Genomic DNA, 71,185 nt, shown 5'->3' with positions numbered 1-71,185 from the left:
CTCGGTGGTGGAGAAAATCAGGAGACTTTCACAAGACAGTTTTCAAAAAACAACATAAAAATAGCATCTTCTTGTTAACCAGAGAAGAAGAGGGAGCATCAGTCAGACTGTGAGGTGCAGGTAAAGAAATAACCCTCAAAAACATTTTTTTTTTTTCAGTATGAAGAAAATCCAGGATAAGGACAATAAAGTATGAAATACAGTAACAAATGTGTAGCATTACTGAAGCCTCAGTGCAGAATTTTAATAAAACAAACCATTCTGCATTCATGTTCAAAAATAAGTCAGTTACTGTAACACACTATGTAACACTACCTTATGGGATGTTTGCCCAGATTTCATACTGAAAGAGGAAAATTATTTAAACATATTGTAGGGTTCAAAATGCTGCAAAATTCTTGACACCATTCTGGAAAGCCAGAGGTCAAAGTTACACTGAACCAGAAAGTGGTTGCCACTTCATCAACCATCATTCAGAATGGTACCAGTACAGAGATGAAGAGAAGTCTAATTTAATAGTAATGTATTGTAGGACACAATATTTCTCCATACTGAGCATTCACAATATTCTGACAAGATAAGCTGCTCTGGGACTAGAGGAGTGAAAGGAATTACCCAACTATTTCTGTTTAAAATCAATAATTATTTAAGTTCTTGGTATGCTTGGAATAATCCAACAAGAAAATGGAGTAAAAATATCAACAACAGTAAAGCTAATGACTGCAGGAGTCAGCAAAAGCAGAGAAGCCAAATGAGAGGGAAAACTGAAAATTCAGTGTTTGGGAAAAGTGATCAAGAAGGTGACATGGTCAACATCAAGGCTCAGGGCTGACAAAATCTGCTGAAACCAGGAGTCTGCAATTGCTCTGCCAATAAACTGCAGCTTCAGCAGAGATGGTGCCAGAAGAAAAACCTCTGGCACAGTGGCTACAGCACTGCATTTCCAAGGGGTGGAAATAACCCAAACAAACTGAGACTGGTTCTAGCTATAAAATTACAATTAAATTTAAAGAAATACACTCATTCTACTAGACTCTGGGCAGCTGGGATGCTACAGTAACCCTTGGAGCACTCTGATTTCTACCAGAAGATGGACCAAAAATCCTGGTATTTCTACAGGAAGAAGGATGTTTTTGAAGGCATTGAATTTACACTGAAGCTGCTAAAATGGCAATAAAAGTTCAACAATATAAACAAACGGAGTGTGTACAGAGCTTGATTAGGAACATCACCTTGAAATGTCAAATATCTTTTCTCTTTTTTCCTGAATCTTCCCTAGGAATGAAGAAAAATCAGGCAAAAACAGCTGAGAAAAAAGGGTGATGTACATTCTGTTTTACTTCTATATCCATACAACATTCTTCAGTAAAAAGGCAAAATTTCTTCTAATCAAATCAAGTATGTAATTGGAAATGCTTCAGTCATAAACTGAAAATAATCATGTTTAATACATAAGTAAAACCAAAGCTGCTCATATTTTGCTATGAAATATCTGAAGATAATCTGGAACTTCTAAAGACTCATGAAATCTCACAAACAAAAGAAGAGTGATCAGGACTTAGAAGCTCTCCATAAAAGATTAAACTGAGTCTTGGTTCATTTAGCAGATTACCCACATTTCAGTTAGAAATAAAACATATTAAACAACTGAGAATGTCCTAATGTGATGCTTCAGCTGTATCAACTGGCAGAAATTGTACTTCCATTTCCAGTAATCTGTGTGAGTGCTGAAAGAATATTTTCAGGACTCAGATTTATCCCTTCACCAGAGAGGTTCAATGTTACAAAGCAAATATCAGAAAAATCAGTTACTTCAGTTTTCTCAAATGAATTTCAGGAGAAGCATGTTGGTTTGACATTTGAGCCTTAGCATATATTCTGCAAAATTACAGTGCAAGAATGAATGATCAAAAAGAGATTAAAATATCAAGTTCTTATTTATACTGAGGATTAAATCCAACCTGTAAGTACAAATTAATCCTAAATTTTTATTTTATTTTTCATATCCAAGCAAGGAAAAAAAAAAAAAAAAGGAAAGGCAGAATGAAATAAAACCTCGATGATTTCTGGATATATGTCCTCCCCAGACTTCCCAAGTCCTGCACAGGTGACCATAGACCTTTGCTGCAGCTTGATTCCCCACACTGGGAGGCTCCTGCAGCCCAGCAGGGCTGAAGTTCATCTTTGCATGGATGAACCTGCTCACAAGCAAGGCAGAGCAGCTAGAAAGGCCCTCACACTCCAGCTGGAAAAATAAGATCTACAGTTCATCTGAGTAATTCTTTTAGTACTCGGCACAATTACATTACACTAGAAAGCCTCCAGAGAAGGAATGATAAACTAATAAGGATATTCTTTAGCTGGGAACCACTTCACAGTAATTAATTCTGGGTCTGTGTTTGACCAGTGTTACTTTGTGCCTAGACTGAAACTTAAAAGAGTGTTTGCATCAAAGCACCCAGGTCCCTCAGCACGCAGACCCCACTAAGCTCATTTCCTATCCAAGAGCAGTGTTCAGTTTAAAGTTAATTCCTCCCCTACAGAGGTTATGGGCTGCAGCAATATTCCCTCCTTTAACGAGGGGGAATACTGCTGTGCTGGGAATATTTCCATGGCCAAATTAAATTCTGGAAGTACTTACTCCCAGCCCAGAGCCCAGTTCTGCGACCTTTCCTTACCCCTCTTTGTAGCCTGACCTCACCACAGCAGAGTGGAGCCCATGGCTGAGAACAAAGCTTGGGGCTCAGTGCTGCCCTCAGAGGTGCTTAAACAAATCTGCCTTCTTGAGCAGCCTGCTCAGGTACTACTGAAGGTGTAGTTGGACCTCACTCTTTGTAGTCTACCAAAGTAGTCTAAAAATTATGTATATTAAGGAAGTCTTTTACCTCAGAGTGTCTATTCTCTTTTTTTTTTTTTCTTTTTAAATCTTGTGTTTTTCCAAGCCCTAAGTCTTTCTAGATTAACACAAAAAATTAAATTAAAGGGAGAAGACAGAAAACCTGAGACATTTTTCTTTGGATTGAATAAGTTTGGCTATCCCTTCATGCTCATGATAAAATACTAAAAGCTGATGATAAAAGAAAGTAAGGCTTTCTTAGCTGAGAGAAAGAATGCCAGTATATTTAGGAGGAGCAAGGGGTTCTATAAACAGATTAAATGATGTGCACTTTGTTTGAGAGCTTTCAACACAGTACACAAATTAAATATTTCCAGAAATTCTATTGGGCCTACGTAACAGAGAAGTATTGTGGGCTCTTAAAATGACCTTTCAAATTTAAAAAAACAAAAAGGTCTGTATACATAATGGAAAATGTGCCTTGATAAACATAAGGTACTTTGTTGACTGTGGTTGAAAACTGACTATTGAAGGAATCTCACAGGGTCACAAAATGAAGCCTTGTTTTACTTTTTTTTTTTTTTTTTTTTTTTTTTTTTTTTTTTTTTTACTTCTCTCGCAAGGTCATGGGTTTACAGACATCTCATGTGGCAAATGGAAACTTGTACCTCATCCCAGGGCAGTGGATGCAGTGCAGCTCTCTGGCACACTCACTGGCCAGCTCTGCCCCAGTTCTCATGGATGCATCTGCACAGCAGGGAGCATTCTCTTCCAAAGACTTCATTCACAGTGTCACGGGTCTGTGGACCCACCTCATGGAGACCCTGCAGAAAAGATGCAGCCCAGCCCACCTTCAGTTCTTGCGGCTCTTGGGCAGCTCAGTCCATCAGCCTACCTTGTTCAAACCCTGGCATTCATCCCAGATAGGCCAAAGAAATGCTCGGATTTTTCAGTGTCCCAGCTTCTCCTGGAGATTTCTGTATGCACAAAATCTCCACTTCAGGGGACAAGTCTGGCCCTTCACCACTTGAAAGCAAAATAACTCAGGAGTCACATAGATAGAGAAGGACACCTCGTGTGACACCTTCAGTGCTGATCCACCCCCACACTTTGAGACCCTTTTCATTTCATCCTTGGCGTAGAAAGTAAATGTTTATCTTCCTTCACACAGTTCAGAGATGCTTCCTGATGGTCTCTTTTTTCAGCTTTATGTTTTGCAAAACACACAGCATTTTAAGTCCTATTTCTTTCCTTGTCTACAGCAGCCTTTCCCCTCCTCCTCTATGGCCCCAGTGTGCTGATACCACTTTGACAAAAGAAGTGTAAGCACAGCTCCATCACCTTGTTCTGCTGTAACCCCATAATCCTGCTCTGACTCACTGTCACACTCAGTAAGGTCTTCTCCCAAAGCACAGGAGAACCCCTCTTGGTCCCCAGCGTTTTGTAGTCCAGGGCTTTGCATGAAGAAACACAATGAATGCTTTATGAATAGTTTGCCTTGCTGTGTCTCCATGTGACCGTCTTTGAATGACCACTTTCATAAAATATATTGATGTCTTCCTATGAAAAACATTGCAGGTAAAGGGAGGAAGAATCACTGTCAACTTTCCTGCAGTTCTGGGAGGAGCAAGGAGCTGTCTGAAGTGGGTTTATGTTCCAAGGTGGGGGTTGGTTTTCCTTTGTGACAGTAAAAATGCATATTCAACAAGATCAACTGTCCAACTCATGGTTTTATTATTAAATTACAGACCTTGAAGTACTCAAAATAAAAACTGATTAGATCAAAAACTACTTGCTTTGTACATCACCATGGCAATTCCACTTTCTCCATCCAGTTATTTATGACGATGATGGCCTCTGCAATAAGCCTTGAAACAGATACAAAGATACAACTGAGTCAAAATAAATTACAGAAAATTAGTGTCTTAACTGGCAGTAAGTCCATCATCTTCTGCCCCAGAATACCATCTAGGCTCCAGGAAGATAAAAGGTATGGCCTAGAGAACTAGCACGTAAGCAGAATTCAAATGCATTCATAAATGCAATCTGCAAAATCCCCAGCCACTCGCTGTGTGGATACATAAGAACATTTTATGCTTTAAAGTTCTCCAGATACCTGGAGTCTACCCTAAACCATCAATATTGGGAGCCAAAAAGTCCCCAGAATCTGATCCTGGAGGTGTTGCAAAGCAATGCTACTCTAGCTGGTCTCTGCTCCATGAGCAGCTGTTACATGTACACTTCCTTTGCAGAACTGTCCCTGGGTGACAACACCAGAGCTCCAGACCACTTTGAGTGGCAAGGCTTCCTGACCCAGTTCTCTTCTCCCTGATTCTCAGCCCCTGGCCAAGAGCAGCAGCCAGCCAAACATGGATGCTGACCTGCCTGACAAAACGCAAGCATCCTGGAAGGCAGCCTCCTCCTCTTTCAGCTCAGTGGGGAGCAGGACTGCTATCCTTGTTTCAGACGAACTCCAATGATGAATATCTCTCTATCTCTCTCTTTTTTCAATTACTTTTAATGTTGGCATCACAGCTTTACCCAGGGATGTAGGTGGTAGGAAAGATCCACGCAGAGATCCCTGTGTGTGCAAAAAGGAAGCAGGCAGAACAAAGCCTTGACTTTTAGAAAAAGCAATGTTATTTGGCACTGTAATCATGAGAGATTCCATGTAAACATGCTAGATCCCATCCAGAATATATATGGCAGGTTCTATGCCCTGAAACACATCTTCCCCACTCTCTGCTCCATCACATTCCCAGAGCTTTCCCCAAAGCCCAGATTTCTGTGTCTTTGTACAGCTGTACCCAGTTCTGGGCAGGGCTGCTCTTGGGACATGTGCCCATGTACGCAGGCAAACAAGGACCTCCATAATCAAAGAAAAGCATTCACAGTTTTTCTGCCTTTATTTTACTGTTTATAAATACCCAGTAGGAATTAGGGGAAGACTACTGTGTGGTTTAAACAGCCAGTCTGCTACCACAAAAGATGAATAGTGAATAGCTGAAGTGAATGATTCCCAGAAAACTCATAGTCTGACATGGTTTGCCTGTGTAATTCAGCAAATACTTACAAATAAGTAACAAGAAGAAAGGACGTGACCAGAGGCTAGATTAACCTAACCAGGGTTTTTTTCACATTTAAATACTTATAATAAACTATATATATTTAAAAAAAGTACACATGCGTACTGGGGGGAATTTGCACACCTCACACTCTTGTGCCAGCATGCAGAAGCCAGAGCACTGACAGCAGTGTATCATCCATCAGATGGTCATGAGCAAGGCTGATGGAACTGCAGGAAATGACTGTCCATGGCTGCTGGAGTGCAACACCCCTATGTCAAATGCATTTTGCTTTCTTGGTTCATCTTTCCCATATGCTGCAAGCAGGTTATGAGCATGACCAACATTCATGTTGGAAACTTGATGGGTATGCATCAGTGAGGCACACAGGTGTGAAAATGGGCAAACCCTGACAAACTTCTTCACAGTGTTCCTTGTGGTACTGATGGTACCAGAATGGCATCAGGTGGGAGCTGAGACAGAGTCATTTTATGAGCACTGCCACTGAAATTTCCTGGCCAGAGACTGTCAGAGATGTTATCTGCAAGGAATTCTGCCTCTCATCTTACAGATATTCTCCTCTGATGCTGTGATTTATCAGCCCTCAAAGGTAATCTGGCAGGCATGGTCACCTTCATAACATATGACAACAAATTGTCATAACAATTTCTTCAGAGGTACCATGCAAATTACAAGACCCCTGTTTGCAAAACCCTTTGTGACATCCCTTGGTGAGAAGCCATCGCAGGGCCAAACAAAAATTATACAAAAATATTTCTTTTCCTATTAAGATATTTACTAGGCCACCAAACTCTGACAAACTGGCATAACTGGGTGAAAAGTAGCTTTTTCACAACTGCCAACCAGAAAGAAGAGTGTGGGGCTGATTTTTTCTTTTTTTTTAATTTATTTTTAAATATAGACTGCTTTCAAAGCAAAAATATATCAATATGCTTTCCAGACATTCCCACCACTTTTCATCAAAATAGCTTATCAAGTTTGACATGAATTGATTCAATTACTCTAAAACTGCTGTGAATTTACATATTAACTAAAAATATTTTCTGCTCAGCTCCATCCAAAATACGTTTAACACTTGTAAGAACTGGTGGGGGAAACTGTGACTAGGATACAGAAATATTTGAACATTAAATAAAGTGTAAATGTAATGGACTTACTATTACAGAAATATCTTGGCATGTTTCCACCTGGAGCCAGCAAGATGATTAACTGGCCACATGCACTAATTACTTGAGGTTGATGTTTGCATCAGTGCTGTGCGAATTGGGTTCTGTTCTGCTCACAAAAAAACCCCAAATGAGCCCACACAGCTGAGGCTGGGAGACTGGATCTTCTGTGCCTGATGAACCTTGAGATAGGTACAACAACAAGAGCCCTGGGATTTCCAGGCTCAGGTTTGGGCAAGCCTAAAGTAGCCAACAGCTCAGTGAGGGAAAACCCTTGCTGTGCTGACTCCAACAGCACCCAGAGAGCTCCTTTGGAGCAGGAGTCACTTGCACACAGACTCCCAACATTTCTGTTCCTCTGGAAATGCCTCTAACAATCCCCCCACAAAATTCTGCTCCAAAACTGAGTGGATAATACGTCTGCTAAGGCAACTTCAGCTTCAAGACCTCGGCGCTGTGACATAACCTAACCTTTGGTTAGAGCCCTGTGCCATGAGGAGTGCTGCCAAGCAAACAAGGACATGGTTTTCTCTTATATATATATTTTTATGCATGCCTTCAGACAGAATCTGAATTTGAATCCCTCCCTCACATGATAAAAAACCATGTTTGTTCTTTGCCCATACTTGGAGGAGTCTGAGCAAGATCAGGGCTGAGATTTTGCTGAAAGGTGCTTGTAGGCCTCGTTCTTCCATACATACTGAGCAAAAATTATGTTAAAGCTTAGTTGAAAGTTCATTTGTCTTCAGTGCAACCTATAAACCCACTTCCAGCTACAGGAGCACTCGGAGGCCCTAGGTCCTCTTGCTGCTCACAGCATCTTTTCATATATTCCTGTCAGCTGTGACTGAGCTTCGTCTGTTCTCTGTTTATGATTTGTGCATTTTAAAACAAAGGGGGAAACAACCACCAAGAAAATCCTGACACATTTTTGGAGTGTGACAGCCATGTTATAAATTATAGAAAATTACTGGGGTGGGGTTTTTTTGTTTTAGTTTGGGTTTGGGGGCTTGGAGGATTGTGGGGTGGTTTGGGGAGGGGGTTTGTTTGTTTCTCATTTCTATTTAGAGAGCATTCTGCTGAGCAGGCTGGGGGCCCGGCTGCCCACGAGATGGTGCTAGAAAGCTGCGGATGTGCCCGGAGCTCCCTCTGCGCCTTGCTGCCAGCAGGACCCTGGGGAAGGCACCCGGCCGCTGAGGACATCAAACACTGCAATGCTCTCTCCTATTTTAATAACACCAGCTTCATTTTCACTTGAAAAGTTTGATTTTCTGTGAAGGCATGCACTTAAAACTATTCTCATGTTCCATTAAAACACAGAGCGCTGTTTTCTCATGGGTACACAAGGAGATACCTCAAGAGCTCCCCTTTCTAAATGTTACTTACTTAATTCCAGCTTTCTTTTAAAAAAAATTTTCCCCTTGCACTGTTTTCAACTGTTTGCAGAAATTAGTCACTCTTGCTAGTGGACATAATATGCTGGATTCAGATCTAGACTATAAATCAGAATTACTTTTTCTGATGAAAGACAGTTTCCCTGATACATGATTGACAGTGAGATCAGCTTTTGTGTCTGTTTGTTTTTTTCACAGTCACAGGAAAATGCCAGACAAGACAAGCTAGAAGTGAGGAATCCAGCCCCTAAAGCTGCAGTCTTGTGTAGCCTGGAAAACCTTTTTGGGTAAAAAGCAGTGCCACAGGTCAGACCAATTTCTGTAGCAATCACTCAAAGGCCAGCTGAGGTCAGGTCATCTGTAATAAGCAGATATTTCCATGTTGGAGCACTGGGCCCTGACACAGATCTGTTCCAAACACACGGCCAATATTTGCTATTACAGATCATTTATTAAATCTTGGCCAATCATAATAGGAAATTTTATGCATGTGAAGATCTCTATATTTTGCCAAAAGTAGTCCATGCATGAAAAATATTACATAAACTTTCTGAACATATATCAAAATAAATATTACAAACTACAGGAAATATGCTAATGTGACTCCCATTGAAGTTTCAGGATTTGTTTAGGATTACTCTGATGGTTATAAAAGTGTCTCCTCTCATATCCTTCAGCTGAAGGAACAGCTTTGCCTTGGTCATTTTCTCCTCTTAAAAGCATGCCAGATTGTTCTTACATCCAGCAGGAAGGCACCACACAAAGTCTAGACACCTGCACATGTCCAGACCAAGTACACGGCTGAGCTGGATCCCCCCAGGTCAGAAAAACCTTCTGAGCCAATTTTCCAGCGCTGATTGATGCTGCTCCTGCATAACTATGCATAGCTGAGCCTTCCAGCCACCATCTGCAGCGGTCACCATGTGTCTGCAAGTTGTGCCAGCCCTTTAAAGGCAGGTGTCAACACTCTTCACTGAGCACGACGACAGCAGGGCTTGAACTTCCACTCTATGTGGCAAAGAGGGATGAAGTCACATATTTGCTTCCCTTGATGTCTGTCAAGCTGCCCTTGCTGTTTTTCTGGCTGTACTCATTTCACAGCATGACAGTGGCTGAGGTATCATGACGTGCTTACAGGGTTTATGGTCCTTTAAGGGTTAGAACCTGACAGAATGTTCTTTGACTTCAAGGGGTTTGGGATTCTGCCCCAAGACGGATGAAGATGATGCGATATCACAGAGAGAAACATCATCTACTGCAAAGAGTCATGGTTCACTCAAAGTCAACAAGAAAGTGTTTGAAAATGTTCTGAGTCTTAAGTCTACCCTGACAAGAAAATTTGCACAGCTCCATCAATCTTTCACAAGAAGTGATACAGAGATAGTGAGAGCTGAAAGATCGGAAATGAAAATGATGACAGAGGTAAAAAAAAGAGCAATGGGAAACACTGGAACTGGGTAACTCAATGAAACAGAAAAGTTGCACATTTAAGAATTTTGTTAAAATTAACAAAGGGTTTTTGTAACACCTTATCTCTGGCATTTAATGCCTCGTTATTGCATTAAAGCCCAGTATAGATCAGGTTTCCAAGAGGGCTTAGACATGGATAAACAAGATTCATATTAAGGCACAGATCATTAGAATGAGAGTGGGGGGGAATCCTTTTTTTTTTAAATTATAAATTCTTATGTGATTCAAAGTATTCCATAACTGTGTGTTGTTGGACTTCCTGTACTTCCCATAACCAACTAATTATTTGGCATGGAAACATTTTCCTGTTGCCCCCCCATGGCCATTTTCTTGGAAAGAGTGGAGGAGAAGTAAGGAACGAGGATGCCTGCCTCCAAGTGATGCAGAACTGGTCAAGCTGACTTTGTGGGATCCATCCCAGTGAGATCCTATGGAAAATAGCCTTGAGGAATCCCAGCTCAACACAGGCAAAAGCTCAACTAGAACTGGCTACTGCTGTGGAAGATAATGGAAGTGTTTTTATAAATACATTAACACCAAAAGGAGGGCCAAGGAAAATCTCCATCCTTTATTGGAGTGATGGGGAACATTGTCACCAGGGCTGCTCCCATTCCCTCAGTCTTTAACAGAAAGACTGTTTATTCTCAGGACAACAACCCCCTGAGCTGCTGGACAGAGACAGGGAGCAGAATAGATCCCCTCCAATCCAGGAGGAAACTGTTAGTGACCACTGGGCTGCTTAGACCCCCACAGGTCTGTGAGGCTGGATGGGGTTCCCCTAGAGGTGCTGAAGGGGTTGGTCAAAGAGCAGAAGAGCTTGCCAAGCCACTCTCCATCATTTATCATCAGTCCTGGTTAACTGTGAAGGTTCCAAACAACTGGAGGTTAGCCAGCATGACCACCATGTACAGAAGAATTGGAAAGAGGATCTGTGGAGCTACAGGCCTGTCATCCTGACCTGAGTGCCAGGCAAGGTTATGGAATGGGTTATCTTGAGTGCCATCACATGGCATGTACAGGACAACCAGGGTTTAGGAAAGGCAGATCCTGCTTGACTGTCCTAATCTCCTTTTGTGACAAAGTGACCTGGTCATGAAAGGGCTAGTGGGCAGGGAAAAGGCTGTGGATGCATCTACCTGGACTTTGGTAAAGCTTTCAATACTGTCTCCTACAGCATTCTCCTAGAGAAGCTGGCAGCCATGGCCTGGGCAGTGCACTCTCTGCTGCATTAAAAACTGTCTGGGTGGCAAGGCCCAGGAGTGTTTGTGAATAATGCCACATCCAGTTGGCAGCTGGTCACCCAGTGGTGTTCCCCAGGGCGTGGTGCTGGGGCCAGTCCTGTTAATCAGTGATCTGGACAAGAAGCTTAAGGGCACCCTCAGTCTGTTTGTGAATGATACCTGGTTGGGTGGGAGTGCTGATCTGCTGGAGGGCAGGAAGGCTCTGCAGAGGGATCTGGACAGGCTGGATCCATGGGGTGAGGCCAGTGGTGTGAGGTTCAACAAGGCCAAGTGCTGGACCCTGCACATGGGTCACAGCAACCCCTGCAGTGCCACAGGCTGGGCTGAAAATTGGCCCAGAGGGAAAAGCCCTGGGGGTGCTGGCTGACAGATGGCTGAACATGAGCTGCCAGTGTGGCCAGGTGGCCAAATGGCATCCTGGCCTGTGTTAGAAATACAGCATGGCCAGCAGGACTAGGGAGTGATTGTCCCTCTGTGCTTGGCACTGGTGAGATGCCCAGGTGCTGTGACCAGTTCTGGGCCCCTCATTTCATTGAGGTGCTGGAGTCCAGAGAAGGACAGTGAAGCTGGTGAAAGGTCTAGAGAATGATGCATATGAGGAGTGCCTGAGGGAGCTGGGGGTGCTTAGGCTGGAGAAAAGGAGGCCCAGGGGTGATTTTTACTCTCTACAACTGCCTGAAAGGAGATTGTGGCCAAGTAGGGGTTGGCCTCTTCTTGCAGGTAACCATTGGCAGGATGAGAGGACATAGTGTTAGGATGGGTCAAAGTAGGTTTAAATTGGGCATTGGGAGGAATTTTTTTCCCTGAAAAGGTTGTTAAGCATTGAAACAAGCTGTCCATAGAGGCAGTGCACTCACTGTCCCTGGAGGTGCTCAGAGAACAACTGGATGTGACACTCAATGCCATGGTCTGTTTGACGAGGTGATGATCAAAGGTTGGACCCAAGAATATTGGAGACCTTTTCCAACATTAGTGATTCTATGATCCCATTGTCTGCAGTCTTTCATGGATGGAAGATTACCGCAGAAAATTCTAATGTGCACAAGGAACTCGGCATAGAAAATTTAAATATCTCCTCCATGGTCACATATCAAATCAAGGAGAGCCCCCTGGGCCCCAGGTGTGTATTTTTGCCAGTGCTGCCTGTATCCTGACATGGAAACACAGCTAAAAAATGAGGGTGGTGCCCTGTGGGGCTTTTTCTCCATACATGCAATCAGATATGCCTTTTATCCCTCTCAGCCCACTTCAGACAGCACATTAAGCACCCTTCTGTCTGGTGTCTGTCCCACCACACCTCCAGCCCGGGAGCCAGTGGAGAAAGGCTCCCCTGCCCTCAAACACCCCTTGGAAAAGGGCTGGGGAAAGGGAGCGAGGAGTGCTGGGGCAGAACAGAGACAGAGCGATGCTCAGAAATCCCCAAGCAGAATGCAAAGAGGAGGATGATCCCTGATGGATGTGGGGACAGCATGGTGGCACTCACAAACCGCAGAGCAAGCACAGAGCTGGGCATGCAGAAATGGGCCTGGTCAGGGCTGAGGTGCTGCCAAGCCAGGAGCCAGGCCTGCCCCCTCCAGCGCCAGCAGCAGCCCAGGGAACGCCAAGCTTCCTGACTTGGAGACTACGCAGACTATGCAGACTATGCATAGTCACTATAACTTATATATAATATATATAACTTATATATATACACACACACACACATATTATATGTATTGTATATATATATTCTGTATTCTATATTCTATATTCTATATTCTATATTCTATATTCCATATTATATGTTATGTATTATAGGTTATATATTCTATATTATATATTATGTTATATATTCTAAATACTATATTCTATATTAGATATTAGATATTAGATACTATATAATATATATTATATAATGTATATTATATAATATATTATATGCTATATGTTATGTATTATATGTTATATATTATATATTATGTTATATATTCTATATTCTATGTTCTATATTAGATATTGGATATTAGATATTATACATTAGATGTTAGATATGTTTATTATAAATAATATATTGTATATTTTTAATATATATATATAACATATATAATATATATAACATATATAATTTATAACTAACTATGCAGACGGGGCATAATGGGGCAGTTCTCCAGCCTCTGACAGCTTAAGGCACACAGACTTCACAGTGGTGGTTTCATCTCACAGCAATCCAGACTAGATTATTTTTAAATAAAAACAAAATTTTCATAAGTATTTACTGACTCCAACAGGTAGGGAGTGTAAAAAACCCAAGCTATTGCAGAATTTGGGATAATTTGCAAGCTTTAGTGTTGCAAGAATATAAATAGAGAAGTGCTGTTATTTAAGGAGGAAGGAAAGTTGTATAAAATGTTTTAGAGGATGGTTTAAATGTCTTTACATATAACAACTAATTTCCCTGTCTGAGGATTTTCACTTTAGAGTCACACCAGACAGAAAGGTTTTTTTTTTCAGGTATGTATTAGATTATCAGATACTAAGGTTTCTTTTAGCCCCCAAATAAATTATTTTATGTTAGAGATTTGTAAGCTTTCTAAGATTTTAATTTTTTTGTGAAAGCATTATCAGTGTTTAGTCTTGTAAATGCTTGTATATGGAAGACACACACAACATCCTTGCAAAACCAGTTCCCAAACCCAGATTCCCTGGCTGGTGAACTCGCCTGTGCAGAAAATGTCAATAGGTATTCCCACAAGATCCAGCATGAAAACCACCAGAGAGTCTCCCAATCCCCCCAACGCCAGCTCTTCCCACTTCAATCTCACACAAAAATCTTAATGATAAATGTATTATTTTATTAATATTTTCACTTAGTCTTCAACAGAAATAACACTTTGTGCTCAAACAATGGAAAAAACCTGACCACCTTCCCCCAGCTCACAGGAAATACAGTGTAAAAGATTCATCAAGGTGAAGTTTCTGAAAACGTTAATGGATTTAAGACCTGCTTCTAAAATCAGCTGCTAATGACAGACTTAGAGACCCCTAAACCAAGTTACAAAAACATAGTTAAAAAAATATTAATAGTGAAAAAAATACCAGAAAACTGCAAGTGACTGAGGACTCTTTTCAGTGGAAACCACTGAAGCTAAAGCTTTGCTAAGATGCCAGTGATAAGTGGTTTGTGTACAAGTTTTATCAAGATACATGGTCCAGGCTTGTAGAAGACAGGGCCAATGTCTTGTACATCAAGGAAATGACGTTCTACACTGATTATTATTTTTATATGTCTTGTTGTTGCTATTGAAACATGAAAGCACTTATCTTTATGTAGTTTCCTCTATCTGTATCAACTAGCTGTAAACTCTGTTTGATTTTCCAGGTCCTTTTACAGTCAAATGTTATTTAAAAAGGACTGTAGTGTGTAGAGAGCAGAGCAGCCAAAGGGCAATTTTAGATTTGCAGGCTGAAGGAAGCTGTAGCATAGTCAGGCAGGGAGGAACTTACTGGGCATTTTTCTATAAACGAATAAAAACTTTGAGAGAAGTTAGCTGATCTTTTTCTTGCTGTATTATTTCTCTTCACCTGGAACAGGCATCCTTTGCCAACAGCAAAGCAAAGCTGTTTGCAGAAAACAGCTCTGCTCAGTCTTCCTGATCCTGTCTGCAGAGGAAGGAGGGAGGCAGCAGGATGTGTTGCACATGTGTTGAAGTCCTTGCATTGTTGTCCAGGAAGTGATATGAACTTCTGGGAAATCCATAGTTCCTCTTTAATATGTCAGCAGGTTAACAGTGTTGTGCAGGGTGTATCTGGCTGTACAAGCAATGTAATGTTTATATGGTGGGAGAGTGATAACAACACCTGGATAAGTTCTGATTCCTTCTGGAAATATCATCTTTCCATATGAATGTAAGCACAAGTTTGACTTAACTTATCCTTACTGGCATGCTTTTGTTACAGGACACCAATTCACTCTGCAAATTCAACCTGTAAGTGTGGGATGTCTTCATCTTTGCTCAAAACCCAGTACAGTACTTTTCCTTTGTAACACATTTTCAGCTTGAGAACAAGTGCTCTTAAAATTCTGTCCTCAACAAATGCTAGAGAAGTCTTTGAAAGTTTGAAAGTCCGAAATGATGCAACATTTTTTCTCCTTTTCTCTGCCTGGAAGGCAGACTTGGCTGCAGCAGGGTTTTGAGGGGGGCCTCCAGGAAGCCCCTGGGTGCTGCCCTCCCTCCCTCCCAGCACCCCCACATGGAGTGGGTGGCCCACAGTGAATGTCAAGGACCTGCTAAAGGGCAGGTGAGGTCAGGGACTGCGTGGGCCACTAGTGGGAGAGGTCAGAATAACTTCTTATGCTGCTTTTTGTCCTTTCAGTCCTCTCCTAGGGCGTATGCTCTAAAAACCCATTATATCACAGCACAAGGAAGTGCTGCCACCCTGTGAGATGCCAGCACAGCTCAGGCCTTCTTCAAGCAGAAGGAGTAATTGAATTATTTTTCATTGCCACGTGACAAGAGCCAGGGGCAGCCCAGCAGTCTTCCCAACAAGAATTGGATCAATATTCAAGAAAGACTTGAAAAATTATTTTTTCTGATTACAAAGTATTCAGAAACAGCTGGAATTGGCAAGGGAAAGGTATTTTCTCATATCTTGAGGTTATTTGCCAAATGTTGAAGGAGGGATCCTGTATAATATTCAGTCTGTAGGTTTTCTCTTGTGCCTTTCAGAACGAACACACCACATTCAAGGTTTTGATCCTTTTGGCCAAAACTGCAATAATCAACATTTGTGTTTTGAGACATTTCAGTGATAAATGGGTTGGGGTTGGGGGTCAAAGCTACCTTTTTACATTCATCCTGTACTGCTGGCTTGGAATGCACAGGAAAACCTCTGCACCTATTGGGCTTTTTTCTGGCCATGAACATATTTCCTAAATACTACTTTGATGCAGTGACACAAGCTAAGAATAATCCCAAAGTACTAGTTTTATAGTTTTAGCTAAGATTAAAGCATAAATAAATTAAACCCATCACTGCGAACTGGGAATGAACTTTTTTACAGTTCTGTAGCTCTCTGTAGCTCTCCTTATTTTCAAAGGCCACTTCCTTCAGTTTATTTATTTTTATGCCACCTTTTGTGGCTTTGTCCCTTGCACTCCACCCTGAGTGATCTCACTAGAAATTCCAGGTATGTCTCAACATCAAATTTGGAAATTCTCCCAAGTCTCCAAAAAACCTTCTCCCTGCCCTACTTCCCCAATTACTTTCCATTTGATGATAAAATGTGGTTCTGTCAGTGTTCTTTCCAGTGCTGTCCCCAGGCACCAGAAACATGCTGTGGCCAGTCTCATCTCAGCCTACAAGAGCAAATGTCTGCTTCCCCCTGTGCTGTGCAGAGAGAACCAGCTGGGGCTGAGTCACGCCTGGTGAAACTCTGGGCGGTGTTACTATAGGGGAAAAGTCACTTGGAGGAAAGTGAGACCAAAAACTCAAGGGAGAAGTAAAATGCTCCCTATCAGCAGAGGTGCAGAGAGTAGAAAGTGCCGGATGGGTTTTGGATGGTTGGGCAGTGTGGTGAATCAGCACCAGGACTGTGCCTGGAAACCTCTCAGTGCCCCCCAGCCACCAGCACCAGTGGGAGCTCAGAGATGCACTTGGGAACACCATGGGGAAGTAGATGAAGGAAGAGACTGGAATGCAAGAAGAGAGGTTTCAAAAGAAAATGGAATTGGGGTCTAAAATGAGATGGAAAGTAAGCCACAGTTTTCAGGGTGTCCATCCACAGCACGCTGAGCTTGCAGGGCTGTGGTTGGAAGAAGCAGCAGTGCTGCAGAAAGCTCTCCAGTTCCTATCCTTGCTGTTCATTCTCATATTCATTCAATTTTATTGTGATGGCATTTAAAAATCACATCTACTCCCAGGCAAGAGTGAGACACTGCAAGGGGATGGGGACAAGTGCCAGGAGCAGGGCCAAGACCCCTCATTCGAGCTTCGTAGCAGGGCTGTGCTCACACTCACTTTGTGAACTGCACCAGGTGAGGCAGCAAGGAAGGGCATAACAATGATGCTTTTATTGAAGGTTTTGTATTTTTTTTTTTTTTTTTTCATTTTGGAAGTCTAGATCCTCTTGCTCCTACTGCACAGATATCTTGGGTCATCTCTTAAGAGTTTTCTGTTTAATAAAGTTCACTTGTAGTGGATTAAATTTACATCACTGGAGAGTTGAGAAGTGTTTATTGTTTTCTAATCAACAGCTTAAAGCGTTCTTTTTGCATAGATATTTATGTGCTTTGCAGTTCATCTTTCCTCTTTGGGTCACATTAATTCTTGCATCTGAAGTTTGTTCGATATTTTGTGGCAGTAATGCGCATAAAGTGCTTGTCACACCAAATTGCCAGGATATTTATATTCCTAATTTAATCCGTGAAACACAAAGGAGACCATGCTGCTTTGGGGGTTCGAACGGAGCGCTCGGTAACCCTTGACTCGTGTCCCCCGGCTGCCACAGCCGCAGCTCAGCCCGCAGAGCAGAGCGCGACAATGTGCCAGCTGCAGCCCGCGGTGGCAGCGCGGAACCCCTGAGTCCCTGGCAGCCGTGCCGGCTCAGGCACAGCCTGGGGGCACGGCATTCCCGGGGGAAAGCAGCAGCAGGGCCGAGCCGCCAGCCCCGCAGTGCCGGTCCCGCAGTGCCGGTCCCGCAGTGCCGGTCACACCGTGCCGGTCCCTCAGTGCCGGTCACACCGTGCCGCTCACACCCTGCCGGTCGCACCGTGCGGGTCCCGAGCGCTCTGGCAAGGACATCGCTAGATGGCGACAGAAGTCCTAAAACCGAGTCCCGTCTCCGGAGGGTTCGCCCAGGGCTGCGGGTCAGGCTTTAGCCGGAGCCTAAAGGGGCAGCAGCTGCAGCCGGGGCTGCTGAGGGGTCTCCTTGGCTCTGGGCATCTCCCCCGCTGTGCCTTTGCTCCCAGGCGTGCATCCAGCACTCCGGGCTGGAGATACAGAGGCAGCTGGAGGGCCTCTCGTGTGCCAGGGAGGCAGTGCAAGGTAATCACTGATCACATCCCACTACAGCTGCTGCTGCTCCTGAGCTTGGCTGAGTAACCTGAGCTTGGTCAACAGAGCAGAACAATAATGCTGAGGTGCCCAGGGTGGCATCTGCCGTGTCACTTGGGAGTATCAGTCGTGGGGCTCACCAATCAGCCTTCCCCACAGTGCATCTCCATTCCGTGCTCAGGCTTAGGCTCGGTTTAATTCCATGCAAAAAGGGTGAGGAGAAAAAAAAATAAAAAAGGTCAAAAGAGGAGAAGCCAAGAAAAGTTAAATTTAACTTTATATAAAATAAAAGTCATCTTCAGGGAAGTCTCTTGCTGTTCTGGGTGTTAAACCACACTCTGAGGAAGCTGTGGGAAGCATATCTCCTTATTATATGCTGTAAACATGATTATTTTGCTTTTCTGTATAAATGAACCCTGTGATTCATTGCTGTCACACAACTTGCTGAGACTTTCAGTTCCAACTGAATTTTTAAAAAATGGATGGAGCAAATTGTTGGTGTTTTCTGGCCCATGAGGCAACACTGTAAAGTCACAAAAGGGTTAATTTTTGAAAGAGCATCAGAATATTACAGAAGTAGTTATATTACTGCTGCTTGCTGTGCCCTGCTATGGGACAAGAAGTGGCATCTGTAAGTGATGGCAGGTCACCCCCTCACAGCAGGACCTGTTGAGGCATTGGAACTTGACCCCTGCTCCTCCAGCCTCCACAGCAAATCATCTTCAACATGACATTCACGGGCCTGCAGGGACGTGTTTTGACAGCCTGTGTATGTGCCCTTGCTCCAGATTTCCCTAGGAAGCTCAGGAAAGAACTGCCTCCCTTAGGGGCAGATTGTCCCTTCTTGGCAGTCACGGTGGAATGCAGGGACAGGGAGGGTCTGGCGGCCTCTGCAGCATGGAAACGAGTCCTTTCAGTGCCAGGGTGAAACCAAGGACAAAAGCAATTTCCCAGGGGCTTCATGTTCTTGTACCACCTTCTAAGTGCCCTGTCTGTTTTATATACCCTGAATCCCCACATCACACAGGTGGGTCTGGATGAAATTGGACCCAGTGAACTAGACAGATAGAAGAGACCATGGTCTAGATGACAATTTCAGGTCTCAGATAAGTTCCAGGTCTCCGCCAGAGAGTGTATCTGCTTAGGCTTCCAAGTTTTTATCTTCTCAATGGCTTTATGAACAGGAAAGTGCAGATGGACACCAAGGTTTTGGGAGCAGAAGGGACCCACCAGTGTTCTGAGAACCTGCTGCAGAGGAGGGAGTTTTATCAGCTGCTGAACCACCCTTCAGCCATGGCTGGGACATTTTCAGGAGAAAGAGTCTTTGGTGGCACTGAGAACAGAGAAGAATTGCCCCTGCAAAAGTGGCTCAAGCACTGCAAGGCCCAGTAGGCAAAGCACTGCCCTGCAGGAAATGCATCAGGGAGCATCTGCTGTGCTGGGGCAGACAGCCTGGCATGTGCCCCATTGCCAGGCTGGTATCAACATGGCTTTTTTTTTGTCAGGATGGTGCTCACAGGTGACAGCCCAAATAGTTGCTCTGTTTTTCCCCAGAAGTGGAAACCCAAACCACATACTCCCCCACCCTCAGTCACTGTTCATAAGCCAGGTGTTTTTTTAGAAAACATGTTGTTGGGCTGTTTGAGAGAATTTTATGGGGTTTTCTGGTAGTGTTTTTCACCTCTTGTGGTAATTCAGGTGTGTTAGTAGCCACCAAGCATCTAACTGTGACATAGTTAAATGCTGGAAATCCTGGAACATCCCAGAAGCCATTAAAAGCACATTTCTGTGTTTCTAAGGTGGTTTACAAAAAAAGAATGAAATCATGTTGTGTCATTCCTGACCTGCTCCTCAAACTGGTAATGGGAGCTGAAACAACCTGAGAACAGGAGCAGGAACAACCTGAGAGGGGAGTGAGAAGAGGCACAGTGCAGTGGTGGGAGGGCTGGGTGCAGCAGGAGAGCCCTTGGTAGGGAGCACTGGGGAGACAGAGGGCAGAACCCTCAGGGTGCATCTGGTGTGGGTGAAAGGGCAGAATGTTACCCAAAAGGCAAGGGCTGATGCATCAAAAACTCATCCACTGTCTGGGATGGGTTCCTGCCAGGGCCAAGGATGTGCTTCCCATGGCTCTAGAGGGTTGTCTGAGGAAAGTTGGAATTGCACCACCTGCTTTTCATAGCAGTGGAAACCGCCCAGAAAGCCCTGCTTACCCTGGCAGCACTCAGGAAAAAGTGTTCTGCCAAAACCAGGGGCTTGGGGTCAAGTGCCCCCTGCCTGGTGCCAAGGCAAGGTCCTGAGAATTCCTCCCTGAAGGACATGTGTACCTGGGAAAAAGGGAAAAGGAAACTCCCTCAAGCTCCCAAGCTGTGTTTTTGCCATTCACAGTCAATGTCAGTCACTCAGATAATCTCTGCATCTAGGTGGGCACTCCCCAGCCGGACTGGAGGCAAGTAACCTGTCTCTCACTCCATACACTGGCAGAAATAACTGCAGTGACACCAGCCCGCTCCCTTCAGGCTCCACCGAAATCTCAGGCTGATCCAGGAAGTTTTAGGTTTTTTTCCATTGGTAGTTCAAAGGAGTGAACGTAATTCTCTTTCTCTCGTCACTAGCATTTTCGTGTGTGCTGGAGCTTCTGGTTTCCAGTTACCACTGAAAGCAGAAGTGGAAAACAGAAAGAAAAGCTTTTCTCAGGGTATTTTAGGTTCAAGTGAAGTCAGGAGGCTTTAGAAACAAAACAGGGGCACTATGAGATAATTTGGTTTGTTCTTAGCTAAAGGCAAATCAAACTTTGACACTTGCCTATCCTGTGGACTAGCCACAAATTCTCCTCCCTCTCAAATACCTGCTCTGTATCAGCACCCACAGCTCAATCCCAGTTTTGCCTAACAGGTGTTTATGAATAATAATATTCTGCTCTTCAGACAGAATTTCTGTCTGAAGGTCTCAAAAGAACTGCAAAATTTACATTTTGCTAAAGTAACAGCTGAGTAATAACAGAGTCACTCTTTTGTACAGATTTGTGTTAGCCACCCAGAGCTGCAGTGGCAGAGATGAAAACAATGCTGAAGTGCCTCAACTAGAGGCACAGCTGTGCTTCAGCAGTTCACCCAGCTCTCCTCCCAGTCGTTCTCCCAGTTGTCCTCCTATTAGAGACCAAAGATGCACGGGGGGACCAAGCCTTGACAGAGCCTCTGGTAACTTCAGTCACTCAAATATTATGGGAAGTGTTGGAATAGATCAGACAGAAAGGCTCTGATTTTTGCTGTTCCTCTAAATCAGCTCAGTGTAAAACACTGCCATGCAGTGACAATGGCCAGGACCCAGAAATCAAAGATGGACAAAGAGGTTTCATGAAAAAAAGCCCAAAAGAACAACTGGTCAGGATGGAGTCATGATACCCAGACCCATGTGTCTGCCTGCACGCTTCTTATGAGGGAGGATGACAAGTTTCTGTGCAGAGCAAACATATTTGGCAAGAGGAATGACACCACGAGAAGATTTGAAAGTGCAAATATCATCTGAGAGCAGTGAAAGCCTGAGGGTTTTCTTTGTTAGACCAAATGACTGTTCATACTGGAGTAGGTCAGCACAACTACAGCAGACTCACAGCAAAGAAGTTTAGGTGATGTCCAGTGGAGTTTTCTGGCCACAGAAAGGATTGTGAAGCCCTGACTGCAAAGTGAAAACAAATTGATATTTCAATACTTCATGCTGTAATGACATTTTGGCAATGTGAGAACTTAAAAGACATTCACAACATGAAATCTGTGTAGCTGAAAGACTAAACTTTAGAGGCTGGATCTGCTCTAGCTGATCCTAGCTGATCCTTGATACTTTAAGTTAAAAAAAAAGAAAACAAAAAAAGAGAAAACTTTGAAACTTAGATCTGGACAGGGAATTATTCTTGCAGCCTCTGACATATCATCAGAGGAACTTTCCATTCAGCTCCAAATTTAAATTGCTGAAAAACTTAATTTGCTCTGCCTACTCTTATTAGACAAGAAGAGTATAGTAAGATAGAAGAGTAAGATATACAAGAAGTATAGAGGGTGAGAGAATGTGCATCAAGGAGAAAGGAAGTAGTCATGCTGATAAGGACAACTATTAAGGAAATGGTACAGAAAATGAGAGAATTGTGCCTGTTTCCATTAAGAAATAGGGTGATGGAAGAAAGAAAGAAGGAGAGAAAGAGGAACAGAGAGCGAGAGAAGAAAAGAAAAAGAAAGAAAGAAAGAAAGAAAGAAAGAAAGAAAGAAAGAAAGAAAGAAAGAAAGAAAGAAAGAAAGAAAGAAAGAAAGAAAGAAAGAAAGAAAGAATCAGTCATACATGTATGCAGCCAGCCCAGGTAATAAAACAGAGGAGTATCTTGATCTTCCAGTGAAAGGTGTGAAATCAGCTAGTGCAGAGATATCAGCAGCAGAAATCTGACTTGAAGCTGTAGGGTCAATATTGAGCAGGGAAGAGAATAGTACAGAGGAAGGGATGGAAATATTTCCTCACTTTGGGAATGGGAAAGAAAGTTATTTTGGTGTGTATAAAATCAGCTTGTTGCACTGGTCATTAAGAAGTTCTAGCAGGGCAGTATTAGGAATCTGTTATAAATTTCTTAAGGCTAAATTTGCTTTGTGACAGAACTCTCTCAAGAAAGGTCAACAATGACAATTTTGGAGACCAGCAGGTTTTTTTCCCTTGTGTACTGGATGTGCCAGGGAGCAGGCGTGTGACATCCATCCCTGCTGTAGAACCAGACATGTCACTGCCACAATTCACCCCTTCTTCTGGGGGAAGCTGTTGTGTGCCCAAGAGGTGTCTCTTTGAATTCGTGACAGATGCTCACAGATCATGTAGAAGAGAAAAAACACAGAGCCCTTGGTAGCCAGAGCAGCTGGGCTGTGAGCTGGCAGGGCAATTATCTATCTATTCTCTATCTTCTCTATGGAAGTGTTGACAAGCTTACAGGCTATATGCTATGCAAACCTCCAGCAAGCAGAACATGCAGAAGCTGTTTGGAGAAGCACCCCTTCAGAGAAATAAGAAGGTGTGGAAAGATTCCTAATGGGAATGAGTTGGTAGCTGAGTGAGAGTTTCTGGTGTAAGCAGGAGCCTACAGAGGCAAGGAAAAGGCAGACGAGTTCATGCCTTGGGCACCTCTCAGTGAAAAGGGAAAGTGAGAGAGGTCGTGAGGCATGCAAGATCAGTCAAAGAATAAACAAAACAAACAGCAAAGTATGGGTTAAATGAAGTGGAGAAAGAACTCCCTGGTGGGAACTCTTCCTCTTTTGTGCAAGGGCTGCTGTGTGGTGCAGCAGTGCCGGGGGTGTTGCACAAAACCAGCACTACTGCACAGACATTTTCCCTGACAGTATTTTGACTACATCCTCTTAGTTGCTCTGTAGTTCTAGATTTCCTCCAGTTTCTAGGGAAGTCTGAGCATAAAGAAAAAATAGACATAATTTAGACATGATCAAGGCTGGCATCAGCTGATCAGGTTGGACATCAGTTCCTATGTCCAGGATCTGGCTTCAGACACCTTCCTCCTTTGAGCTCTCAGGAAATCCCCAGGCTATAAGGGTTGAAAATAAAACTAGCCTAGATTTACCAGAGTACAGAAGGACACTTGAAAATATAACATGGAAAAAAAACTTTTTCTCTGCATTCAGCTAAGTCTGAAAGTGTTTTTTAAAACAAACTTTCCTCACTGACATCTCATTTCTTCATTCATCTTATACATAAGAAAACATCAGCCCTAAAGAAACTTTTCCAAGAAAATTGTCAAGAAGGTGCAAAATGGAAGAAGCTCCTTGCTGAGGGGTCACCTCCCTTTCTTCCTTCATGTGGGCTCACATAGTCCAAGAAAGGTTGGTGGTCAGGGTGGGCAAGTCACAGGGAAGGGGGGCAGGGGAGTATCAACACTTTGGAGCCCATGAGTGCTCACTCCAGCTGCTGCAAGCACACCAAAACCATTGGGGCATCAAGCAGCAGCCCAGGAGAGAAGGCAAAGCCTGGATCTCATTGCTCCATACAGGAGAAGGATAACAGCAGATGGGATCTGGGACTCCAAAGACACGAGACAGGTGAAGCCATAGACAGGGATGTGGCTCCTAGAGTGGCCAGCACCATGCTGGGAGGAGCATGGAGTGGACCTGACACAGGCACCTCCTCAATCCTTCCAACAGAGCACTTCCCCGTGCTCATCAGCAGAGGCAGGAGAGGACCTTGTGCTGCTCCTGCCCCAGCCCAGGGGTGCTCACAGTGCCCACACTGCCCAGCCCTGCTCAGTGCAGGTCCTCCTGCATTCCTGTGCCTCTGCAGAGATCAGTGTAGCTCATGTCCATGAGGCCAGTTCTTACAGCTGGGATCCCTCAGCTGTGGCATTTGGGTTTTCTTGTATTTCTGAAGTATTTCATCCACTGCTCTCCATCCCTCTTGCTCCAGGGGCAGGGAGCTGAAGGAATTTCTGTGAGAAATCTTTTAGCTTGTCTTATGCAACAGGTTAGACAAAATGATAATTATTCCTTTCATCCTTTAGGGTTCTGAACCATTTCTTGTCTCTGTCTTGCACATCTATTCCATTCCTTTTGCCCCATGCTAGAGCTTTCTCTTCTGTCCAAACTGCAGCAAGGCCTGATCCCCAGGACATCTCCACCAACCCTCAAGGACTCCCCAAATCCTTGTGAGGAAAGCACTTCAGAGGCTGGGGATCCACATGGGGGGGAGGCACAAGACAAGGAATGTGCCATTGCTGAAATACCCAGCCCAAACTGGAGAGAACTACATTCCCCCTGCAGTCCTGAGGGCCAGAGCTTCCCTCTCCGTGGGGGAGACCTTTCAGCAAGCAGGACAGAGGCAGGAAGATGTCCTGTTCCTGGCAGCAGGCCTGTGCAGCCAGTGGTGTGACACAGGGAGCCAGGGATGCCCCAGGAGCGAGCCTGTGGGAGCTGTGGAGCTGAGAACAGTCCTGCATGCACCCCCCGGGATGGGAAGCTGTGTGAAGCTCACCCCCAGCAGCAGCAGCACTCCTCCTTCAGTGCTGCCTGCTGACCCAGGCGGGCTCTGGGGGGTTCTGAGGTGCCTGCCCAGGACTGTGCTGGCAGTGCTGGGGAGGAGGTCATTGTGAGGGAGCTGCTGTCCAGGGGTGGCTCAGGGCTCAGGGGGCTGAGGCACAGGAGGAGCTCAGCGTGGCTGGGCTGGGGCAGGAGCAGGCTCACTAAAGCAGGCACTGAGCCTGCTCTGCTGCCTAGAGAGCTCCATACAGTCTGGTGGGATGTGGGCAGGGGCACGGCAAGGGACATGAAAGCATCACCCTAGGAAAGGTTTTTGTGCAGGGTAGCACAAACTGCACTGTTCCCTTCCTTAGAGAAAACAAGGGCTTTAAAGTGAGGAACACCAGCCTGCTCAGCATGGCACAGAGACCTGCTAGCTAGTGTCCTGAAAAGTGAGCAGTGCTAATTAAAGGCTTACTTCAAATAAAAAATAAACTTATGTGGCTATTATTAGTAAATGCAGCAGGCAAATAAACAGACTCAGCCTACATCCTGTGTCTCTGGTCAGCTTCTGCATCCCCATTTCCCTTTGGTGCATGTATCACCCGGTGGCTCTGACTCACATGTTGGCACTGGAACAGCTTTGGATGTACTGTCTCGTGTCCTGAGAGGAAATGAGGTGGAGACACTGACATGGCTTGGAGAGTGGAAATAGTCTTTAATCATTCTGCTCTGTATTCCAGCCATGTGCTGGTGCCCCCACAGGAGACACGCTGGGAGGCACACAGCACCAGCTGGAGGGTAGCACAGCACCTGACCCCAAAACCATTGGCTTCCCAAAGTGTTTGACACCCAAGCCAGCCCAGCACTGCCAGAGCAGCTGTCTCAGGGCAAGCACAGGGCACAGGTCACTTCTGCCCTTCAGCACATTTTGGCACACAGTGCACCTATGCCAAGGGCTGTACCTCTACCTAGGGCTTGTATCCTTCCAGGCTTTCTGCCTGCTGCCTCTCCCAGGAAAACCCTGCAGGGGCTGGCAGGAGAGAGGAGAGTGGTTTTCATACCACAGAGCTATGATGTGGGATTTTCTACTCAGAAAGGCACTGAGGTCCTGGCTGTGCCTCTCCCTGTGACTTTAGGGGAAGAAGGGACAGAAAGTGTCAGAGTCAGGGGAGGAAAACCTGGGGGAGCAATTCCCCACAGCACATCAAAACTTTCCTGAGTGGGGGAAACAAGTCTCCTTCTGTAGCTTCATCCAGGCACAAGCAAAGTCCTGGGAGAATTGTAGGGACAGAGTATAAAAAACACTATGTCTTGAGAGGGTGAAATTTATAAAATCCATTCCTGAGATCTTGCAAGATCAGGTAGGAAGCTGAGGAAATCAAGCACAGAAGAAAAAGGATCCCAATGCTCTGGGACATCAGACAGAGGCAAATGCTGAAGTGAGACAAGGTTTGCCTTTTTGTCCTGCTGTTTTTTGTGTGCCAGCCTCTACTCTGTCTCCAAAACATGGGTCAATGGGCAACAGGGTACAGGGTAGCCCAGCTTCCTTCTGCTTCCCCTCATGGTTCAGGTCCACATGGATCAGGAAGTATCTCTAGTCCAAGCCCTGCTCCACATGGGGCAGACTGCAAGGTCACACTCAGTTATTTGGGCTATTCCATTCAAGCTTTGAAATATATCCCCATGTCTGTAAAAATAAAGATTTCCAAACTTAAAGTGACCTTATAAATTAGGCTTGAATTTGTGTCTGCGATTTTATGCACAGAGTTGTTTGCTTGTACTTTCAAAACTCTGGTGTGAAACTGTTATGTCACTGTCAGTGCATGACTCCAGCTGAATAATCCCTCAAGGGACTTGGGAGAGGAGCACCCTTCCACCCGGGAATGTTCAGGAGACGACTCATCCTCAGCAGGCCCATATTTAAGAGCTGGACATGTTTCCCTAGTGTCTAACCTCTGCCTCATTTCTTAATCTTTCAGGGGCAGAGGTGTTCGTGCTGGGACAACGTTTACAAATACAACACCATGAGTATCATTTCAGAGAAGATGATCTGTCTTCATGGCTTCTGGTACTAATCACTCCTGTGAGAAGCTTGACTCTGACATGATGACTTTTCTTATCCAGTTCAGTAAAACACTTCCTAAACATGAATAAGAGCCTTTCTGATCAGAAAGGTGCAATGAAATCCTGTAACCAAAAGTATTGCAAAATCTGGAATGGTATCTACTGACATGCAAAGGCTGGGCATGCAAAACATTAGAGATTAAGGGAAGGCAAAATTCCAGCAGACAACAGCTGGAGTTAGCTGAAGTTTGCAAGGAGCTGAAGTTTGGAAGGAACACTGTATTTCCTTGCATAGATACAGAATTTTCCTCCTTTCCCAGGTAGCTAAATGATGAAAGGTCTCTATTGCTGCCCGTCTCCTCCCTTCCTAAAATGCTGGTTTGGTTTCCCATGTAACCTAACAAGTGGTCTGGAGGAAAAAAATAGAAGTGGCTCTTGCCCAAGACCTGCCTAAGGAGGGGTTTGCTGGGTGGTCCCTCCTGCCCTCTGGTATGCCAGAACAAGGAGTGTGCAGGGACGGGCACGTGCACTGATTCTGGCTCCAGGACTCTGAATGTGCAATGCTGCCCCAGCAACCACCTGACAAATTAGCTTTGGAAGTCATTCCCCCTTCACCATGGAAGAGGGAACGATTCTAGCCCCATTTACAAGTTTCATGGGTGCAGAAAGAAATACCACACCTCTTTTGAGATATGTGTGCTCAGAGACACACCCTGAGGCCTCCTCCTTCCAGGTAATTTCTGACTTCTTATCACATCTGCACTTACCCACACATACTACAGAGAAGGTCAAGAGAAGATGCCACAGTTAATACTAAAGTCTTGCTGCTGCTGGGAAGTACAACCTAACTGGGGTACTGCTTGCCTAAAACAGTGCAGAAAGGGAGACAGATCTTCCCGAACATTTTTGACATTATTTGGCTTATTTCCCTTCCTGGAAATGTTGCTCTTTTGGCAAAATGAGTTGCTGATATGTTGGAGCCAAAGATGTTTTCATATTTCTAAGGAAGAACCAAGTTAACCTCAAGAGTACTTGTTGCTTGCTTTAAAATATCCGTTCTTATGCAGAAAATGGTCTGATTTTCCCTGAGACAACCCAGTGTGTACTTGGAAATGCCATGGTGTTTGGCCAGCCCTGCCTGAGACAGTGATATCTGCTCTTCTGCTCTTTCAAAACCACCTACACCCAAACCCACAAGGATGCAGGAACGTGTCCCTCCTCAGAGGGTCTGCAGGGTGGGCAGGGAGCCAGTTAGACCAGGCATCCCATGGGGTCTTTGCACCACTTTTCAAACACATCCCTTGCTGGGAGCCTTTGCTGGCTTCTCACCATCTCTCTGTGCCAGAAAGTGCAGCCATGGTCCTCACAGTGCCCAGCCCCAGAGCCCAGTGCTCCCAGGGCTCCAGATCGTCCTTGGGCCAGCAGCATGTGGGGATGGCAGCACAGTGTCACTGGGCTGCTGTCATCCTTGGGCCATGGCCATGCTTCTGGCTCTGCTCAGGACATCCAGTCTCCTCCAGGCTCTGTGGCAGGAGCTCAGTGGGAGAAGGATCCAGGGGTTCCTAGGCACCCCCATCTCTGCCAGTTCTGGCAGATGCCATCCCAGGGGCTGGTGGCCCAGTGCAGAGGCAGATCCATGTGCCAGCCTCCCCCAAGTCCCTCTGCATCTGTGCCAGAGGGCCACCAGGCTGGCTGGCAGTGCAGGACGTGCAGTGCAGGCAGTGACTTGTGGGGAGCAGACAGGGCTGCAGACAGAGAGCCAGCACTGTGAGGGGGGAGGGAAGCTGCTTGGCTGATGGGGACACCAGCTCAGCCTTGGAAACTGTCAGTGTGCACAAAACTAAGGAGAAACACTTAATTTGTTGGAGGGGATCTCTGTCCCACTTGGTGAATAAAGGCTTGTGAAGGAGCATCTGCAGGGATGGTGGGACACAGGCACAGGCTCTGCTCGGGGTCAGCACTCAATGGGCTCACCTGTAGCAGGGCCACATGCAGCAGCTCCTGCTCACTTGCCATTTGAACAGGCAAGAGAGGACTTGACAAAGGGACAAGACCTACACTGGAAATTCACACAGGTTTTGTAGACTTCCTCTTTGGGCAAACTGTTTGCTTTTCTCCTTTTTTTTTTTTAACGGGGGAGGTGTTCTTGTTTCAGCTGGAACAGAATTATTTTTCTTAGAAGAAAACTGGTACTGCTAAGGTCTTCTTAGTGCCATGTTTTGGATTTAAAATGAAACGTGTGTTGATAACACACTGATGTTTTGGCTGTTGCTGGGTAGTGCCTACACAAAGTCAAGGACTTTCCAGTGTCTCATGCTCTGCCAGTGAGGAGGAGCACAAAAAGCTGGGAGGGAGCTCAGCCAGGAGAGCTGACCCAAACTGGGCCAAGGCATGCTCCACACCACAGAAAACCATGCTTAGTGTATAAACTGGGGAGAGCTGCTCAGAAGGTGTAAATTGCTGCTCAGAGATAGGCTGGGCATTGGCCAGCATATGGTGAACAATTGAATTGTACATCACTCCTTTTTTCTTCATTTTATATTTTCTTTTTTTTATTATTTTAATTGCAATCGTTGTTATTATTATTATTATCACATTTTACTTTGTTTCAATTATTATCTGTTCTTGTCTCAACCCACAAGTTTTGTTTTCTTTTCCTTTTTCTTTTCTGAGTCCCTTGTGTTCTTCCTTTCCCTCCAGGGATGGGGAGGGGCTGAGCAAGCAGCTGCACAATGCTTGGGTGCCAGCTGTGGTTAAACAATCAGGGAAGGGGGAGAAAAGTTGACCTTGGCTTACTGTGAGAGGCAGAGAAGAAGGCAACCCTTTGCCATGCCAGCAGCCTTGATAAGCCCCTGGGCTGAGCACTTCACCTCTGGAGGCCTGAAGGACACGTTCCTGCCACCCTGTCCTCCTGGGCTGCACGTTCACCTCGTGGAGTCCCTCCCTGCCTTCTCTCATTTCCATCTCTCATCCTTCTTTGGCTGCATGACACTTCGGCATGTGGCTTGCTATGAACACCAGGAAGGATTTAAACTCTGCAAACATCACTAATTATTTGACTTTTTCATAGTGACAAAGCTATGCTCAATGTCACAGCCTGCAAGTGGGGCGTGGTCTCTGCAGGGACACCGTGGTAGCATCCCTCCTCTGGCAATGGCTCCTGCAGGAGCAGGGCTCACACTCGAGACCAGATTTGAGGCTGCCATTGCATGGAGCTTTAATGAGATCAGGTACAGCCATTTTCTCTTGCACACCTGACTCTGGGAGCATCCTCCCCCTCACAGGCTCTCTCTGGACCAAGCCCCCTGTCCCTGGACACGCTCAGGCTGTCCCTGTGGCCGGGCTAGCTCCGTGCTCAGGTGCCACGTGCTGCTGCCTTGCCAGGAGGTGTGGGTGCAGGTGAGCAAAGCTGTCACAGCAGCTCGCCTCCCTCCTGGTGAGTCACCACGCCCCAGTATCTGTCAGTGTGGCTGTGTCTGGCGACCAGCCCGAAGCAGTATGCGTGCACCCATGGGACTGTAACCAGCCACTCCCAAAGTCTGGCTGGAATTTTTTTTGGGCGTTGCTGAGTTCGGTCAGCACACAATTTATAAAGACTTGTTTTCACCTTGCCCGAATTGTTAGCTTTGGATGGTAACAGTTTTAGAAATGGACCTTGCTGGCCCTTTCCTGTAAGAAAAGAAAAAGCTTTTTGGGCTCCAAAGAGTGATTTGGTGCCCTTGTGTTGGGAAGTTGCAAAGTCCCTAGGCATGGGATGCAAAGCAAAGTATAGGAAGCAAAGGAAGCCCTCATGGTGTCTGAGCCTGCCTGGGAAGCAGCTAGTACAGCCCCAAGGGAAGCTGCTCCCAAACATGCAAATATTCCCAGTTTTGGCCATGCACTGCACCAGGCATCTTCCTATGTCCCAGTCCTTCCCAGACAGCCAATCTGGCCCTGGCTGTAGCAGGGTCACACCTCCAGTGGCTCTTCCCCAGCTGCTTCTTTGCTTCTGCCAATTAGCCAGAGCAATGCACTGTTTTCCCCAGGGGCCCAACAAAGGGACTAATGCTTGGCCAGGAGCCTCATTCCCTATTCCCATCTGCTCTGCACACAGGGAGGGCTGGCAAACTGCTCTGTACTTCTCCTGCAGCTTCTGTCAAACTTCCAAACATCAGGAAGTCTTGCTGAGGAGTGTCACAGTGATCTCAGTCCCAGGGTCACAGGCTGAGTTAAGAAACCTGCTAAGCCCAGGAGAATAAAAGGCACATTTGACTCCCTAATTTCATCAGTGTTGTGATTTACCCTCAGCAGGCAACCAAATCCTGTACAGCCACTCACTCACTCCCTTCTGGTGGGGTGAGGGAGAGGACTGAAATGGTACACGTGAGAAAACTCATGAATTAGATAAACACAGTCCAAAGGGTAAAACAAATGCTGTGCACACAAGCAAAGCAAAACAAGGAATTCATTTACCACTTTCTGTGGGCTGAAAGGTGCTCAGCCATCTCCAGGACAACAGAGCTCCACTGTATATGTGACGGTGACTTGGGAAGAAAACCACCATCACTCAGAATATTTCCCCTTCTTCCCCCAGCTTTATACCCTGAGATTGGCATCGTATGACCTGGAATATCCCAAGTCAGGAGGGATCAGCTGTCCCAGCTGTGTCCCCTCCCAGCTCCTGCTGCACCCCCAGCCTCCTCCCTGGCAAGACACTGTGAGAAGCAGAAAAGGCCTTGACACTGTGAGCCCCACTCAGCAATAACAGAAACATCCCTTGTTATCAACACCGTTCCCAGCACAGTGCTGGAACAGCCCTGAGCTGGTTACTGTGAAGAAAATTATCTCTACCCCAGACAAAACCAGCACAATCAGTTATTGTGAGCAGTGGGTTTCCCCGTGCACTTGTGTTTTCCTTTGCAGTTTAGCGTGAGTCTCTTAGTAGTCCCTCAAGAGAAAATGAAACTACACACCTGGAATCAACATAAACAGAGGAAAACCCATTGCAAAATCCCGTGGCTCAGCACTGACCAGCCAAACCCTAGGAACTGCACTACTAGCACAGGGTTTTCCCACCACCCATTTTCATTCCCTCCCCCTCACCTCCAGCCTCAGTTGCTGTGAGTACACAGCTGCTCAGGCAACCAGATTAGAGGAGTAATCTTCCCCCTCCCAGGATATTTCTAACCCAGTTCATTTCCCTGACCTCATTCTCCAGGTGCTGGTATAAACAAGAGGACCTACACAATGCAGGGATCACTACTGTGGGATATGCTTGAGGGATGTGGGATGTTTGGGATGTGATGTATTGCTCCAGAGAGAAATTCCTGCTATGCTGCAGCCTAAGGCTCACCTGAGAAATAGTCCCCAGCTATTAGAAAGCTGACAGAGCTGGAAGCAATGCTTGGTGTTCAGCATACCTGAACAGCTGCTTGCTGGTTGTGTACCAGTCCTCTGAAGTGATAATTATCCCAAAGCCCTCGTACTGTTCAGACATGTGGATGTATCTATAAAGAGCTATTGGTTCACTTAGCCAAACCTCATTACTTATGTCTGGTAATACAAAACCTGGATAACCTGGTCATTTACTACTTTCTTAGTAAGAAGACACATAACAACCATAACCAAACCCAAACATGAAATAGTGAGCCTATATTAAATAGTGTCTCCATATGCAGATTTACATGCTGAAATATTTAGCTGGGTAGGGGAAAGGAGGACTGCATTACAGAAAAAAAAAAATAGGAAAAGTCAGTGTAACATTTTTTAAGCAAAGGTAAAAGACCCCTAGCAGGCTGCAATTTTGCCATAAATCTCATTGTTGAAGTATAGCATTTGCATAACCCTTAGCCAGGTGAGAATAAATACTTTAATTTTATAGAAGGGAAACTGGGGGAGAGATTATAAACCCACCTCCAGTTATGTGAAAAGCTACTTCCTACTAATTCTATTAATCTCCTTAAAGATCAAAAGCTATCAGCAAAAGATCATAAAACTAAACACAGGTCTCTGAAACCAAAGGTGACCATCCAAACCATTAGGTCACGTTTTCCTTAAGTCAGCCACAGGGAAAGTCTGATCCCTGAATATCCTGATCACTACAGTCAGTATAAATACTAAGAGGGCTCCCTCACACAGCTCTCCTCCAAGCACTAGAGCAAGTGGGTTATTCCCAATGAATTTTTTGCAGCAATTAACATCAGGACTGAAGTGCTCCATGCTGTACACAACTACTGTGCACCATCCAGGCAGTCCATAAGGAATGTTGGCATGTGAGAAGGAGATTTTGCCAGAAATACTTACCATCTGTTACTAGAGTATAAAATCCATCAGCAATCACCTTCACCCTACTTCCCAACAAGTGGGATGGTGCCTGTAGTGTACCTGGGCCATGGTAGGGGGTGCTGGCCCAAATGCAGCTGCAGCCCCATGCTGTGTTTGAGGATGAAGGAAGAATGACCACGTCTCAAGGCACTGAGCTGGATTTATTCATTTGACCATATCAGTATCAAACTAGAAATCATCTGTTTAAGATCACGTGTTAGAGAGGAGCAGTATTAAATAACAGACATGAAAAAGAGACTGTGCTTCAGAAAAGATTCAGTGTACAACATACACAGTATGCCATTTAACACAAATGCTTATAAAGAGTCATCCTAAGCATCAGAAAGAGTTTTATAAAAGTTTACGTTCTCATCCCATGGGATGTACAGAACTATGCAGTTTACATAGTTTTACTATCATCCAAAACATCATGTTTCAAATGTATGAGGCACAGCAAGAACAATATAATTCCATTTCCATAGGAACATAAACACTGCTTGTCACTAATGACACACTTTCCAAACCGTAGCACTCACAGCAATTATACATGTGTACAATTTTAAAGTATTAAAAAGCAAGAATTTGGAGCCTGCCCACTGTTACCAATAGGGAATAACATTTGATCTACTCTTGAAAACTATCATAGATACCCTTGCAGTAGTTGTAACATAGGAAGGAGTTGAAGTCACTGTCATACTTTGCCAGGGCCAACTTGCTGTGCAAATCCCAAAACTAACTGATACTGCCAATGAAAAATTCCCTTGACCCACAGAGAAGGGGACAGCCTCCTTCTTAGCTCCCACTGCCCAGGGAAGATGCAAAGTTAAAACACACCTGCAAACAAGTGATAATCCACAGACATTCTCAATTTTCATGAAGAATGGCTAGAGGCTGACTAAATCTTAAAGACCAAGAATGACCAAGTCTTAAAGACAGAAAAAGACTGAACCAGTCTTCAACTGGTTAAATTAAGGACTTCTTTTTTCTTTTTTTTTTTTTTTTGGGATGGGGGATTGCAGGAAGGTTTCTTCTAAGGACAGCTCAGAGAGACTGAATCTTACAGCCCACATGCTAAATTATATTATATTTTTTCCTGACATTATTTGCAAGCATATATTATAAGTTTTACAAAAGTGCAAGGCCCAGCACAGGAAGATATCCTGGATTAAGACATTCCCAGCAGCAGTGTTCTCTATGCCATCTTCTTGTTGGTCAACCAGCAGACACAAAAACATCACTGCTTGGGATCAGCTTATCAGAGCCCCTAAGGGTTTAGCTTAATCATCTGTGCAATTAAACACTATTCACATTTGACAGCCTATAATGGCAATAGTTTTATGTACAAATTGGAAAATCAAGTCTTAAAATCAAGTTTTAAGAGGTAGAGGTCCATTTCTGACTCGTCAACATAAAATGTTACTAAGTCAGTCATATTCCAAGGCTGGTGGTCCCCTAACAATATTGAAGTAACCAGCTAGAGCTCCAAGGTCTATGTAGAGTGATCTTTGTCTCTTTAGCAGGTCTGACTCTTCCATGCTCCCATTACACAATGAGGAATCTGAAAAGAAAATAGAGAAACCATGTAATTTCTGCAAAAATAGCTGTACCAGTTAGTTTTCGTATTTGTCAGTATTACTGGAATATTTTGCCTATTATTTGATATTATTAATCTGTGGTTTAGAATTTTTTTCGGTACAACATAAGTCAAACCTCAAATAAAAAAAAACCCAACAAACCAACCACAGCCCTAGGACAAAGAAGCAGTTTGCAACTGCAAGTGTGTTCAATTACTTTAAAAAAAGTCTCCATCAGCTGGGACAGTTAGGCAGAGCTTTTTCATCCTCTGAGCTATAGGAGACTGGTGCAAGAAAAAAACCTGCTAACTTTCTGCCATCTGAGAATTCTGCTTTCTCATAGGGAAATTTTCATCTAAACACAGCACATCATCTTTGTCTGGGTGTGACAATAGAACAAATACAGGACCATCTGTTTCAGATTTTTTATTCCTTTTAAATCAAGGTCTGAAAAGACAGATCGGGTTTGCAATGGCAGAATTCCCCTGAATACTTGTATAATGAGTGTCTTGGAAACTCAAGCACCTACAATAAAGTCCAAGTTTATTGGTCCAATATTCTCTTTATTTTTCAAAAGAATTGATTCAGATGGTCTAAGCTGGTCAAAGATTTTGCACCCCCAAGGCAAAATCCAGAAGGTACAAAGTCATTCTAAATCCAAAAACTGTGACTGATTTTTCCAGTGAATTTGTTGCAACAATTATGCATTATAGTGCCCAAAACTTAGCACAGATATCTTTTGAAATATTTATCCAAATTAGATAAACCACTTGTCTGGGAAGGGCCTTTCAATGCCTTTTGTCAGAACCATTCTAATGTATTTGGTAAGTAGAAGAAAAGCATTTTGAAGCCTGTTGGCAGTTTGTTGGCACTAAATGTCGCTTGGGCTTGAAAGGGCAGTTTCCTACCTAGATCATGTATTATCTTTCATTAAGTACTTACTAATGCACAAGGACAACAGCATTCTATCCCACAGTCATTTCTGGTTTTAAAACAAAGGGCTTTTACTCAGCAACGTCAGTTATGGTTTTGTGTGTGTGTTTTTCCTTAAAAAGGCAAGAAGTGTTGGATTTGCGGGTGGTTGTTGGACTTTGCCATTATTTACAAACCAAGAGTGTCTATAAAACATCTCAAGAACAGTGTCAAATTGAGTCCATTTGGGACAGTAATCTATAATTCATTAAGTGCCCTGAATGATTGCCATGGCTTTTTCAAGAGCCAGTCCTTCAGGAGCAGAGAAGTCAGGCTAGGTTCCTCCCCACTGAAGTCAATGGGCGTTCTACAGATCACTCCATGACCTCGGGGTCTGATCTCATCTGATTGGGATTTTCACCGCTCACTTTCCAGATGTGCTGTGAGTTTTGTTGGTTCCTTACCACTCATTCAAATCAAGATCTGACACCAAGTAAAGTCTACGAAGTCCAAGGCAGGTGATCCCATTACCTGTGATGTTTTCTGGCAGCTGCAGATCCTTCCTGGCGAGCAGTCTTTTCCTTTCAAACAGCGCCGAGTCCAGACTCTGGCACCGCGGCTGCTCCTCGGGGGGTGGGTGTAAGGCCTCGTGTTTCAGCAGGTCTGCTGCAGACAGCCTGTGATTAGGATTCCTGTCCAGGGCTGCTTCTAGTAACTCTCTCATGGAAGTGCTGCAGTCCTCAGCAATATCCTCTAAGGGGGGAGCTTGTTTGTGTATCTGTCAGAATGAAAAAAGACCATGGAAACAGTTATTCCAAAAACAGTGAAAGAGGAAGTCATGGATAACCACATGAGTGGTCTGGGAATTCCCCAGCTAGGACTCATCACCTTCCTAAGTAAGGCTGATCAACTAGAACAGAACATGCAATTACACAATATTCACTTTTTTAAAATCAGATTTTATAATAAATTTAAAAACTCAAAGAAACTTCAAGTAAGCTAAACTTCAGTGCAATGCAAATTCACCAGATTTCTATACCACACTGGAGGAGTCAGAGAATCAAATCTGCCAGTCTCCAGTTTTTATCTGCAACTTCTAAGGAAAACAGACAAGTAGAAGACAGATGGGGTTGTTTCAATCAAGTCTCACACTGATCTAACCCTGTCCTTCCAGCAAACCCAAGGCCTGTAAATTGAAACACAAATCACAGAGACAACTCCAGCTCAGTCTCTGTCTTCCCCTAAGAGATCAAAACCCACTCTTCCCTCCCTCCCTCCCACCCCTGAAGCAAAAAGGATGATGTCATCTCTCTGACAAAGATTTTGATAGTTTTTGTATGACTGGAGCTTTCCCAACAAGAGTACAGGAAAGCCTCCGACTGATACTGAGCTGGCTCTGCTAAGGACACTCACAATATAGAGGTAGGAGGGATATGCAGAACGAGGGTATCTGTTCACCCAGGGTGGGATGCCCGTTTGCATATGAATAATAGTAGCTCCCATGCTGTAGATGTCTGCTTTTGTTGTGTGGCCTCTGCAAAGGATAACTTCAGGGCTCATGTAAATCTGTGAAAAAGAGTTAAAAAAAAAAAAAAGAAGATTACTCAACAGGGAAAAACAACAACCAAAGATGACTTAATGGCATTTTGTGATCCTGGAAACCCCGCTCTGAAGGGATGCATAGCAGTGTATCTGCAAGCACCATTTGGGAATTCAGATTGTTCTTCTCTGCATATGAGTACAGCCAAAGAGACAGTACCTGGACAAACCCATATTCCAGGCTTGCCCTCCTCAGACAGGCTGTAGGTCAGTGGCTATGGGCCTTAGCTGAGCTGTGAGAGGCTGAGGTTCAAGCCATGGCTTTGCCTGGTTCAGATCCCTGTTACACAGAATACTACACAACCCTTCTGAGCAGAACTGACAGATATACCTTCCTCTCTTCTTTGCTCTTCTTACCCCCTCCTTCTTATCCACTAACCTGCACAATAGAGCATTATCCTGAGAAATGGGATGATGAGGAACAAGCCAGGTCTAGGCAATGCATAAATTAAAAGTTAGGTGCCCTTTCCACCAGATGACCCCCAGAGCAGCTATGAAGACAAGAATCCCTCTTCTAACCTTTTTCCAAACCAAAAACTCTAATTTTTCTTGTTGGAAACCGAAATAGTTTCCATCCAAACATTTCACTGAAACATTTGATTTTGCCAAGAGTCTAAAGAAGGATCTTGGAAGCTCCTGCCAGCAACAGGCAGCTCAGAGTGCAGCTGGAGCAGAACTAGACAGGCAGGATGCAGGAGGCACACCCTGCACAGCTCAACCACTGCCACTGGCCTGGGGAGCAGGTTTCAACACCACATGGGCACAGCCCACAGCACACTGGGTTAGCAAGCTACCATATTTGCTTCTGGTTCCTACTTTTCCCTCACCCAATTTCCCTCTAAAGGATTCAAACAAACTTTAATTAGTTCAAGTCATCCTGACACAAAGAATCACATTAAAAGACATTAAATGACACAAGGGCAGGAAGTTAAGTCATCACCACATGGTTTGACTGCTTATTACCACAGATTGAGAATGTCTGTAGGACTCACCAAATTCCAAGGAAAACTTTCCAGTAAATTACATTCCCTATCTGCAAATAGAACTTGTGATTGGAAGTGTGCACAAAGCCTCAGCAGGTGTCTGCAGCTGCTACTGACTTATCCATTGCTTTCCTCAGGGCTAAGAGAGAATCAGTACATCTGCACCCTCCACCTTTAAGTCTCACAAGGAGAAAAGAACAAAAAGTCTAATTTTGCAAAAATAAGTCTTTGGCAAATACAGTGCAACTTCAGTGAAATCTACATAAGCAAGTAGCAGCTGCCTTCAAAAAATAATGCTGGTCCAAGAACCTGTCTGCAGCTAAGGTGAGAAAATAGTCAAGATGCACCTTGACTGCACCATGACAGAAGTAAAAAATGAGCTCCAAAGCTCTGATTTCAGACTGGCCTAAGAGTCTGTTGTCACCAAAGCAGACAGCTCAAGCCATGGATAGCTTCCCTCTCTCATTCCTTCTGACTGGTGGGCTGGCACTTGCCTGCCAGTCAGACCAGTCACAGCCCAGCAAAAAAACAGTCCTTTCTTCATGCTGCACTAGTTTTAGTTTAGCATTCCTGAAAATGAATCATACCTTCCACACTCAAACTTTAGCAGACAACTTTTTACCCTCAAATGGTTGTAACTGAAGCTTACATATTTTAACAAAGTGACAGAAGCATAACAGAAAGTGTAGCAACTGCCTAGAAAAAGTATTTCCTGCAGAGCAGTTTCATAACAACCACAGTTTAATGTTCTGCATGACTTGTACACAAAAGCAGTAACACCAGTTCTTTTTCACACTACACCATCTAAATAAAATTTAACTATCTTTCAATCCTGTTGCCCAGAATTGTAACTACTCATTTTTTATCAACACAAAGAAGATTCACTACATTCAAACTTCCTGTGCTATAGAAGTGAACAGAAATCCTAACTCGCAGCTAACATGCACAGGACAAAGGTTACTCCACCTGCCACTTCCCACAAGGACACGAGTCCCTGCCAATACCAGATGCAAGAGAAACCAGCCAGCTCACCGTCACAATGCAGTGACAGAGCTCCAACCAGGGGTTGCACAATTACATTCAGGAACAGCAGGACAACTGCACCACTGCTTAAGGCTGCATAATACAGGGTGCAAAACTCAAGAGGACTTTGGAGAGTTAAGATCTTACTTTGGAAAAAAAAATCATCAAGAAAGCCAGACTACAGAAGGTCTTTGTGGGTGACAGGATTAGGTACCGTGGAAAGGAAGATGCCTAGAATGAAGACTGTGAGCAGAAAAACCTATAGAAGCAGAAAAACCTACATTAGCTGTAAGTCTTTCACTGGTATCTCAAAATCTCCTTTCCCAGTGCTGTCTGTCCAACCTAATTTCTGGCTGCAATGCTGCAGCAGGATTGCTGCTCACCTGAGACAGCAAACACCAAACATGGCCATATTTCAGGGTTGGGGGATTATCAGCTTTATGAGAACAGGACTGCAGATGTTAAAGCGTGTGGAATTTTCCTCCTATTAAATGAAGAACTAAGTGTTTGTCACTTGGCAAACACTGAAGTGTTTTCACTTTTCACTTGTTCTTACTAACACAACCTTAGACCGTCCTTCAAGACCCAGAAGTAGATCCTGTCTAGTCTGCTCCACAATCATGGAAATGTCCTGTTTACACACATCTCCATCACTGGGAAATACCCTACCAACTCATAGCCACCACTGTTCTTATTAACAGCACACAAAACCCCCTTGAACAAGCAAAAAGCCCCAAACCAAAGTAAAAACCCCACAAAGCTCATGCATGAAGTGCCAGAAAGCATGCTGCTTCCAGTTCAACAAGCATTTTAAGCTGTTAACTGCCCTGACCAGAAAGACAGTGAAAACAAATATTCAAGTGCTTTCTCAATCATCTTGGAAAAAAAATAAACAAGCCTGACCTTCTGTGAAATCTTGATTTATCCTCCCCTTCTAAAAAGTGAAATGTTTTTTGACAGTTACACAGGGATTTCCTCTTTACACATGTGGAAGACTATTAAAAGGGTAAGTGCCAACATCTCAGCTAAAGCATTTCCTGTAAACAATCTCCTCCAGCAACAGAGAGCACAAATGCCACATCTGCAGCAGCTACCCAAGCTAATTGTTGGTGCTTGGTTGTTTGCTAAAACTCCAGCCCTGGAAGCACCTCGGCAGGAATGCAGCCCAAGTGGTGTGCAGAATCTCAAAGTCGCTGAGACCATTTAAAAGGACCCCTCCTCCATCACTGTAATGTCTAAGCAATTTTACCAGATAATCATGAACCTTGCCATGCACAACCTCTGAGGAACCAAAGGGTTACATGTAGATGGGGAACAGAGCTTAGAAGGGCTAAGAGATGAAACCCAGACATCTGTAATTTCTGTGGTTTTGAAGGAGGAATCCAAGTACAGTGTTGAACAGGTCACCCCAGTCCATAGTGAGTATCTCAGAGGAAATCTTTGCTAGAGCAAAGAACAAATTCCTGTTTGAAGTGTCTCTGATCAGCAGCTGAAACACTGCAAACAACCCTCCTCAGAGTACTGTTTGACTTCAGTGAACAATTGCTAACAAATGAGACTGCAGAGAAAGTGACCCGGCTTTCAAAGCATTCCATTCAGCAAGTTGAAAACAAAAATATAATTGAGACTCTATTAATGTTTGTTAAGTTTTTTATAGGTTTCATACTATTTTACCCATGCTTTTAACCCTCCAACTTCAAATTTGAGCCCAAACACCACAACCATAGGACTAATGCAATATGAGGGCTTTTGTCCCTTCAGCTTCTTACCTCTGTTCCTCTAAGATCTTTGGGATAGTAAATGTCTTCAGTCATTTGAACACTTAGGCCAAAATCCACCAAAACAGCCTTAGTTGACATAAAGACAATGTTGCTTGCTAAAAGAAAACCAAAAATTACATAATTTAAGTGTCTGGCATGTTTGGTATTTATTTTACAATATTCCTGTTTCATTCAGATGCCTTCCTGAAAGGGGAGAGAGATTAGCACAACTACTCTCTACAGTCCATATCCCTCTAGCCAAAATAGGTCTGGTAATGATTTGGTTCAATTTTAAATTGTATCTTAAAAAACAAACTGGTCTGATTTATGTCGAAGAACCAATGTTTTGTCATTTTCTTAGCTTAAAATTTAAAAAAAGACAAGGAGATTAAATAGCTGAGGGTAGAGGAGGAAGGTAGAAGACTGCTAGACACCACAGCACAGCGCTCTGAAGATGTTCAAGGGTCTCCAAGGTGGGGATCTCATGCTGTGCAGCTCTGGCTAAAAACAGCACAACTGTTGCTCGCCAAGAAGTTTTTCTAGAGTCACAATTTAAGTGAAGGCAGAAACAGAGAGTACCCAGGGCCCCTCCACAGCAGCCACACCAGTCACCTGCACTGGTCCATGAGGGCAGCTCAGCATGACAACACAGGACAGACAGTGGCTGTAAAATTAATAGAAGACTGAGCATTTCAAACTCCCTCAAAACTGCAGCAGTATCTAGGAGCTTAATTTACTTTCCTTCGTAAAATTCTGCCTAAGGCACAACTTTGTACTCAGAGGCTTTGTTTGCAGCTGTATTTCTGATCAAATATTTAAGAATGTAGTGCTCAGTGTGAGCCTTTAGAAATTCTTGTTCGCTGTTTCAGAAGATGGGGTAAAATGAAGTCTCCAACTTACACAACAGAAACACATTTCCCTTACAGGAAACTGTGGGCCATTTTCTGTCTTGGCAGTGCCTACCATGACCACCCAGTGGGAGGGCACACTTGATTTCAGCAGTACTGATTCCTGGAGCAATGCTTCACACAGCTGCCTCCTTACCAGCACTACAAACCATGTAAATCTGTCATTTTAGGGATAACTTAAAGGATATGGATTTGAAACACCCCATCATCCAAAGGGCCACACTGCCACAGTGCAGCAGGACCTGTTTCCTGCCTGGGACCATACCCAGCCCCAGCTGCAGCTGATTTTGGACTGAAGCTCCCCTGACCAAACAGCCTGATGGTTTAACTGCTTTCCAACCGAGGAGGCAGTACTGAACACCTCCCAGGAACTGGAATGTCTTCCTCCCCTTCCTTGTTCAGGGCATTTTTTTACTCTCAATAAAATTCTCATCTTCTGTATCAGCAGAACAGACTCAAATGCAACTCAAAAGAGTGAGGAAAAAAAATCAGAGGTTTTGGGGAAGAGTCTTTTCTGTTGATTCCACCTGGGGAGGGAAAACACACACTGCTCCTTGCATGGAGGCTGCCTTGCCAGGCAGTGGGCATGGCTCCAGTCCAGGCCTGGAGTACCCAGCTCACCCCAGCACCAAACAGGCAGGAGCATGGTCAGGGCTCACCCCAGGCCCCTCTGGGCAACCACATCTGCCCCAGGCAATCTCTGCCTCAACATCTGCCCTGCATCCACCAACACAGGGAAAGGCTGGAAAAAGCAAAACACACTCATATCCACCACATTCACAATGGGCTGGCTCTCCTATTCACTACCTAGATGTAGTAGACTTTGGGCTGGTTTGGTTTTTAGACCATTTAATTAATGTCTTTGTTGTTGCCAATTAAAGTAAACCCATAGGAAAGACTCTCACTATAAATGAGAAAGAAAAATTAATGGAAAAAATAAGCAGTTTTGTAGCTGTCATAACCTCAAAGGCTTAAATCTAAAGTACTGACACATACTAAACTTAAAAAAAAAAACAAAAACAAAACAAAAATGCAAAATTGAGATTAAAATTTAGCAATTCCTAATAGTTTATTTCTGTGAACTATTGCAATGCTTCAGTCTGAATATTTCTACTTTAAACCCTCAAGTTTAGCTAAATAAACTCAGATGCATCTATCTGCAGGCCAAGGTGGTACTGCGAGAAACAGCATTGAATACTAATTTAAATGCAACACATTAAAATTGAATTTTAAAGCATTTCAGTACTAGTGTATTTAATTTGGACTTAACATCAATGTTTGCTAATTTATAGATATTAATATCCAGAGTTTTTAAAAGCAAACATGTATTAAACTTATTAAAAGAAAAAAAAAGCATAAATTATGTATTTACTTCCTAAGTGTCTCAAACTGAGAAACAGTGGTGTAGAAATGTGAAACCTAAAAGGTGCAAGTTGAAGGTGAGCATGGAAACATTCAGGATGAATTTATATTCTGGCTGAACACAGACTGATATCTTCACTCTTTAGGTTTTTATTTAAATTGAGTCGCTCTTGAATGGCATAGGATTTGACTTTCTAATTACCCTCTCTGCTGGAGTGAAATGATAAATAGTGTAAGTAACTATTACCTCCAGAACCTGACCTTGCTATTTGTTAAGCATTATCCATCCCTCCCACTCAGAGATGTAAGGCTGTGTGCCCCAGCTCAGTCCCAGGGACTCCTCCACGAGGGCCCCAGCCCAGCCAGGAGCAGAAAGCACCCCAAGGAATCACACAGACGTACGTTTGATGTCATGGTGGATAATCCTCTTTGAGTGGAGAAAGTCAAGTCCTTTCAGAATATGCTTTGTCACCCAAATTATTTCAAACTCTCTCATAGGCCCACAGCTCTCCAGCTTTTCCATGACAGATCCTCCCTCTCCAGCTTCCATGAAGAGATGGATCGTCTCATCCCACAAAATAGCGCCGTATAATTCAGCAATGTTTTCATGACGGAAACATGCCTGTATTTCAACATCTGATGGTTTGAACTGCTCCACTGGGACCTAGGACATTGAAACAAAACCACAGTTATCCATAACAAAAACAAGTTAGCCACGTGCACACTAATTATCCTATAGCTTAACAGAAAAGAAGGAAGTAGAGCACTTGTTAAAATACTGAGCTTTACTTTGCTCCTGTAACTTTTCTTCCTTTGCAGCTGAGAGACATCCTGTTAAAAGTTGAGAGACATTTTGGAATCATGCCCAAATAAAAAGTGCAATCTTCCAGAAAAAGCAATGTAGCAAGTTATTCCCGTCAAAATCCAGTGATTACGCAAAAGCTTTATGCAAACTTCCTGGTGAAGGAGATAAAATTCCCACTGCTTTTTCCATTAGCTTTGTGCACTCATCTGCACTACCAGAACTACACACCCACCTGACAGGTGGATCAGTGCTTGCAGTGCTCAGGCCCATTACTGACCTCAATTCAGTCCTTATCAGCCCTGGTTTATGGCTTACAAGAAATGAAAGCAGCTTTGAAGGGAGCGCCAGCAGCACGATATTTCTTTAAAAAGTACTGATGGCAGATTGCTGAGACAATAAAAGCAGTGTTTGCTTACATACAGAAAAGCTACTACTGCTCTGTTAGTTTTCTTCCCTTGGACTCGTGTCTGTGAACCAAATAAGAGGGTTGTTTATTTAAATGAGAAATACTGTTTGTATTTTCAGAAATATTAGGATACTTTAATTCTGCAGTGGGTTATGCAGGAGCAGCTAACAATCTGTCCCCACGTGGACACACAAGCTGCAGGGGAAGGACAAACAGCTGCCTGCCCAACTCTTTGACACACAGAATTAATACAGGTACTTATTCATGATGGGATTTATGGGGATATAGACCAATGTCCCAACTGAACTTTTAGTGGCCCTGCTCAATACAAAATTGTATGTTAAAAGGTACAGCTGGAAGAAAATGTTGGCTTGCACAAAAGTTGGGCAGCACTCAGCAGCTCTTTTGAGGCGTCTCACAATCTTAACACAGTCAGTGCCTAAAACACAGTAAGAGTTGCACATACTGAGTTCTCAGGGACTTTAATGGCACTGGAGGAAGAAAACTGAAGTCTGAGCATCTCAGTTAAAGGACAAGAGCTTAAATCTTCTGCAGCAGAAGGATTTTACTACCCCCTCCAGTAGGGACAGGATCTCACTCTGATATTTTACCCTGGGAAAAAAACCCTGCTGTTTCAGCAGGACAAGTAGAAAATCCACTCTGCACAACAGGCCATGTGCCAGTTCTACACACTTCTAGATACTTTCAAAATGCTGAAACAATTGCAGCTTTAGAGTGAAAAAATTTAAACAAGCTAACAGAAGTGTACATTTTCCCCACCTTGTTTAGGCCAACAAAATCAAGATGATCATCAGCCAACAGTGGAATTTGATGCAGATATCTTTGAAAATAGACTGTACGTAGTTATACAATATTTGTTCAGAGATAAAACTACTGAACTAACATACCAATTTGCATGCCATTCGTTTCTTGGTTTCTCTGTCTTGGGCTAAGTACACTTTCCCAAAAGCTCCCCGAGGAATAAAATCAGAACCAATATTCCTGTAAGTCAACTTCCATGGAAACAGGAGCACATCCGAGTCAATCTGATAGCGCCCATTCTTGGGTGTGATCTGTGGAGTTAAATAAATAACAAAAAATCACAGTGAAGTTAAAACCACTAAAATCTAATTAGTTTTACACATATAGTGGGAAAACCCCCATATCACTAATGTGTATGATGCACAAGATCTGCTTAGCAGTCTTTATTTAGTAACACCAAATGGGAACAGCATGTGAGGTGTGGCATTCATTCACAGCCTAGGCATCCACGTTTCTCTCCAGTGACTAACTTATGAAGTGTAAGTTGCAATTAATTGTCTTGAAACAACAACAACAGCAGCTGGGTTAATGAAATTACCCACCTCTTGTTATTAGATTTACCTGCACATGTTTGTCCTTCCTGTAATCTGTTAACTTGTTATGCCACATACCTGTTACTCATAGGTTATCTTATACAATGTGAGCAAGAGTTTCAGCATTTCCTAATATCACATGTACTGCAAGGAGTTTAATTTCCCATCTTGTATTGGAGTTTCTGCTGCTTAGTAAAAGGTCAAAGAAGCCTGCCTTGATTTTACCAGCCACTTTCCTCTAGTTTTATACCATAGTTTAAAAAAGAAGAGAGGGAGTAACATTGCCTCCTCAAGGTGGGTAATGCTGGGAGCTTTGCTTCTTCTGTATCACCAACTAGGCAAGGAGGGGATTCAGGGCACTTAAGTCAGTATCTTGCTCTAAATCTTTTCCCCAAACAGTTCCCTCCCTCTGCACGTGACAGAGAGAGACCAAACGCCCAGCTACAGCCATGTGAGTATTGCTTGGTCCCCGATGTTGCTTCTTCAGTCTCTCAGCTACAAAATTAATAATATTTCCTATGAATATGCTTCTAATTATTTCAGTATCTAGAATATCATTAATCTCCTTACTGCTACTTTATCAAGATTCTTGAAGAGATGTTTAATCACATGAAGGATACTTCTCATTTCATGTCTGTCACAGGGCCTCAAATACTCAGCTCTTCAGCTACTCTTTTTAAGATTACAGCATATCAGGAAGATTTATTTGGTTTAGATTTCTTTTTAAGATGTAACATGTAATCTTTCAGTCTTAATCTACCTTCATGCTTTTCAATTAGGAAAGCACCTTCTTGACTGCCAAAATTGTCATTTGTGATTTGTGCTACATGAAACAAATTAATTCTAAGTTCCTAAATCTGGAACTTTGGCCAAGGGTGCATGGGGGCTGTCCTTCAATAAAAAGTATTCTGCTTAGGATAGAGAGAACAAGCCTTCCCTCTACTTCTTAGAGTCAGGGTAAAGCAATCTGTACATGTCTAACAATCTGTACATCTTGCTTGCCTACTTCTGCACTTCAAAGGGTTGAGACTAATCCACAGGAGTTACACCTTATCCTGGAAAGGAAGAGACGCTGAGCAGAGTTGATTTGGAGAGCAAGACACCGACAACCACCACACTACTCATGTTTTCTGGAGGCTTTTAGGACTAGCTCCTAGCCTGACCCTGTGAACATTTGTCTGTGGCTGCAATGCATCTTTCAGTTCAGTTTTAACTAAAAGAAATCCAGCTTGTGCACTTCAAGACCCTTTGTGATGCAAGCCACTGTGCAGCCAGTGAAGGTCACCAGGCAGTCAGAAATCCCCCTGACCCCAACCAAAATGCTGTAGCAGTGCCCCTGTGAAATGCATGCACAGGTAATACCCTGCCTCCAACCCTCAGTTGCATAATGGGATCACGTGCACCTAATTGTACTGGGTTCATACCAATTGTATGCATCTGTAGAAACAATGTGCAAGCAAAACAACCACGAGTATGTAGAACAGTGTCTACCCTAAGCATAGGAAACATTTAATATTACTAAGTGTCATTTCAATGTTACCGAGTTGAAAAGTGGTTGTTTTGCAAAACTGCAGTGCTCCCTCCGAATCAGAATAAAGCAATACCCTGTGGTATTTCACACCTGAGTAACCAGTAAGCCTCAAGCAACCAGTTCACATATAAAATATATTATATGCAGCATATTTAAGATTATAGATGTAGAGCATCTTAAAAAAATACAGCAGCAACACTGCTTATTCTATGCATGAATACAATTCCATTGCAACACTGATTGTTTCCAGAGCAACTGATCTTAAATGAAAGTTTAATGACACTAATATCCAGAGATGCTTGTAGAACACAAACAATTTTAGGGAAAAAAAAACCAACATCTCAAAACAACACATCTATATACTTGAATTTAGCAGTGTGAGATATTACATAATATTGTAACTCTTAAAATCACACCTGATAGTATGTGCTTTTTCTCCTTACATTACTACTACTGACATTTTGTGCAGGTAGAGCAAATTTAGGAACTATATTGTTAGATCCTAGATCTTTATTTCTGGGAGTTTGCACAATGAATGTTTTACTGCATGAACACAAGGCACTAGAAGACTCTTACTGTCTCCCAGACCTGTAAACAATCCTAGTTCATAGAATCATAGATAGGCTTTGGTTGGAAGGGGTCTTAAAGGTCATCTAGTTGTAACTCCCCTACTGAGGGAAGAGATGTCACTCACTAGGTCAGGTTGCTCAGGGCCCCTTCCAGCCTTGCCTTGAACACTTCCAGGGATGGGGTATCCACAGTTTCTCTGAACAGTCTGTTCCAGGGCCTTACCATCCTCAGAGTAAAGAAATCTCTACAATTTTAGTTAAAAATCATTCCTCCTTGTCCTATCACTACACACCCTTCTAAAAAGTCACTCTCTCTCTTTTTTATGTAAGTTGTGCATTTTATAAGCCCCATTTAAGTACTGAAAGGACAAAAAGAGTTATAGATTTTGCTTTTTAAATGCTTGTCTCAAGTTTGTATTCAACAGTGGGAAATGTTTTCTAACCCCCAGGGATACTAGGAGACAACAGAGTGGATCCTTCTGAACAACAGACCTTTCTCCATTAGCTGCCTGAGTCTGCAGGGGCTAGACTTGATAGGCTCAGAGACCCCTTCCAGCCCCAGGGTTGCACAGGAAATCACAGCTTGTTACTTCTGGAACTAAGCTTTATTTAGAATCATTAAAAACTTCTAATTCCTATGGTCTATGAAATGCCAAGTAAAAGGAAAACAGCTGTACATACCATATTCAGGAGGATTCCAGATTCCTGTTGTCTGCATCCTTTAAATTGTTTTGCAGTGTTAGACACCTGATTGGCAAAAGCAAGCAGGTCTTCCACAGTCCCATATTTGACAGAGGACATCAAAGAGACCTCCCCTTCACAAAACAGTAATGATTCTGCACGTTCATCATTTTGATTTGCCTCTTCACACATGGTAATTAAGCTGTCTTCATAGACTGCGATGTCTTCGCCTGGATAATGGTTTTCCATGATGGCTATCACCTCAGACATATTCAGATCAGCTAGCAACAAGTCAATCTCTTCTTTGCTATCACTACCCGTGCTCATATACTCCATTACTGTCCACTTTGCAAAATCACTCCTGGAAAAAAAAAAAGAAACAAACTTGAAAACATTTTTCAACTAAATTTATTTTAGCAAAGTAAGAAAGAAAAGGAGTTATCAGAAGTGATGAGCAGCTCATCATTATACAGATTTAGCATTAATAACTTGTATTATGACAAAAATCATAATTAGGAACCTGGGTGAAGACAAAATGGAGAAGTATTTGCTAATGAAATTTATTTAGAAGTTACTAGCTAACCTCCCCTGTCACTCACTCTCAGAATTTTTTATGCTAAAGCTTTCCTAAGAGGAACAGGTACATACACCACTATAATAAATATGCAAAAATGAAGGAGCACCCTCAATACAAACAAAGGAATACATTGTTTGGAAAAGAATGACAAAGAGAGATATTAACATTCTCAGTTAGTTTATGTCTAAGTTTGTATTGACAATTTATGTGATGTATCCAGAAAGAAGGAAAGGTCACAAAGCAAGGTCATTCCACTAGTAACAGGCATCTGTTAGCATCATTGTACAAAGCACAAGTGTCATCACCTGAGATACAAAATCCATATTTCTTTTTGCAATCAACTGGTCAGAACTAGACTTGAACTGAAATTTTCACCCTTACTTTCAGAAGAAAGTCAGAAACTGAGCTATCATAAAAGCAATGAGCTTTTGAAGTGGTTTCCAACAGTTTGTTCTGTTCCCACTAATCCTAACAATAACTTTTTAAGTTACTATTGCAACTAGTTTGCTGGAATGGATTTACAAGCTGGGTTCAACTTCCCAAAAAGTCTCTTTCTATTCCAGAGCATTACATATTCAACTTAAAAACGTATGCATTGTCAGTCATTAAAATACTGACACAAATACTTTCCAACACATAAATGTCTAGAGCACTTACCTTGTATTTAACCTGATTACATCACTCAAAACCATTTAAAAACGTCTCAATAGAATCCCTGAAGTCATCACGTTTTTCTGAGCACGTATTTACCACTGATGATAATTTCACAGTGTTCTGTGGCAGTCTATTAAAAAAAGCAAAACAAATAAAGCCATTGCATACCAGCTCAAGCAGAAGGACTGGTTTGTACTCATATAGATCATTTGCTTCATGGAAAGAAGAGCTAGTAATCACCAGGCTGAGACAACAGGGGATTTTTCTGCAGAAAAAAATGACAACTCAATAAAGAATCAAGCTACTGTATCATCCAGATTTCCAAGTAGTAGTGAAAAAATAGTTTTTCCATGGTTAGGTCTCGAGTTTTATTCTCTTTGTCTCATGCTTGCTTAAGCAAAAAGTAGGACCTCCTTTTCCTTTAGCAGAACTGACTACAGCATGCCCTCTTTAGAGAGCTCTCACTTCCCTTTTTCATAATCCACTGCACCATCTATTTTGGGCAAAAGATAACAACTAGGCAAAAAGAAGCTTTAAAAAAAAAAAGAGAGAAAACGAAAAGCAGCAAACAAAACCTTATCTCAAGGACAGGCAGCAGACTCGGTCCCCTGAGGCCATGGAGCAATGTGCTTACCCAGGTACAGTTTCTGGTTATGATCACTATCTTTCTTACCCTCACCACAAGGACGTAGAAGCTTTGTGGCACATATTTCTCATTGGTTAGAGTATTTACGTCAGCTCCAATGTGAAGAAAACCAAGTAAAATGATGTGTCTGAGTTGGCAAAGAAGTCAGACCACGTGCTGAAAATTCAAAAGGCAGGATCGGACAGCAGATTCAGCATCAGAAAAGGGAAATGGAGTGCCTGTTCCTTTTCAACTCAGACCTAAACCCTGGGAGTGATGGTGGCAGAGCAGTGCTCTGCCAGCCCCCATTCCCCAGGATGGGCACAGTGACTTTCACCAGCACTCTACACCAGTGCACCCATCCCTAACCAACCCACACCCCCAGCATCAGGGCAGCCAGGTTGGAAACTTTGTGGTCACTAGCACTGCTTGATCGGGGAGGCCCCAGGCTTTGTACCCTGGGTGCTCAGAGAGATCACAAAAAGGAAAAAAGGCTGTGGGTGTTTTCTAGCCCCTATCACCTCAACTTGCTCCATGACCAAGCTATAGGCTGTTAACAAAGCCTGAATGCAGTTAATTTTTAATATAAATCAGATTTCTATTTTTCCCCAGAGCAGGACTTATATTAATTGGTTTGTTGGTTTTTGGGGTCCTTTTTTTGGTCTGGGTTTTTGGAGGGTTTTTTTTGGTGCTGAATTAGTGGGGTTCAAAAGAAAAGAAACAGTGCTGTTACAAAAGGAACCAAGAGACTCGTGTGTAAAGTTACAAACTAGTCCTGAGGGACTTTCTGAAGAAAAACATGAGCCTCTAGATGCTCTGGTCTTTTGTGGATAAAGACAAATGTGTGCCACAGTTAAACTTATTTACTCTCTGAGAGCATTTTCATGCACAAAGCATCTGTACAGATTAGACCAAATGTAGCTTTCTGGAAGTGCCAGCTCTGCTTCATTCCTCAAAATGTTCCCAAACTGGAGCACAATACTAATAATACTCTTGGCAGTTTCACAACTACCCAAAAAGTTCTGAATAACACGAAGAAGTGACCATAACCTGCATATTCTCAGTTCTTTTAGTGCTTGACAAAAGCTGCAAACCCTCCACCTTTACAATTGCCTGAAAGGAAGAGGTAGTGAGGTAGGAGCTGGTCTCTTATCTCAAATAACAAATGATGGAACAAGGGGGAATGGCTTCAAGTTGTGCCAGGAGAGGTTGGATATTAGGAAAAATTTCTTCACTGAAAGAGTTGTCAAACACTGGAACAGGCTGCCCAGGAAAGTGGTGGAATTACCACCCCAGGGGGGATTTAGAAGACATACACATAAATGCGACTCAGTTTAGTGGTGGGCTTGATAGTGCTGGGTTGCACTTGATAATTTTACAGATCTTTTCCAACCTAAATGGTTTTATTCTTCCCTATATCTAGCAAATTCTAATCACTAAATGTTTACACAATAAAAGCAGTGTCTAGACTATAAAAGTGGATTTTTAAAATTATGCAGCAATTTAGTACTACCCTTACAGACAAAAAAAAAGTTCCATTTTCTAATGGGGAATTCACTCCTCCTATTTATCCCTAAAATCCTGTACTAGTATCAGTGATGGGCACTCATGTGGTATTCTAAATCATCCTATATAATCTCGATTCATGAAGAAATGATAACACTAACTATGCTTTACTTAGGTTCTCAGCTAAAAAACTGAGTTCACCTGCAGTGGAAAAATTAAACTGCATGCAAACACTTAAGTCAGTTGCTAAAGCACAAGACTCTTTCTCCAGTTTTGCCAATATTTCAACATCATCACATGAGTAATTTGTAAGTCAAAGGTTTATTTCTCTATTCTCTGCGTAGCTTTTCAACCCTTTTGCCCAAGAACTGTGCTGCCAGAGACCACTCTTATATCCATCATATTAAATAAGAGTAACTAGATACCAGACTTCTGAGCCCCTGTGAGACTTTTTGTATGTCAGGGGTCAACGATGGAAAAAATTGAACAAAATCTACAATAAAAATAAAATTAAAAAACCAAGACCACACAGACAAATAACCTGAGCACCCCTTGCCCCCCCAAAAAAGCTAGCCACAAACTGCATAGACTGGCTGAACACAATCCTACACCCATAATAAAGATCTCTTTTGCTGCTTTTAGAGAATAATTTTCTGGTCTAAGTGACAAGTGACTGCTCACTAGAAATGCAAAAAAGTCCGTATTTACTTTTAAGAAAACTTTTCGGCAGAACTTGAAAAACACAATCCCTCTGGAAAAGAAAAAAAAAAAAAAAAAAGAAAGAAAAAAAAGAACCACTTCTACCGTAAAGGAACAAGAAACAGCAACAATTTCAACAACATTTGTCATATTCACTTGGAATACGAAAACCCGCGACTCTCCCAGCGCTGGCAGCAGCAGAGCCCAGCCCCAGCCCCTCCTGCCCTGCAGCCCCGGGGCCGGCGCAGGTGCCGCAGCCCCGGCTGCTCCCGCGGAGGCCGAGGGCAGCCGGGAGCCCGAGCCGCCTCCGTCCCGCTCCGCTCCGCTCCGCGCCCTGCCCCGCCGGCCCGGCCCCGCTCACCCGCGGGGCTCCGGGATCGGCTCCGGGATCGGCTCCGGGACCGCCGCCCGTCCGCCGCCGCCGCTCGCCGGGTGCCGCGGGGCCGCGGGCGGGGAAGGGCGCAGGTAGCACCGCCCGCCCCGCGCCGAGGGCGGGGGAGCGGGGCGGCCCCGGCGCCGCTTTCTATTTCGGTTTCCCGGCAGGAGCAGGCGCCGCGCTGTGCCAGCCCGGCCCCAAGCCCGGCCAGAGAGCGCCTCCTGCTCCGGCCGCGGCACGGCGCGGCGCGGCGGCAGTGGCTCGTCCCGCGGTGGCATCGGGAAACCCCTTTCCTACCGCCTCGTGTTCCCGTGCGCACCTAGAGGGCGTCCACCAGCGTCCTACCAGCCTAAACATGATCTGAATCAAACTTCAGCTGACACGCGGGTGGAATTTAGGACAACAACGTGAAGAATTTGTTAGTGGCGGTAGTATTAAAATACTCCGGGACGCACTAATGTGAGTTGGGTAATTGCTAAAATTGGGTACGACTACTTTTTATTTCTTATCCATAAGGAAGTAATTCTTGCAAAACTGTGCTGCCCAATAGCTCCCCTTCGGTCAGTTCGTTTTTAAGGAGACAAGTAGCACAAAAAACAGCTAACACAGTTAACAAAACCAGCTGCCACAGCACTAGGAGCTGATGAGTTGAATCTGTCTCAAGGTGTCAAGAGACCAAGATTTGGTTCATTATCTGCAGTGTAATGACTATTTGCTTACTGAAGTCAATGGCAAAACCATCGTTATAAAGTTTCAGGACAAACATTCACCTTAGGCTCCAGTGTTTATTAGTAGCTCATACAACTCCTTTTCTCTTTATATTATCAAGATACCCTGACTCCCCTGTTTAAATGGTTTATGTTTGCTGCCTCTTCTGACACATTCACAATTGTCCAAAGTATGTCACAAATGATATTCTGAAATGTGCAAGGGTTTAGACTCAATATAGATTTTTTTTTTTTCCTTAGCATCATAACTATGTATATGGAACTCTGCTAGCAAGGTTAACCTTTGCTCATACACAGTTTCTTTTCCAGATTATACAGATGTTAAACACATTGGCAAGCCTCCATAAGGAAAGAGGTGTCTTCTTTGTTGAGTTTGACTTTGTTCAATTGCACCACCCAGTGCATTTGCTAAAAAAAATAATAATAATAAAAAAAAAAAACCACAAAAAAACCCCCCAAACAAAACAAATAAACAAACAAAAAAACCCACCAAAAAAAACCTGTGGGGAAAAAAAGGCAAGAAAACTGAAGATGATTATAGAAAGAAAAAAAGAGAGGAAGGACTGAAGAATAAATTAGGCTATAGGAGAGGCCAGACCAAGGAGAGGGTGGAGTTGGCAGCACCTTGAAAGTGGGAGGTTGAGGAGGCTGAGTAACACATCCTTAACGTGCAGCAGCTCTCACGCCAGGGTACTTTGGGTATCCTCTTTCAGAAACTTGCTTGTGCTATTAGTTTTTCCAAACCCACAATTAATTTTAATGAAACCCTTTTCTATTTTTAGACTAGCTTCAAAGAGGGAAAGAGGAGGAGGTCCTCTCTCCACATCAATAAATTTAGGCAGGACAAGTCTTAGGATTCCAGAGGAAACCTGCCATGGAGAGATGGAGGAAACACAAGTTTGTACTCCATGGTATGCACAAGCCATGGAGTACATTTTAAAAGCAATCTACTCTCTGTCTTAATTATCATCCTAGAATACAAAACCAAAATAATTAGGTCATAGCAATTACTTACAGACCCTGAGTTACTGGGAGGCTGCCACAAATATATACAGCACTGCACTGAAGACCTACTAACACACAAAGTGCCCTAACATACGCTACAGATGTGCCCACAAGTTTTACATTAATGTTTTTAAAAACCAAAGAAAATTATGTTTTCTTCAGTACGTGCCTGGGAAACCATGCTGCAGACCAATGATTGCTTGCTGGGTGCCCTGCAGCTCCCTGCCCCAACCACCTCATTTCTGATCCCACATGCTGCCCTCACTGCAGTATCTGTGCCTTCACAGCCCTGGCCCAGGACCAGCCAAACAGAATCACAAAATCAGCTAAAAGAAAAGAAAAGAAAAGACCTCTGAGATCATCAAGTCCAACCTATAACCAAGCACTACCATGTTGACTAGACCGAGTGCCATGTCCAGATTTTCCTTAAATACCTCCAGGGACGGCAACTCCACCATCTCCCTGGGCAGCCCATTACAATGTCTAATACTTGCTTCTGTGAATAAATTCTTCCTAATGTCCTAAAACTACTCTGCTCCATCTTAAGACTACGTCCTCTGTCCTGTCACTGGTTACCTGAGGGAAGAGGCTGACCCTCACCTGGCTACAGCCTCCTTTTCTTCAAGCTAAACAACCCAGTCCCCTCACCCATTCCTCAAATGGCTCATTCTGCAGAAGCTTTCTCAGCTCTGTTGCCCTTCTCTGGACTCACTCCAGCACCTCAATGTCCTTCCTGAACTGAGGGGCCCAGAAATGGACACACTCAAGCTGTGGCCTCACCAGTGCCAAGTACACTTCCCTAGCCCCACTGGACAACATTGCTGATACAGGCCAAAGGTTTCACTTCCCTTTTTTAAGTCAGTCTGCCAAAACCTACACTAGACCCCCATCACCTTGGCCATCTGACCACCCTGGCTGGCAGGGCTCACGCAGGGTTTGCTGGCCAGCCCTGCCCTGGGCTGCTGGGTGCTGCCTCACAAGGGCAGGCAGCTGCTCACACCCACGCCTCAAGCCTGGCCCGGGAAGCTCACAAAATCACAGAATGTGCTCAGTTGAAAAGGACCCACAAGGATCACTGAAGTCCAGCTCCTGGCCCTCTGCACAGGACAACACCAAGTGTCACACCATGAGCCTGAAAGTGTTGTCCAAAAGCTTTTTGAACTCTCAGGCTTCCTGCTGGGACCACTTCCTTGGAGAGCCTGTTCCAGTGCCCAACCACCCTCTGGGTGAAGAAACTTTTCCTAATATTCAGCCCAAACCTCCCCTGAAACTTCAGGCCATTTCCTCGGGTTCTGTCACCGGACACCACAGAGGTCATGCCCACCCCTCCCCTTCTCATGAGGGAGCTGTTGACTTCTATGAGATCTCCCCTCCATCTCCTCCAGGCTGACCAGTCCAAGTGACCTCAACTGCTCCTTTTAACTCCTCCCCTCAAGGCCCTTCATCATCTTCGTTGCCCTCCTTCGGATGCTCACTAAAAGCTTTATATCCTTCTTACATTGTGGTGCCCAAAACCGCACACAGGACTCAAGGTGAGGCCGCCCCAGGGCAGAGCAGAGCGGGACAATCCCCTCCCTTGCCCGGCTGGCCATGCTGTGCCTGATGCCCCCCAGGACAGGGTTGGCCCTCCTGGCCCCAGGGCACACTGCTGGGAGCTGTTTGCTCCGTGTGCCCGGCGCAGGCAGCTGCCCGCACCCCGGGCTGGCCGCTCCGCTCCGCTCCGCTCGCTCCCGCCACAGCGCCGAACGCCGCGGGCACCGCCGGCGCTTCCCAGCGCGCACGGAGCGGGCTGAGCCCCGCCGGCCGCCGTGGCAGGCGGCGCCTGCGCAGAGCGGCGCGGCCGAGCGGCCATGGCGCTCCGCGCGGGAGGGCCGGCGCTGGCGCTGCTGCGGGGCCGCCTGCGCCTCCCCGGGCCCGGCGCCCGCGGGCACGCCCGGCTCGGCCGCTCCGGCGCCGCCGCCGCGCAGCCGGCTGCCGAGGAGCCGGCGGAAGGTAGGCACGGGGCGCCGGGCCGCGCTGCAGTCGCCGCGGGCCTCGGTGCCGCACGGGCGTGGGGAGGGGAGCGGCCGCGAGTCCCGCTCGGCAGCCCCGCAGGGCCCGGGCAGCGGGGCGGCCTGCGCCCTCCGGGGCTGCAGCCCTGGAGGCCAGAGTCCGCTGTCAGTGCCCGGGACGCGGTTGTTAAACGCAGACACCAGCTAGAGGTGAATGGAGCGGCGGGGCTCATCCCGAGAGACCCCCTCAAAAAGCCAGAGGAAGCGTGTGAGTGAGGCTGGGTCTTTAGTACAGCCGAGAACTAGTGAGGAGTGTCTGTTGCTGCTGTGCATCAGTGCCATGCTCAGACTGTGCAAAGCACAGCAGAGCCAGAAGTTGTGAGATCCCATCATCTCTGTAGTGACTAAGCATGTACGGTGGTAAATCAGGCAAAAATCACAGCTATTTTGGCCTAATGCATGTCCATGTCACCCGTCCATGGGGCTTTGCTGCATCTTGGTCACTTCATCCTTCTGTTTCCATGGAAACGGTGATATTTATGTTCTTCATAAAGTGCTTCCTTAGTTTTCTGATTAAAAATGCTTTATAAAACTAGGCTGTTGAAAGAGCTATCATGGTTATTATTTACAACAGTAAATGATGCTGTGAGAGCTCAGTAAAGTTATAAAATGAAAGATTTTTAAAAAATACATACTATCAAGTAATACTAACAACTGTCATGTAATGATACTTAAAGGTTTTGTTGAGGCCACAATATCCCGTGGGTTTTTCAAAACCAAAAACAGAAGAAAGAGCTCTCTGCTGAATATCCCTGTGGCAGATGGTAGCTGCTGGGAAATGCTCCCCAGCTTCCCAATCCGAATGACAAAAAGGGAATATTAACAGGCAACAGCTTCACGGGCTCTGCTGATGTGGTGTGGTCAGTGGATTAGTGTGAAAGCCCTGCAGGGAAGGGAGCATGGCTTCAGATTTGGGAGCTGGCCCCTTTGCGTGTATGCAAACAGGAAAACTTCCATGTTTCTGGATGCTCAGCATGTCTCGTGTGAATTCTGGAGGCTGTCAGCAGCAGTACAGCTTGCCAGTGGTGTGATGAGATATGACTGGTCTGTGGGTTTATTGTACTGCAGTAGATGAAAGTGTATTATTAAGTGAAAAACTTGAGTGGGCGTTTACTGTAAAGGAAGGTGCTGAGTTGTAAAAATAGCAAGTGTTGAATTGTTCCAAAGTGCTGGTTTTGTGGTAGTTAAGAGAGACTGTCATTCCAGTGAAGCTTGCCAAAGGTCTAGACCTGCCTCACAGCCTAGCTGGCATTTCCTAACTCTTATGTGTGTGCTAAGTTTTTTGATGGTGAGCAGCAAATTAAGCAACAAAAGATTCCTTGTATTATGAAGCTTCCTATGTACCAAAGAAAGTCAGTTTCATTTTCTTCCTACCTTTCCTACTCCTTGTTATTGCAAATGTATGCATTTGTGAGAGAAGTACACTTAAGTTTCTTTCTTTCATTCGTTCTTCATTCATTCATTTTTGCTGTCATAATCGTGGAGAGCCAGGACAAACCTTTGTTCAGTTGTACAATCCAGAGGAAGAGATTAAGTGTACTAAAACCAGCCATACATCTTTCTGTTTACATAGAAAAGCCTTGATGTTTGTTCCTTCTCACAGATGCTGAAGTCAGCACCAGAAAGAAGACATTTGCTGAAGTCCAGACAGAACGACTGGATCAAGCTGAACGGACTGTTTTAATTAAGTGCCCATCAAAACTTAATGAAAAAAAATTATTGCAGTACTTAGCCAGTCATGGAAAAGTTAAGAGTCATTTCTTTTTTGAAAATCGTGTAAGTAATTAATGATGTCAACTAAAATCTACATTTAGATGAAAATAAATACCAGAAAGAAAATTTGGTTAAGGCCTCATACATAAGTTAAGCAAATTATAAACACTTAGTGTACTAAATCTGTTTTTATCTGTGCTAATGTTCACAAGTTGCTGAGCACTTGATTTTTATTCTTAAGTCAGCTAAGCAACACCTCTAAGAAATAGCCAGCAACCTGTTTTGCACTAAATCTTTGAAACTTTCACGTAGCACCATTCATTGTTCTGACAATAGAGATAGCTCTTTTTTTATGTTTCTTGAGTATTTCAGTTGTGAAGATGAGTATAGTTCAGAACTTTTATGTTTAGTGCTTGCTTCCAAGAATAGCACATCTTAAAACTTTTAATCTCTTATGGAAAAGCATCTAAAGTGTTTTGAGATATGGAACCTAGCATTTGGCTTCAGGGCTGTCATATTAATCTGTCTCAGGAGCCCCAGGAACATCTGAGTAATATCAGCACAATGAGTTCAAACCTTGTATGCATTTATCTCACCCTGTATTTCCATTCTTAATGTTTTAGGGCATCAGTGCTTTAGTAGAGTTTTCAGAAAAGAGCAGTATAGCCTCGTTGCAGGATGCTGTTGGGATCCCAAGTGCTTCAGAGCATCATGTTGTCCCGTTTAAATCAAGACTTTTTACTTTCACCCTGAAAAACCCAGTGAGTCAACACGTTGAAGAGACACCACTTCACCTCTCTCCTCAGTGTCACATTCCAGTAAAAGATCTAATTGAAAAGCTTTGTCTTGCAGACAGTGTAAGTAGAGGTTTCTAGATCTCTTTTAATTAAAAATAAGACATGTTCATTTCAGATTTGCAAGTGGTCAAACTTATAAAGCTATTTATTTTTATTAAAATGGTAACATATCAGCATTTTATGTGAGTGGTTTTCCTACATGGAAGTAAATAAATGAAATTATTAATTTTAATTTTGAAAATAATTTCTCTGTATGAAAGAAACCTTTTTGAAGTTTTGAAAAATAACCTTCTAATTGCATTGATTTTAAATAGATTAAAATGTATGTTCATAGAAGATGGGTCATTATATTTTTACAGTGTTTATTTTCTGAACTAGATAAGCAGTCAGATGTACATTCTCCTGAATGAGTATCAGCTTACAGAAGAAAACATCAAGCTGCGATTTCTGGCCTGTTCTTTGGTTCGGGATTTTGCACGTGCATATTTCCCTGACAGCACAGTAAAGCCTTTTGGCTCTTCAGTCAACACGTTTGGCAAGCTGGGATCTGATGTGGACATGTTTTTGGACTTCCGTGATACAGGAAAGCACGCTACAAAAATGGTAAGATTGTGCTGTGCATCTTCAGTTTGTTGGATTTCTTCAACAGAGCAGCTGATTTGCTGTTTCACATACAGGAATCAGTTTATTTTTATTTAGGTTTTAAGTGGGTTCATACTATAGAGTGTGAACAAGTTTATTTGAATGTTTGGATCTGAAGACTTTCAAAAACTGAATGCGACGTGGACGAGATGTTCTTTGCAATAGGAAGAAAATGATTTGGTGTTTACCTGAACTTTGCACTATTAGGGCGAATGAAGAAAACCCTCATCCTCCAAAATTGTTTCAGCAAAGTCTTCTGAAAACACCTTCCCATTCTATTGTCATGTTTTCTTCCCTGTAGCTTCTGTGCTTCAGCCATGCTCTGTTAAAACTTGACTTTGTTTTTTAGGGTCCTCCATGTCCTAAAGGAAAGTAAATTTGTGCATGTGCACGTCTGCATTTTGGGAGGATTGTCACGTTCTTTTCCTTACCTTAAAGAGATGACTTTATGCTCCAGGAAAAGTTACTGAATTATATACTGGGGTGTATATATATATTTATAGGCACATATTGAGTGTGTGTAGGTGTGAAAGCTCAGGACGTGGAATAGTCATGGTGAATGCTTACAGGTCACAGATTCTGAATGAATAGTCAAGTAAGTGATTCTCGTGGTGTGAAAACTTTTCTTTTTACTTGTGTGGTGATGGTTTGGGAAAAACTGTTGGTAAAAGCTGTTAGAAAAAACTGTTGAAGTTTGGGAAAAAAGTTAAAGCCCATTGTCTTTTAAGTTTTCCTTAGAAGACAATGGGCTTAAACTTTTCAAGATTGAAAATTCTCTCAGCTTTTCTGTACAATTTGTATATTGCTGTGTAAGTCACTTTTAAAGAAATAATCCTTCAAATGTTTATAGTTTTTAGTATTACTGCAGTGATAAATCACAATGAAAGCAAATATGTCAGCTGAAGAGAAGGATCATCATGTGTGTGTGAAGTGTTAAATCTTTATGTTTAATCAGTGAAGTTGCCTCTTAAATTTTGAAGGAATAACTTCAAGTATTTTCTTCAAATTTTCTTTCAAGTATAAAATGTCTATTTTCAAAGCATATTTGGTAGCTAGCTGTTTTCTTTAATATGTATCTTTTGTGGAGATAGAAGTTCTATTGTGAAATGTAGAGTATTTGATGATGAGTGAGTTTACTGGCAGCTGTGATTACCTGTGGCTGGCTGAGAGACTTATTGCTTGGAGACAGAGGGGAGGTAGCTTTAGTTACAAGGTGATTTAGCAGCAGTGGAAGAGGTGTGTTCTGATTTCTTCATTTCTGTAGCCTTTCAGGAGGTGCCAGCAATGAGGAGGATCAGGCATTTCAGCACCTATTTACATGAAATAACTGGTTTTGAGTCTTATGGCAGACTTATTACTAACTGCAATTTAAGAAAAGGGGCAGGAGTGGGAACATTCTTTACCAAGAGTGAATGCTAGACCACAGATGGGGGCATTTTTAACCTCTGGGCTGTTTGGGAGATTAGTGAATGACTTTAAGCAGGGCTCTGTGATACTTTAGTGTAGCACTTTTTGTAAACTGTTATGCTTCTTCCTTAGATTACTGTATCAGTTTACTGAAAAGTAACTGTTCATTTTTAATAATAGTAATAGTTTCATATTTGCTATTTCCATCTACATGACAAGAATTGGGGAAGAACCACAGGGTTGGGGCAAGAGTATCAGTACTTCATACCCCCTAGCTAGCACCAAAGCTGTATATGAAGGTTCATTTAATTGCTTAGAATGTCTACTTAATCATTATAAAACAGACTTCACTCCGTTTTTGAGAAACAGTGAGGTGCTGTCTGGAAAGGCCCATTGTGGTTTTTGTCACAAATATAAATATCAACACCAGCCCACCTACAGGTCAGCTGAGTACCCATCTTTATCTTTCCTGTTAACTGCCTCATGTTGACAGTTACAGCTCCTTTCACTCAGAGCCAGCCCCACTGCAGCATGCAGCCCCACAGCCAGATGGGATCAGGGACTGCTGTCCTGGCATGTTCCACCACACGTGCTGCTGACTGGAGAGCTGCTCCAGGAGGAGCAGGAACAGTCACCTCAGAGAGACTCAGAAATTCAGCCCCTGAACTGACCTTATGGGAAGGGCTGCAAGGTCCATAACTTCTGAATTGTTTCACCTGGCTGAGGTCACTAATTTGTGGACAACAAAAGTAATGTGCTCGGTATCTCAGTTACTGTTACATCACTGTAATTTTATTTGTACAGCATGCATTCACCCATGACATGTTCCAAGGGGGAGGATAAGTCAGTGTCAAGTATAGGATTAGCAAAAAAAACTAGATGATGTCTAAAAAACACAAGACTATAAAGGAAACAGAGGTTTCACAGGTATTTCATTGAGGTAAAAACTACAAATATAACAAATCAAAATACGAAGACCTACAGAGAAGTTAATTTCTGATGTTAGAATATATCTTCACAATATTTTTGTCTTTCAAGGAAACTATATATGATATAAAGTAATTTTTAAAGTGTTACATAATCATATCTTAATTTGAAATGATTTAAGTAATTTGCATGCTAAATTTTTTAAGTTTTTTAAATGAAAAAGACATTTTTCCTTACACTGCGACTTGATTTACTAATAATGTGTTGTTCTTTGAGGATTTGACATGGAATTACCAGTAGTTTGAAATTATTGGTTGTGTTACCCCTCTGTAATTGTATGCTCCTCTGTGCAGTCAGAGCATTTATGCTCTCCAGGTAATTCCAGAATTATGTTTTTTAGCCAGTAATGAGATGTAATACTATTACACTTCTGTTTGAACATGTAGGTTTATAGTAAGTTGATCACTCTTAGCCTGGAAAAATTGAATCACCAGAAAAGAATATAAAAGAGAGAGCAATATGGTTTTACCTATTTTAAGTTCTGTGGACTGCTTTGAATAATTCTTGTCTTTCAGTTCTAGCTGTACAAACTCCTTTGCAAATTGTGGTGGTCTTTCAGAAGTATTTTTAAATGTCACTTTTGTTGGAGAGCTAACAGCTTGCTTTTAAAATTCTGTGTTAGAAAAAAGGTCCCTTTGAAATGGAGTATCAGATGAAAAGATTGCCATCGGAAAGATTAGCAACTCAGAGGATTCTTTCTGTGATTGGTGACTGCCTTGATAATTTTGGTCCTGGGTGTGTGAATGTACAGAAGATCCTCAACGCCCGCTGCCCTCTGGTGAAATTTTCCCATCAGCCGACAGGATTCCAGTGTGATCTGTCAGTGAGCAACAGGTGAGACCTGGTTTTAAAGTTTGCAGAGAATTCTGATGTACTTAAAAGTGTTCTGAAAACCTGTAATGTCACTTGTTTTCTGTGTTCTTAACAAATGTGAATGTTGGCTCTCAAAGTCAAAAGGATATTTTTTGACTTCTAGAGGTTAGAATTTGATGCCCTTAAGTTGTCTTTCTCTAGCATTGGAAATACTTGCTAGCTGAAGGTGAAGCCTCAAAAACCAGTCTGTGGAAGAAGGTTGGCTTATACAACAGGAAAGCAAGCAGTCAGTGTTCATTAGTCATTGCTTCCCTTCCATGTATGCGCAGCCTTTCTTGATTGCTTTCAGATTAAGCAGCTCCAGAATGTTAATTTTTAGGGATTTTGCTTCTAGTTATTTTGGTGTCCTTCCCTTCTTCTTAGGGGCCTGCATACCCGTGTTTGCTGGGAATCTGCCCTGGATGCCGAGGGAATTCCCGCGGGAAGGGAGGGCAGCCTGCGGCGTTCCCGCGCGCGCAGCGCTGCCCGCTAGGGGGCGCCGGCGGCCCGGGAATGGCCTCGGGGCCCGGGAATGGCCTCGGGGCCCGGGAATGGCCTCGGGGCCCGCGGGTGCCAGCCCGGCCGGGAATGGCCTCGGGGCCCGGGAATGGCCTCGGGGCCCGCGGGTGCCAGCCCGGCCGGGAATGGCCTCGGGGCCCGGGAATGGCCTCGGGGCCCGCGGGTGCCAGCCCGGCCGGGAATGGCCGTGCCGCCCCTCCATGCTGCTGTTTCCGCCAGAAATGGCCCCCTCACTCCAGCAAACAGCGCTGGCATGAGTGTACCCAGCCGAAAATTAGTTACTGACCCTTTTCACTGTTGTTGGGGAATATAAAAATATGAGTGATTGTTCTTCAGGATAATGTGACAGGACATGAGGGAATGGCCTGAAGATGTGTCCGGGGCAATCCAGGTTGGATATTAGGAAGAGGTTTTTCAGAGGCTGGTTGAGCCCTGGAACAGGCTCTCCAGGGAAGTGGTCACAGCACCAGCCTGACCGAGTTCAAGGAGCTTTTTGACAATGCTCTCAGCACAGGCTGTGACTCCTGGGGCTGTCCTGTGCAGGGCCAGGAGCTGGACTTTGATAATCTCTGTGGGTCCCTTCCAACTCAGGTTATTTTATGTTTCTGTGATACAAGTTTTAGTGCAGTTTTGTGACTTGTCTGCATCAGACACAATCAGGTCAGATACACTCAGTTTTCTGAATTACCCAAAGTTCTGTTTCAGAATATGCAGGAGTTGTTAAGGCAATACAGAACAAGTTTCTTACAGTGAAATTACTTCTCTATATGCTGCCTCAGTGGAAGTCAGCATGTAGTTCTGTACAAGCTTCTTTGTAACTCACTGATTGTAGTTTGGCTGGTTGGGACTGCATGTCTTGTCATTATCATTTTACTAGAAAGAGATCTCTCTGGACACCATAAAACATCTCACAGCTGAAATTTAAGAAGCCTAGGTGTTACAAAATTTTGACCTAGTAAATGTCCTCAAAAGGCTATGCTGAATTTTTAGAACACCTTTTAGCACTTCAGGCTAAAACTGAACCAAAGCAAGTTTTGCTCTCATACTGTACTTCCATTTTTTTTCTACTTTTTTTGCTCTCCCATTTGTACAATACATGAATGGTTGTGTAACAGTGTGATAAAGAAGATCAAAAACTGATCCATCTGAAAACCTTTATCCTTCCAGATTAGTTGTTTTTTTCAGCTGGACTAAGCAGTAATCATTTGAAAATTACCAAACTGACTTGTTTTGAGGATTTCATTGTGTCTCTGCACTTAGATTATTTTTCAGTGCAGCATTTTACTACCTTTTAGATAAAAGCAGTAAAGGAAGTTCTAGTTGTATTTTATTATATGTTAGGATAGAGATATTATCTAACCTACCAAAGGCAATTGTAGCTGAATTATGTTTTTTCACCTCAGTTCTGCATAGTTTGACTCCACAGTACTTGATGGTGTTTTCTTTAATTTGGTTTTTTTTTTCCTCCCACTGTGATGTGGATTGAGGAAACAGGAAACAGTGCAAATGCGTATTATTTACCCAGAACTGTATAATTCTTGCTATGTATGAAAAACTACCAGGTATTTAATATTTAATCCTTGATAATTCCAGGCATTCCTACCCAAACCATTATACTATTCTATGATTCTCTTCTATTTTTTAAAATGTATAATTTTTTTTAATCAAAGTCCCCTTCTCTTATAATAAATACTGAATACTGCATCTGGTACTTTCTGATTTTCTCATCATTTGCACGTCATGCCATTTCCCCTTCAGCATTGCAATCAGGAGCTCAGAGCTGTTGTACATCTACGGCAGTCTGGATCCGCGCGTGCGGGCGCTCGTGTTCACTGTGCGCTGCTGGGCCCGCGTTCACGGGCTCACCAACAGTGCTCCTGGTACCTGGATTACAAACTTCTCCCTGACCATGATGGTCATGTTTTTTCTGCAGAGGAGATCGCCACCTATCATTCCAACACTAGACCAGCTTAAAGAGCTGGCAGGTAAGCGCAGATGTTTGTGTTCATTGCAGTTGATTGTTTATTGCACATTTGTTTTGTCTAAAGTGATCAACAAACCCAAGCAATTTCTTTATGCTCTTGAATACTAATGAATATTATTTGTGTTTTAAGTTTGAGGGAATACACAAGTTTTACATGCTTTTTTCAGTGAAAATAATGCATCTATAAAGGCAAAATAAATCCCTTTTCAATACAACACTAATAGGATTTAGAGGGGTTAGACTTATTCTGTCCCTTAGATAATGAAATGTAATTTACTTGTTCAGTGCTCCTGTGCTGATTTTTTTTTAAATTTTGTTATTTAGAAGACTTGAAGGGTCTTGAACATTTCTGGAGTTAAGGATTTTGTGCAAACTTAACTGCACAAAATATGATGATATGATGTGTATTGTTTTATAGCTACCAAATACTATAAAGAAAGGCTGTGTTTTCTCCTCATTTGTAATACCCTTGAGACCGTTCAGGCCCTTTGCAAGTAATTCTTGTATCTCCACAAACAAGCTGTTCTGGAGGTTTCTCACACAGCATTCAGGGTGTGTTATCTTCATGAATCATATGACAACATAGAGAATGACACCCCAAGTTCTTGATTCCTTACTCATGTGTTCTGCTTATTGACATGATTCCTTGGAAGCTTTCAGTGCTTGAAGTGGAGGAAAAGGTCTGTGTTCAGTTGCTTTAAAATAATTTTAAACATTTCCATCAGAATTCTGTAGAAATATTTATACATAAAACATGTGTTCTAATATTTACAAGAGTGTTCCTGATTCTGTGAACTTTTTCAGAAAAAGACAGTGAATGCTCTGGATATGATTTTTTTAAACGCTCATGTAGGTAGTAACCTCAAGGAGTTGTGCTGTTAAGTGTGAAATGCAGCCCTCTATGCAGAGATACCCTGCTTGTTACTTAGAAGAAGTTTTCAGAGATACGAAGATGTCATTTATCTTAGTCCTGTAGGATTTAAAAAATGTGCCATTTGCTCATGATGTTTTTCCTTTGCCCATCTATGGACTTCTTTTAAGTCTTTTATGACTTAATTTGAATCTTAACCTAAAAGTTCACTTGTGAGTTCCTAATTTGATTTGTGTAGTATGGTAGCATTGATATGAGTTTGTTATCTGAATTTTATAAATACAATGGTATTTTACTGTTTATTACTTCAAAATATGCCCACAATTTTTCTTTCAGGTGAAAAAGACAAGCATATAATTGGAGGATATGATTGCTCATTTGTTAGTGATTTAAGGAAGATTAAACCTACAAAAAACACAGAAACACTTGGTAGGTAGATCTTCATAAATTTTGTCTATTTTATGACCATATTGAAAACAAACTTTTCCTTTATGTTACTGATGGCTCTTGTTTTTCTTTCCCCTTAGATGTATTGTTGGGCGAGTTTTTTGAATATTTTGGAAACTTTGACTTCAGAAAGAATTCCTTAAATCTTCGAAAGGTAAATGGATTTTAATTGTTCATCATTATCAATTGAATCTCTCTGTCTGCCATTTGACAAACTGCATATGCTAAGCAACAATTTCTGTCACCCTTAATTATACATAAAAAAGCTATTTATATGGAAACAGAGTTATTTCTGTGCATGAGGAGTGCTTTCCTCTTGGAGCCCAGTAACTTACAATACCGTTAAGAACATTTATAGTGTCATTACTTGGGTATGCTGGAAAGCAGAAACTGAGGCAAAGCTAGTGTGATTTTAATGAAAAGCCCTGTAATAAAAGTAGCAGTTTTAAAAAGTCAAAGCTCCTTTGCTTCTGTGGGAGTAAAACTTTTCAAATGTCATGATGTCTGTCATAGTAAAGTCTGTGACAAATCCTGTGAGCTGGCATGATTCGTGTTTAAAGTTTGGAGTTCAGACCCAACCAGAGCCTACATTAAAACTTACAGCTGAGTTTTGGGTATGCTTTTGCCACTGCAGTTTCCTACTGCAGTTTGTATCAGCTACAGTAACTGTACTGCAGCTCAGTGAGCATTGCCATAGCATGATCTGTGCTAGCACTTCAGTTTGCTTTATATGCTTTAGTCATCCTATTGATCTGTGTGTGCATGCAGGTGTAATAGAAATACATGAAAATGTAACCTCCATAACGCACACCTCTTCCTGCTGGGCTGCTTCCAGAGTGGGGGTTCAGTGCCACGTTGCTGTGTGGATGCTCATTTGTTCTCTTTCCTATTTGGGCATTGTAGATTACTGGCTAAAGAACTCTTTTTGCAGATTGGTCCTAGAAACTGATTTATTTAGGTGGAGAACTTCAGCAAAAACACATTTGGAGCCTGAGCTAGTCAAGCGAGGTATCTGGGCCGCTGCTGTTCCTCTGGCAGTGCTCTTGGCCCTGGGGCAAGTGTATGTAACATGGACATAGACACTTCCTGGGCCAGCAGGAGCTGGTGGATTCCTGCTAGAGCTTGTGGCAGGGGTTCTGCTATGCAGAACCAGTCAGCTAAGAAACACTGATAAGCACTGAGATGGAAGTGCATTTAAATAACAAACGACATAGTTGTCAGCTATTTGTGTTGTGCTGTACCAGGTGCCTCACCATGGACCATGACCTGAATAGCTCTGTGCTTAAAAGACAGACCAAACTGGGAGGAATTTCAGCCAACAAAGCGATCTTGTTCACTTACACCAGCACTGTGATCTCTTTGAACAGTGTGGGAGGAACGGTTTGAACAGTTTAAGTGCATGCAGTATTTTATCAAACTGAGCTGTGCAGGTTAATATGACACACTGATGCTGCCCATACACAAGTGGAGATGGAGAGTAGGAGGGTGCAGTAGGTGAGGTCTGAGGTTTGTTGGACAGCAAATGGGAGAATGGCCAAAAAGATAGGTTAAGCTGTAGTTGTGTGTTCTTTACCTTGAAGGAGATCTAAGTTGAATGTGGCAAAGAAAACCACCACTGAGAGGATCAGAGAACAGGAATAATACAGTCAAGTTGACAGGAAAATTAACTTGATTAATAATGACTGGTGTTTTATAAAATGTTCTCCAATAGGTCAAAACACTTTTAATTCTAATGTAATAATTCAAGTGATTTGTTATTTGTTCAGCCTATAATGTACATATGCAACTTTGCTTTTTTCTTTGTACTGTCTGCAGGGAAAGGAAGTAAATAAGCCTGAGTCGTCTCCTCTTTATATCTGGAATCCCTTTGAACAAGACCTTAATATCAGCAAGAATGTTAATCAGCCACAGCTGGAGAAATTTATAGCTATGGCCAGAGAAAGTGCCTGGATTTTACAGAAGGAAGACAAAACTCAGCAAATGATCAATAAAGAACCTTGGGGACTGGCAGCTCTACTGATACCATTTGGAAAAAATAATTCCAGCAAGATGAAGAATAGGATGAAAGGAATAGGAAGTGAAACAATCAGAAGCCTTTTGGACTCTTTAAAATTAAATAATGCAAGCAGTCAACAGAAAGCAGTGGGAAAATGACTTTAAGCACAGAAACACAATAGCTAATATTCTGTTTTAGGAATTGAATGTGACACGCAGTCCAAAGAACATTAATTTTAATATTTTTATTATGGGGAATAGAGAATCAAGCAATCTGTTTTTCATCCTAATGATTTTTTGTACAGATCTGCGTTCTTTCTGTACATTTTTCTCGTCCTTACTCCTCACTTTTCCATCTGTTTTATGAATGAAGAGTATTCAAATGTAAGTTTTACAGATGCACTTTGGAAGTAGCCTCTAGTTGGGCACTCTTCTGTAAAAAAGGCTGACGGGAGCAGTATGGGAAAAAGCCTTTGGGAATTCTCTTGGCTGGCATACAAATGATATGCTAATTAAAAGCTCAAGAAACAACCACCTTTCCATGAAACCACAGTCTGAAAGAAGATAAATGTGTTGGAACCATTGTTTCCAATCCAGTGGTGTTTTGGAAGCCAGTAAAACCGAAGTGCATGTATCTATTTTTGCAGTTGTTTTCCATTCGTGTAGATAGTGCCAAGACAAAATAAAGAGAATGGAATTAGATAGTCAGGTGTGCAGTTTCATAAAGCATTGCACCACCACAGCTCTCCAAGGATAGTGCCACTGGTTTGTGTTGGAAATTGGGTTTGCTCTTGTGTTTACCACCTGATTTAAAATGTCTTTAGTTAACTCGCCTTTGCTTTCTCTACCCAGGACTCGTCTCCACCCACACTTGTTTCTTATTTTGCTTTCAGCTTCACTTTAAACCTGTATTTCAGGTTCAGGCAGGGGTTCTTGGATGCCCTTCTTGCTTCATCACTCTCCCCAAAGCTGCTGCCTACCAGGTGACATCAAAGCATTCCTGCAGAGGGATCTGTCCTATGCAGAGATCCAGAGAATCACCCCAGTCTTGCCTTGGTTTTCACATATTCAGGAGAACAGTCACTGTCCCCCTTCCAGATCAGCTGGGCCAGCAGAGTCAGTGCTTTTTATTGACTTGAAACATTGAGTGCTCTCTGCATCTACTCAAAAAGAAGTCTTTTCAGAGGAAGAGGGAGAGGGGAGGGAAGGATGGAAATGGGAGATGGAGAGCAGGCAAACTTTAAAAGTACATTTGTGGGTATTTCACCTGTCCAGTTTGAGAGCCACTCATGCATTAGACTAAATGGTAGCACTGTTAGCAACTCCACAGAGTGTTTTCTTTATTCTTAACAGAAATTCCTTAAAGGAAATTACTGTATTCAGAGATAATCAAATAGATGAAACATTAATTTTATAATTACTGTTTCATTTTCAGTACTTTTAGACTCTTTAATGTTGCACTGGTATATGATCTTGTGTAGACTTTTTTCTAATGGTGTGGTCTAAACAATTTATAAGTGTGTTTTCTCTTTTCTCTGATATATTATTCATTGGAAATACTGTGGGCAATGATAATGCATACTTCCAAATACTTGTAAAAACTGGGCAAGGAAAAGTATCTTCTAGCACTTGACAAATGAAAGGGTTGGTTCTTCAGGTCAATTCCATAATAGTTTATTCAGAGTTTAAAATAATACTTATG

The 71,185-nt window shown here is 43.2% G+C and overlaps 2 protein-coding genes across 6 annotated transcripts; one reads left to right on the top strand and one right to left on the bottom strand.

Moving 5' to 3' along the window:
- Positions 1 to 33,722: 33,722 nt before the first annotated feature.
- On the bottom strand, positions 33,723 to 56,822 carry MAP3K8 (mitogen-activated protein kinase kinase kinase 8). 5 transcript variants are annotated; one of them, XM_064403970.1, is made up of 9 exons: positions 56,694 to 56,822; positions 50,283 to 50,409; positions 49,049 to 49,409; positions 45,821 to 45,985; positions 44,104 to 44,365; positions 41,441 to 41,547; positions 37,480 to 37,632; positions 36,598 to 36,844; positions 33,723 to 35,138 (listed from the first exon to the last, which is right to left on the bottom strand). In XM_064403970.1, the coding sequence occupies exons 2-9, from the start codon at positions 50,315 to 50,317 to the stop codon at positions 35,005 to 35,007; spliced, it is 1,464 nt and encodes a 487-aa protein (XP_064260040.1). In that variant the 5' UTR covers positions 50,318 to 50,409; positions 56,694 to 56,822; the 3' UTR covers positions 33,723 to 35,004. The 5 variants fall into 5 exon arrangements, with proteins under 5 accessions (XP_064260040.1, XP_064260079.1, XP_064259914.1 ...); XM_064404009.1 differs by lacking the exon at positions 56,694 to 56,822 and adding an exon at positions 53,805 to 53,823; XM_064403844.1 differs by lacking the exon at positions 56,694 to 56,822 and adding an exon at positions 53,471 to 53,540.
- A 237-nt stretch (positions 56,823 to 57,059) lies between these two features.
- MTPAP (mitochondrial poly(A) polymerase) lies at positions 57,060 to 70,185 on the top strand. The gene is made up of 9 exons (XM_064403756.1): positions 57,060 to 57,210; positions 58,873 to 59,045; positions 59,606 to 59,839; positions 60,158 to 60,382; positions 63,438 to 63,649; positions 65,945 to 66,171; positions 67,378 to 67,470; positions 67,569 to 67,642; positions 69,304 to 70,185. The coding sequence occupies exons 1-9, from the start codon at positions 57,069 to 57,071 to the stop codon at positions 69,640 to 69,642; spliced, it is 1,719 nt and encodes a 572-aa protein (XP_064259826.1). The 5' UTR covers positions 57,060 to 57,068; the 3' UTR covers positions 69,643 to 70,185.
- Positions 70,186 to 71,185: the final 1,000 nt, after the last annotated feature.

Source organism: Passer domesticus, chromosome 1 (genome assembly GCF_036417665.1).
Source record: "Passer domesticus isolate bPasDom1 chromosome 1, bPasDom1.hap1, whole genome shotgun sequence".
Lineage (NCBI taxonomy): Eukaryota > Metazoa > Chordata > Aves > Passeriformes > Passeridae > Passer > Passer domesticus.
Note: the sequence above shows the minus strand (reverse complement) of the source record. Positions and strands in the feature narration are given on the sequence as shown.

What these genes read in the sequence shown, in the direction of transcription:
- MAP3K8 (XM_064403970.1), bottom strand. Translation starts at nt 50,317, where the DNA reads ATGGTTTTGAGTGATGTAATCAGGTTAAATACAAG. An exon ending in ATCCCTCCTACCTCTATATT is followed by an intron (nt 36,845 to 37,479) that starts GTGAGTGTCCTT and finishes TCATTCTGACAG; the next exon opens with ATACACAAACAAGCTCCCCC. An exon ending in GCTGCCAGAAAACATCACAG is followed by an intron (nt 35,139 to 36,597) that starts GTAATGGGATCA and finishes TTTTCTTTTCAG; the next exon opens with ATTCCTCATTGTGTAATGGG.
- MTPAP (XM_064403756.1), top strand. Translation starts at nt 57,069, where the DNA reads ATGGCGCTCCGCGCGGGAGGGCCGGCGCTGGCGCTGCTGCGGGGCCGC. An exon ending in TGCCGAGGAGCCGGCGGAAG is followed by an intron (nt 57,211 to 58,872) that starts GTAGGCACGGGG and finishes TCCTTCTCACAG; the next exon opens with ATGCTGAAGTCAGCACCAGA. An exon ending in ATTCCTTAAATCTTCGAAAG is followed by an intron (nt 67,643 to 69,303) that starts GTAAATGGATTT and finishes TACTGTCTGCAG; the next exon opens with GGAAAGGAAGTAAATAAGCC.